Source organism: Hemitrygon akajei, chromosome 26 (genome assembly GCF_048418815.1).
Source record: "Hemitrygon akajei chromosome 26, sHemAka1.3, whole genome shotgun sequence".
Classification (NCBI taxonomy): Eukaryota; Metazoa; Chordata; class Chondrichthyes; order Myliobatiformes; family Dasyatidae; genus Hemitrygon; species Hemitrygon akajei.
In genome coordinates, this window is record NC_133149.1 from 60568331 (window position 1) to 60640419 (window position 72089).

Genomic DNA, 72089 nt, shown 5'->3' on the forward strand with positions numbered 1-72089 from the left:
GCACATCTTAATTTTGAATCTTACAGACAATTATTGCGATAGGTATAAAACTGATGTAGCCACTTTTTCACATATGTTCTGGTCAGGTTCTTCATCAAAATCTTTTTGGAAATCTTTATTTTCTACAATTTCTAAAGCTCTGAAAATTACTTTACAACCTAATGTACAAACATTTGATTTCTGTCTATACATGCAGTCCTCGCATGACCTTTATCCTACTCCACCTCACTATCTGCTTGAACACTCTGGTTCCCCTCCCTCTGCAAATCTTTTTTACCCCCTCCCCCCCCCCCCGAGCAGCACTGGCAAATCTACCCGCAAGGATGTTAGTCCCCCTCCAGTTCAGGGTCAAACCGTCCCGTCGTAACATGTCCCACCTTCCCGGGAACAAAGCCCAATTGTCCAGAAACATGAAGCCCTCCCTCCTGCACCATCTCCTTAGCCACGTATTTAGCTGCGCTCTCCGCACATTTATATTTACAGGGACTTTACTCCTGACGCCGGTCCCGGGACCCGACCCGTTTACAGACCCGGAGCGGAACCGGAGCAGATTCTCAGCCACTGGTTTTCATACCAAGTCGCAAAGAAAGGATAAAGTTTCCCCGTGAATTTATTCCCAGTGAAGGTGTGGAGATGGGACTTGGTCTCCGCGTTGTAAAATGAAACTGTCCCGGACTCGTAACTGAGATAAACTCCCACCCTCCCGGGGATGGGACCAGCAGGGAGACGGGACTCGGGGGACGTGGGACGGGACACGTCATAATCCCGATGTAACACGTCACCATCCCGCCTGATGATCCAGAATCCGGTCTCCGGACTCAGACTGACCCCTCTCTTCCTCTCCACAGACCCTGCGGCGACTCCCAGCCACCAGCGCTGATTCCCCGTCACCTCCACCTCCCAGTAATGTCTCCCCGATGTGAATCCCTCCGATCCCAGCACACAAATCCAGTGTGTGAATCTCTTCCCGGTGTCAGGGAGATCCCTCCGGGTCCCGGTCGGTCTCACACTCTTCCGATCCTCAGACACCTCGAGATACGGATTCGCTGTTTCCACATCCAGGGTGACAGAGACTGGGGGGAGAAGCAGAGAATTAGAGAGTCCCCGGGGATCGGGGGGTGACTCAGGCAGCGCGGCCCCGGGGATCGGGGGGAGACTCGGACAGCGCGGCCCCGGGGATCGGGGTGAGACTCGGGCAGCGCGGCCCCGGGGATCGGGGGGGAGACTCGGGCAGCGCGGCCCCGGGGATCGGGGGGAGGTTTGACCGGACGAAAGCGGGTGGACAACTAATGTCTCCCCAAGGGTTTTCCACTGAACAGGGGAAACATCCTCCCTCACTCCTGCCTGTTGACCCCTGAAAGAATTTTGTGTTTCCATGAGATCTCCTCTCATTCTCCGAAACTGGGTACAGCGAACATAGAGCAGTACAGCACAGGAACAGGCCCGTCATACAATGTTCACATTCATTTGTGAGTGTGAAGTGGGACAGTGTGATGGTTTGAGACAGTAAAGGAGGTGATAATGGGAACCAGTAGGGGAGAGGTGAATGGCAGATTGAACCAGGAGGGGGAGGGGTGGGAAGCCTGTGGGTGAACTGTGTGTGTAGACGTAATGAGAAGCTAGAGGGGGCAAAGATGGCAGGTGAGGATGACTTTGTCCCCTTTCCCACAACCCCATCCCCCGCAGCCCCTCATTAGGACAGGGGATGAATTTGCAGTGACCCTTAAGCAACACAGGTCCTGATGAAGTGTTTCAGTCTGAAGCGTCGACTGTTTACTCTTTTCCATAGAAACTTCCCGGCCTGCTGTTCCCCAAACAATTTGTGTGTGTTACTCTGCTTTAAATATATGCAATTATTTGGCCTCCACAGTTGCCTGTGGCAGATTCACTATCATGTGGATAAAGGAATTCCTCCTCATCTCTGTCCTAAATGGACATCCCTATAGTCGGAGGCTGTGCTTACCGTTCTCGACCCACTCACATCCTCCCAACATCAACTCTCTCCAGACAGGTGTCAGAGAGATCTGGCGAGACCCTTCATCAGGACCTGTGTAGCTTGGATTACCAGCATCCGCAGATTTTCTCATGTGTGATCTTTAAAGCACAAGTTGATAGGTAAATTTCTTGATTAGTCAGAGTCTCAAAAGTTATGGGGAGGAGGTGGGAGAATAGGGGTTTGGGGGATAATAAATCAGCCAGTCTTCTAAACTCCAGTGAGTTCAGGCCCAGAACCATCAAACACTCTTCATATGTTAACTCTTTCATTCCTTGAATCATTCTTGTGAATCTTCTGGACCCCCTCCAATGCCAGTACATGTTTTCCGATAGAAGGGACCCAGAACTGCTCACAATACTCCAAGTGTGGTCTGACCAATATCTTATAAAACCTCAGAATTACATCCTTGCTCTTGTATTCTAATCCTCTCGAAATGAAAGCAAACATTGAATTTGCCAATCTTACCACTGACACAAACTGCAAGTTAACCTTCAGGGAAACCTGCACAAGGACACCCATGTCCCTTTGCACCTCTGATTTTTGAATTTCGCCTTGTTTACAGGATTGTCTCTGTGTTTAATTCCTTCGACCAAAGTCGTACCTGCCTAAGTTTGTACCTGTCAAACTCTACCTGTGCTAAAAGATCCTTATTCCGTATACTGGTGCATTCAAATAAGACCATAAGACAAAGCAGCAGAAGCCGGCCATTCGGCCCATCGAATCTGCTCCGCCATTTTATCATGAGCTGATCCATTCTCCCATTTATTCCCACTCCCCCACCGTCTCACCATGACCTTTGATGCCCTGGCTACTCAGATACCTATCAATCTCTGTCTGAAATACACCCAATTTCCTGGCCTCCACTGCCACAAGAAATTCACAGATTCACCACCCTCTGGCTAAAAAAAATTTCTTTGCATCTCCGTTCTGAATGGTCGCCCTTCAATCCTTAAGTCATGCTCCCTCGTACTAGAGTCCCCCACCATGGGAAACAACTTTGCCACATCCACTCTGTCCATGCCTTTTAACATTAGAAATGTTTCTGTGAGGTGCCCCCTCATTCTTCTAAACTCCAAGGAGTACAGTCCAAGAGTGGTCAAATGTTCCACATATCTTAACCCTCTCATTCCAGGAATCATTCTAGTGAATCTTCTCTGAACCCTCTCCAATGTCAGAACATCCTTTCTTAAATAAGGATCCGAAAACTGCACACAGTATTCCAAGTGAAGTCTTACCAGTTCCTTATCGAGCATCAACATCACATCCCTGCTCCTCTACTCTATTCATCTAGAAATGAATGCCAACATTGCATTCACCTTCTTCACCACCGACTCAACCTGGAGGATAACCTTAAGGGTATCCTGCACGAGCACTCCCAAGTCCCATTGCATCTCAGAACTTTGAGTTTTCTCTCCATTTAAATAATAGTCTGCCCGTTTATTTCTTCTACCAACGTGCATAACCATACACTTTTCAACATTGTACTTCTTTTGCCACTTCTTTGACCATTCTCATAATCTATCCAAGTCTCTCTGCAAACTCTCTGTTTCCTCAGCACTACCGTCCCTTCCACTTATCTTTGTATCATCAGCAAACTTAGCCGCAAAGCTATCTATTCTATAATCCAAATCATTGATATATAACGTAAAAAGAAGTGGCCCCAACACGGACCCCTGTGGAACACCACTGGTAACTGGCAGCCAACCAGAATGGAATCCCTTTATTCCCACTCTCTGTTTCCTGCCAATCAGCCAACGTTCTATCCACATATGTAACTTTCCCGTAATTCCATGGGCTCTTATCTTGTTTAGCAGCCTCATGTGTGGCACCTTGTCAAAGGCCTTCTGAAAATCCAAATACACAACATCCACTGCATCTCCCTTGTCTAGCCTACTTGTAATCTCCTCAAAAAATTTCAATGGGTTTGTCAGGCAGGATTTTCCTTTAAGGAAACCATGCTGAGTTTGTCCTATCTTGTCATATGCCTCCAGGTACTCGGTAACCTCATCCTTGACAATTGACTCCAGCAACTTCCCAACCATTTCTCAAGCTAACAGGTCTATAATTTAATTTTTGCTTCCTTGCCCCTTTCTTTAATACCAGAGTGGCATTTACAATCTTCCACTAATCCAGAACCATGCCAGAATCTATTGACTTTTGAAAGATCATTGCTAATGCCTCCGCGATCTCCACAGCTACTTCCTTCAAAACACAAGGGTGCATTCCATCTGGTCCTGGAGATTTATCTACCCTGAGACTATTCAGCTTCCTGAGTACTTTCTCTGTCATAATTCCAATATAACTCGGAGTCCTGCCATGTGCAGAAGTTCGCTGATGACACGGCCATAGTGGGGTGTGTCAGGAATGGACAGGAGGAGGAGTATAGGAAACTGATACAGGACTTTGTGATATGGTGCAACTCAAACTACCTGCGTCTCAATATCACCAAGACCAAGGAGATGGTGGTGGACTTTAGGAGATCTAGGCCTCATATGGAGCCAGTGATCATTAATGGAGAATGTGTGGAGCAGGTTAAGACCTACAAGTATCTGGGAGTACAGTTAGACGAGAAGCTAGACTGGACTGCCAACACAGATGCCTTGTGCAGGAAGGCACAGAGTCGACTGTACTTCCTTAGAAGGTTGGCGTCATTCAATGTCTGTAGTGAGATGCTGAAGATGTTCTATAGGTCAGCTGTGGAGAGCGCCCTCTTCTTTGTAGTGGCGTGTTGGGGAGGAAGCATTAAGAAGAGGGACGCCTCACGTCTTAATAAGCAGGTAAGGAAGGCGGGCTCTGTCGTGGGCAAAGTACTGGAGAGTTTAACATCGGTAGCTGAGCGAAGGGCCCTGAGTAGGCTACGGTCAATTATGGAAAACTCTGAACATCCTCTACATAGCACCATCCAGAGACAGAGAAGCAGTTTCAGCGACAGGTTACTATCGATGCAATGCTCCTCAGACAGGATGAAGAGGTCAATACTCCCCAATGCCATTAGGCTTTACAATTCAACCGCCAGGACTTAAGAACTTTTTAAAAGCTATTATTAATGCTTTTTGAGATAGTGATTTAGATGCATATCATATTTTTTACTTGCTACAACAAGTGTATGGGACATTGGAAAAAAGTTGAATTTCCCCATGGGGATGAATAAAGTATCTATCTATCTCTATCTATCTATCTATCTAATTGTGACTGCGCACACTTCTCTTCCCTGACACCCTTGAGTGTCCGGTATACTGCTGATATCTTCCTCAGTGAGGACTGATGCAAATACTCGTTCAGTTCCTCAGCCATCTCCTTATCTCCCATTACAATTTCTCCAGCATCATTTTCTATCGGTCTTATATCCACTCTCACCCATTTTTTACTCTTTATATACTTGAAAAAGATTTTAGTATCTTATTTGATATTATTCACAAGCTTCCTTTCATAGTTCATCTTTTCCCTCTTAATGGCCTTCTTAGTTTCCTTTTGTAAGCTTTTAAAAACTTCCCAATCCTCTGTCTTCCCACTAATTTTTGTTTCCTTGAATGCCCTCTCCTTTGCTTTTACTTTGGCTTTCACTTCTCTTGTCAACCACGGTCGCATCCTTTTTCCATTCGAAAATTTCTTCTTTTTTGGAATATATCTGTCTTGCACCTTCCTCACTTCTCGCATAAACTCCAGCCACTGCTGCTCTGCCGTCCTCCCGCTAGTGTCCCTTTCCAGTCAAATTTAGCCAGTTCCTCTCTCATGCCACTGTAATTTCCGTTACTCCACTGCAATACCGACACATTGGATTTTGGCTTCTCTTTCTCAAATTTCACAGTGAACTCAATCATGTTACGATCACTGCCTCCTAACAGCTCCTTCACCTCAATCTCTCTAATCACCTCTGGGTCATTACACAATATCCACTCCAGTACCTCTGATGCCCTAGTAGGCTCAACAACAAGCTGTTCTGAAAAGCCATCTCATAGACATTCTACAAATTCTCTGTCTTGAGATCCTGTGTCGACCTGATTTTCCCAATCCACTCGCATGTTAAAATCCCCCACAATTATCATAACACTGCCCTTCTGGCAAACCTTTTCTATTTCCTGTTGTAATTTGTAGTCCACCTCACTGCAGCTGTTAGGAGGCCTGTAGATAACTGCCATCAGGGTCCTTTTACCCCAGCGATTTCTTAGCTCAACCCATAAAGATTCTTCCGATCCTATGTCACCTCTTTCCAATGATTTAATATCATTTCTTACCAATAAAGCCACGCCACCCCCTCTGCCTACCTGCCTATCCTTCCGATACACCGTGTATCCTTGGACGTTCAGCTCTCAGAGACATTCATCCTTTAGCCACGTCTCAGTGATGGCCACAAAATTACACCTGCCAATCTGTAGCTGTACGACAAGATCATCCACCTTATTCCTTATGCTGTGTGTATTTAAGTATAACACCTTAAGTCCAGTATTTGATACTTTTAGTTTTGATTGCACTGCAACTCATCCTAGTGGCTGCAAATTTGCCCCATCACCTGCCTGTCCTTCCTGACATCTTTACTGCTCTCTATCTTAGATTTATTTCCGTTTTCCTCCTCCTCCACTCTATCATTCCGGTTTCCCATCCCCCTGCCAAATGAGTTTAAACCCTCCCTAACAGCTCTATTAAACATTCCCGCTATGGTTCAGGTGTAACCCGTCCTTTTTGAACAGGTAATACTTCCCCCAGAAGAGATACCAATGATCCAAGAATCTGAAGCCCTGCCCCCTGCACCAGTCTCTCAGCCATGCATTCATCTGCCTGATCCTACTATTCTTGCCCTCGCTAGCACCTGGCACAGGTAGCAATCCTGAGATTACTACCCTGGAGGTCCTGCTTCTCAGCTTCATTCCTAACTCCCGGAAATCTCTCTTCAGGACCTCCTCCCTTTCCTCTCTATGTCATTGGTACCAACATGTACCAAGACAGCTGGCTGCTCGCCCTCTCCCTTCAGAATATTCTGGACCCAATCCGAGACATCCCGTACCCTGGCACCTGGGAGGCAGCACACCATATAACATATAACCATATAACAATCACAGCACGGAAACAGGCCATTCCGGCCCTCCTAGTCCGTGCTGAACTCTTAATCTCACCTAGTCCCACCTACCCGCACTCAGCCCATAACCCTCCACTCCTTTCCTATCCATATACCTATCCAATTTTACCTTAAATGACACAACTGATCTGGCCTCTACTACTTCTACAGGAAGCTCATTCCACACAGCTATCACTCTCTGAGTAAAGAAATACCCCCTCGTGTTTCCCTTAAACTTTTGCCCCCTAACTCTCAAATCATGTCCTCTCGTTTGAATCTCCCCTACTCTCAATGGAAACAGCCTATTCACGTCAACTCTATCTATCCCTCTCAACATTTTAAATACCTCGATCAAATCCCCCCTCAACCTTCTACGCTCCAATGAATAGAGACCTAACTTGTTCAACCTTTCTCTGTAACTTAAGTGCTGAAACCCTGGTAACATCCTAGTAAATCGTCTCTGCACTCTCTCTAATTTATTGATATCTTTCCTATAATTCGGTGACCATGCGGGTATCTCTACCAGGCTCACAGAATCTCCTGTTTGTTCCCCTGACTATGGAATCCCCTATGACTACCGCATTCCTCTTCTCCCCCCTTCCCTCCTGCACAACAGCGCCAGGCTCAGTGCCAGAGACCTGGTCACCGTGGCCGTCCCCTGTCAGGTCATCCCCCTCAACAGCATCCGAAACGATATACTTGTTGCTGAAGGGGGCAGCCACAGGGGTGCTTTCCACTATCCTGGCATTTCCCTTCCCTCTCCTGACAGTCACCCAGTTTTCTGACCCCTGTAGCCTAGGGATGACTACCTCCCTGTAGCTCCTGTCTATCACCTCTTCATTTTCTCTAATAAGCAGTAGGTCATCAAGCTGCAGCTCCAGATCCCTAACACGGTCTCCGAGGAGCTGAATCTCGGTTCACCTGGTGCAGATGTGGCTATCAGGGAGGCTGGAGGTCTCCCAGGATTCCCACATCTGACACCCTGAACAAAGCACTAACCCTGCAGACATGCTACCTAATTCTACAGGAATGAAACAAAGAAAGATAGGTCTACTCACCCACTTACTTCGCCAAATACACGAACTTTTTAAACCGTTAGCTAATGTTCCCTGCTGTTCCCCCATCCGTCCAGGCCGATTTGCAAAGGGGAGAAAAAGAGTCGGTTCCTCGCTCTCGCCTCTTCCCGTTACCGCCTAAGCCCGTTGAGCCAAAGCCCTACACTCTGCTGCCACCCACTCCGCTGCCCGCTGTATAGGGTGGTCATCTTTTTAAACTCTCCGCGCTGTCCTGCGCAGTCTCGCCGTTCTTGTACACAAAGTTTTTTTTAAAAACTGCCTTCCTTCAGAATTTAGCTCCCACACCGCCCTTCTTGTCCCAATCTAAAAAAACATCTTCAGTCCTGTATTCATCAGCCTATTCCACACTGTCCACATGAAATTCAGCAAGGCCTTTGATGTCGATGATAGACCACACTTGGAGCATTGTCTGCATTTCCGGTTCCCGAATATGGGGAGGATGTCATTACACTGGACAGGAGGCTTCAGGAGGATGTTACCAGGACTGGGGGCTTAGGTTAAAATCAAAGAGTGGGTAAGCTTGGGCTATTCAGCTGTAGTGTAAGATGTTCAGGTATGACCCCTTATCGAGGTAAATAATTCATAAGGAGCTTAAATAACGTTTCTTTTTCTAAGAAATGGGAGTACAGAACCAGAGGCCTCAGATTGAAAGTGAGACGGGAAATTTTTATGAGAGGTTTATCTGGTAACATTCTAATAGAGAGGGAGGTTGGTAAATGGAATTTGCCCTCAGACGCTGTAGAAACAGGTAAAAATAAAATATTGTAAAATAAATTTGGGCAGGTACACAGATGGGAAATGGTTAGAGGGATGGGGGGGGGGGCAAACACACACAAATGGGCCAGGCTCAAGAAGACATCTTAGTCTTGCAGATTGATGAAGTGGGCCGTGGGTTCAACATCCATCAAACCCTCCCAGATCATCCTCCTGAGGAATCTCACCCCGGAGTCTGTCTGTGAAGTGTTGATGTGACGTCACGTCAGAAGGCAGCTCAGTGCCACAGAACAGACAGACTGGGTAAGGACGGCAGATTTCAATCCTAAATGGGAATTTGTGCCTATTTCTGTGGCCGTGTGTCACACTCTGATAGTATATCTGTGTGTGTGTGTGTGTGTGTGTGTGTGTGTGTGTGTGTGTGTGTGTGTGTGTGTGTGTGTGTGTGTGTGTGTGTGTGTGTGTGTGTGTGTCTGTGTGTGTGTCTGTGTGTGTGTGTTGAATGTGGTAAATATCCGTGTGATGTGTATACACATTGAAGAATTTGTATGTTACAGTGTGTCATCACATGTCTGGTGTGTGTTGACAATGTGTCACATGTGATTGAGTTGTTTAAATGAATAAATGACTGTCTCTGAAGAGATTGGTTTCCAGGTTACTGAGGGAAATAACAACGTACATTGCTGAGGCTCTGACTACAATCTGCCAGTCCTTCCTGTGTATGTGTGTGAGGGAGCTTTGCCAGGCCGGTTACGCTGTGTGTGCTTCTCCCGAGATGAAATCTTGACCCATGTCAATGTTTGTTGGTGTGTCCGAGCTCATTCTCACAATGCTTCAATGTAGTGGTCTGATCACCATAAGACATAGGAGCAGAATTAGGCCATTTGCCCATGGAGTCTGCTCCGTCATTCAATCATGGCTGATCCTTTTTTTCCCTCCTCAGCCCCGCTCCCAGGCCTCCCCGTAACCTTTGATGCTGTGTCCAATCCAGAACCTATCAAGCTCTGCCTTAAATACACCCAACAGGTTCCACAAATTCACCAGCCGTTGGCTCAAATTTCTTCGCATCTGTTTTAAATAGACCCCCCTCTATCTTGATGCTGTGCCCTCTTGTGCTAAACTCCACCGCCATGGGAAACATCCTTTCCACATCTACTCTGTCTGGGCCTTTCAACATTCGAAAGGTTTCAATGAGATCCCCCCTCATCTTTCTAAAGTCCAGCGAGTACAGACACAGAGCTATCAAACGTTCCTCGTATGATAACCCTTTCATTCCTGGAATCATCCTTATGAAATGAAGCTTCTGCAATGCCAGCACATCTTTTCTTAGATGAGGAGCCCAAAATTGTTCACAATACTCAAGGTGAGGCTTCACCAGCTCCTTATAAAGCCTCAGCATCACATCCCTGCTCTTGAATTGAATGCTAACATTGGATTTGCCGTCCTCACCACTGACTCTACCTGCAAGTTAACCTTTAGGATGTTCTGCAGAATGACTGCTAAGTCCATTTTCATCTCAGCTTTTTGGGTTTTCTCCCCATTTGAAAAAAAATCTGCACATTATTTCTATGACCAAAGTGCATGGCCATGCATTTTCCAAGATCGTATATCATTTGCCACTTTCCTTCCCATTCTCCTCATTCAAGTCCTTGTCCAGCCTAACTGTTTCCTCAACACTACCGGCCCCTCCACCAATCTTCATATCATCTGCAAACTTGGAAACAAAGCCATCTACTCTAGGACAAGAGGGTATGACTTCAGGATTGAAGGATTTCCTTTTAGAACTGAGATGCGGAGAAACTACTTTAATCAGTGTGTGGAAAATCTATGGAATTTGTTGCCACAAGTGGCTGTTAAGGCCAAGTCATATTTAAGGCAGAGATAGATAGGTTCTTGATTGGCCAGGGCATCAAAGGGTATAAGGTGAAAGCAGGGGAGTGGGGATCACCGGAAGAATTGGATCTGCCCATGACTGAATGGTGGAGCAGACTCGTTGGGCCGAATGGCCTACTTCTGCTCCTATATCTTATGGTCTATTCCATCAGCTAGATCTTGATATACAGCATAAAATGAAGGTGTCCTAACACTGACCCCTGTGGAACACGAGTCACTGGCAGCCAACCAGAAAAGGATCCCTTTACTCTCATTCACTGTCTCCTACCAATCAGCCAATGTTCTAACCATGCCTGTAACTTTTCTGTAATACCATGGTCTCTTAACCTGGTTACCACCTTCATGTGTGGCACCTTCTCAAAGGCCTTCTGAGATTCCAAATATACAACATCCACTGCATCCCCTTCATCGATCCTGCTTGTAATCTCCTCAAAGAATCCCAACAGGTTTGTCAGTCAGGATATTCCCTTAACGAAGCCATGCTGACTTGTCCTGTCTTGTCCAGTGTCACCAAGTATTCCATAACCTCATACTTAACAATTGACTCCAATTTCTTCCCAACCACAGAGGTGAGGCTAACTGGTCAATAATTTCCTTTCTGCTGCCTTCCTCCTTACTTAAAGGGTTAAGTGACATTTGCCATTTTCCAGTCCTCTGGCACTATGCCAAGGTCCAATGATTTTTGAAAGATCATTTGAAATGCCTCCACAATGTCTACCACAACCTCTTTCAGAACACGAGGGTGCAGTTCATCTGGTCCGCGTGACTTATGTACCTTTAGGGCTTTCAGCTTTTTGAGCACCTTCTCCCTTGTAACAGTAACTGCACTCACTTCTCTTCCCTCACACTCTTCAACATCTGGCACAGTGCTAGTGTCTTCCACGGTGAAGACTGGTGCAAAATATTTGGTTTATCTGCCATCTCTTTATCCTGTGTTATTATATATCCATCCTCATTTTCTAGCGGTCCTATATCCACTCTCATCTCTGTTTTATTTGTTTACAATACATGAAAAACAATTTGATATTGTTTGCTAACTTGTTTTACAAAGACAGGTGTGTAAAAAGGGCCTGAAGGATCTTTGGAGACCATTGCACATTTAGATGGAGACATAACGTAAAGATTTTTAATCCTCATGTATATGAAGGATGTAAGTAATAAATTCAATTCAATTCAAATCAATTTCTTGTTTATTTTTTCCCATCCAATCATCCTTATAGTTCCTCTCTGTAGATATTTAAAAGCTTCCCAATCCTCTCTTTTCCTACTAATATTTGTTTAGTTGTATGCCCTCTCTTTTGCCTTTACAATAACTTGTCTCCCCTTGTCAGCCACGGTTTTACTATTTTGCCATTTGAGTATTGATTTATTTTTGGAATACATCTATCCTTCACCTTCCTCATTTTCCCACAAACTGACACCATTTCTGCTCTGCTCTCATCCCTGCCAGCATCTCCTTCCAATTTGCTTTGGCCAACTCCTCTCTCAGACCACTGTAATTTATTTTACTCCTCTGAACTACTACAATGTCAGAATTTACTTTCCCCTTATCAAATTTCAAGTTGAACTCAGTCATGTTGTGAGCACTGCTTCCTAAGGTTTCTTTTAACTACTCACCTCTGGTTCAATACATAACACCCAATCCAGTAGAGCTGTTCCCCGAGTAGGCTCAACGACAAACTGCTCTAGAAAGCCATCACATTGCATTCAACAAACTCAGTCTCTTGAGATCCTTTACCAACCTGATTTTCCCAATTAACCTGCATGTTGAAATCTCCCATCATTATCATAACATTGTCCTTTTCATCAGCCTTTTCTATTTCCAGTTGTAATCTGTGGGTCTCAACCCACTGACTGTTGGGAGGCCTGTATATGACTGGTGTCAGTGTCATTTTTACTTTTGCAGTTCCTTACCTCAACCCACAATGATTCAACATCTTCCAATCCTATGTCACATCTAGCTGCTGATTTATCAACAGAGCCACACCACCCCCTCACCTGACCTTCCTATACCACCGATACATTCTGTAACCTTGGACATTCAGCTCCCAACTACAACCATCCTTCAGCCACGATTCCGTGATGGCCACAACATCATACCTGACAATCGGTAATAGTGCAACAAGATCATCCACCTTATTTCTCATACTCCATGCATTGAGATATAACACTTTGTGTACTGTATCTGCTACCCTTTTTAATTCAGCATCCCTAATGCACTGATACTCACCCTGCTGGCTGCAATTTTCTCCTCGCTTCTGTCCGCCCTATCTGACAGTCTGACTGCACGCTATCTTTGCATTTTTACCATCAGTCCTATCCCTTCACTCCAGTTCCTGAGCATCTCCCCCATTCAAATTTGTTCAGACCTTCCCCAACAGCTCTATCAAACCTCTCTGTGAGAATATTGTTCTCCCTCCAGTTGAGGTGCGACCCGTCCCTTTTGAGCAGGTCATTCCTCCACCAGAATAGATCCAAATGATCCAAGAACCTGAATCCCTGTCCCCAGCACCATCTTCTCAGCCATGTTTATCTGTCAAATTATCCTGTTTCTACCCTCACCAGCACGTGGCACAGGCAGCAATCCAGAAATTACAACCCTGGGGGTGCTGCTTCTGAACTTTCTACCAGGCTCTCCAAATTCTATTTTCAGGACCTCTTTGTTTTTACTTCCAATGTCATTGTCACAAATTTACCAAAATATCAGGCTCTTTTCCCTCCCTCTCTAAAATGCTGCGGACACGATTCGAGGCATCCCTGACCCTGGCACCTAAGAGGCAACATACCATTCGGGTGTCCCGTTCACATCAATAGATTCTCCTGTCTGTTCCCCTGACGATTCAGTCCCCGATCACGACCACTCCCCTCTTCTGCCTCTAACAACAGTGAGAGATGCTGATCCAGAAGGGGGAAGACCTGCGTCAATCAGAGTCTGCACTCACAGGGCACATGAAGGACTTGTGTATTTTCCTGACAATCACCACACTGATACCTGCTTTTATTCCCTACAATATTATCATCAGTATTAAATTCCCAGTTCCTCTGGTAGATCCAAACTCATGTCCTGGTGTGTTAATGCATTTGCCTGGGATTGGAACACAGTGGATCATCTGCCAGTCCCGTGTATTGGTTGTATTGTGACCCTGTGCTGGTGTGTCCAGGGGTCTGACATCTCCAGCTGACCATGTGACAGTGATGCTTCCCAGTCGGTGGGGTTGATGTGAAATAAACTTCAGTTCCCCTTCAGCCCAGTATTACAGACACTCTTTGCCTCAAATTGGAACTAAATTGAGCTTCATAAACAAGGAGAAATGAATCTTTGTAAGTTTTACCTCGATTAATAGCATCAAGCGTTTCTCTCAGCACTGTGTTCAACAAATAGAGGTGATCGAATTTTTCAACCGGTAGGGTCTCATCTGTCACTGACAATTCCTGGACATCGTCATTAATCCTGTAAATATTAAACTGCTGGTTATTAATTGCTATTCTGAACTATTTTACAAATCCATTCAGGGTTTCAGTAAAGAGCCTGTCCTACCTTCTGTTCCGACGAGCTTCCTCCTGAAATAAATAAAACACAAATCTGATTAGACTTGGACTTACTGTCCACATCCTGAATATCCTCCAAATCATTACAAGGTGTTGAAAATTCCCACTCCCGCAGTCACTCACACACACGGACAATACAGAACCACGGGGTAACTTACAAGGAAAGTTTCTGAATGTCAGACCATTACTGAGAGGATGAAACTTACAGGGAAGACAGGACAGGCTGTGCATTTTCATCTGGATATGACGTCAGTGTGATAGGATGGAGGAATTTAAGATCAGTGATGTATGTGATTGTGTGCGGGTGGAGGAAGTACCTCTATTTATGGAGAGACTTATGGGGAGATGTAATTCCAGATGGATTTTAACAAATTCCACAAGAAATTTAGTGAGGAGGATGTGGAACTCAGTGCCACAGGAGTGGTTGAAATGGAATGGCAGAGACTGACTGTAATGGGGAGGCTGGATAAACACTTGAGAGACCAGAGATTTCGGGGCACTGTTGCTGGTTGTGGTGAGTAGGTGGCAGGAGGATTGTGAAGCAGGGAAATTGAGATGAGAAAATGGGCCGAATGGCCTGGTTATGTTTTGAACGATTGAACGTTCATTTGAATGTTATCTATAAAAGTAAAGAGACAATAATAGTTTCCCTAATCTGATGGAAACCAGATACAGAAGATAAGTCTGATGTGTGGGTCAAATTCTTTGTTCTCACTGATTGACGAAGAGACCCTCACACCAACCGCACCAGACACACTCACAGACTGTGACTGGAAATGGGAGTTAATGAGAGTATTAGAGGATATTTAATGTAGACTTAAGGACACAGTCAGCAGCTCTGTGTTGTAGTCAGCGTAAATAATTTCAGAGAAAATTGCATTCTGTCCTGGGATGTACAGAAGTTGTGGAAGTCCAATTTTGGGACAATAGACAATAGACAATAGGTGCAGGTGTAGGCCATTCGGCCCTTCTAGCCAACACCGCCATTCACTGTGATCATGGCTGATCATACACAATCAGCACCCCGTTCCTGCCCTCTCCCCATATCCCTTGACCCCGCTATCTATAAGAGCTCTATCTAACTCTCTCTTGAAAGCATCCAGAGACTTGGCCTCCACTGCCTTCTGGGGCAGAGCCTTCCACATATCCACCACTCTCCAGGTGAAAAAGTTTTTCTGTATCACTGTTCTATATGGCCTACCTCTTATTCTTAAACTGTGGCCTCTAGTTGTGGACTCACCCATCAGCGGGAACATGCTTCCTGCCTCCAGCGTGTCCAATCCCTTAATAATCTTATTATTATGGGACAACAACCACCCTGAATAGATGCATCAATTGTCTGGTGAGAAACTGTTTACTGCCATTTGTAAATGCTGTGTGTAGGAGCAACACGTCTGTTTTCTGTCTGCATTGTATTCTGTGTTACGTGTTTATTATGGTAACTCGTTACGTGAGTGGGGACGTGGTAAAAGCGAAGGGAAAAAGTTACGTATCTGTACTTTGTTCTGGGCAGTTTTGAGCTGGGGACGGGCGGATGTCATTCTGTATTTGACTGCTGTGTTGCAGCTTACTTTACAATGAATTACCCTGAAGTTTCATCGCTTCAAGATTGTATTTTGCTAATGAAGGACTGAAAGCGTATCTTGGACATTTTGAAATGTCATTATTGGAGTGATTGGAGGGCGCATCATGCAAGTATAACAACTTGTGTGAGGTCGCCGGCAGCGGCAATTGATTTGTTAGAATTGGCCGCTATGCTGTGTTTATTTCAAATATACCACTGTTCATTTAGTGCCCTTTGACAGAAACAAATTGAAATTTAATCCCTCACCTTGAGAAATATCACACTGTCTTTTTGATCCATCTGTTCCTTTAACTTAGTGATTTCCTCTTGAATAATCCTTATATTTTCTTGAATCTCCCGAAGATTTTTCTCCATTGGATTGAGAATCCTCTTCTCTTCTTCCCTGAGATCCCTGAGTAAGCTCTGCTCTTTCTCAGTGATAATCCGGCGCAGTTCACCAAACTGGGATGTGATGTGGGACTGAATGCTGTGTGACTGTTTCTGTTGAATGAAAGGTGAAGATTAATATACTGCATTGCTGTGCTCTGTTTTCTTTTGTTGTTAAGTTCGGTCTATTAGAGTCCATGCTACTTCTGAGTGCATTCCCGTCAACACCATTCCCTCACGTTTTCCTGAAACCTACTCTCACTTATTGATCCATAAGCTCCCATCTGATTCACACACACCCTCCCCACCTTTACAGGGTTAACGGTAATTAGCCATTCATCCAGCATGTCCTTGAGATGTGTCGGAGTCTCTCGTGGTCACAGGGGGAGCATGCAAACTCCACAAAGACAGCATCAGGGGTCAGGACCGAACCCAGGTCACTGGAGCTGCGAGACTCGGCTATTCTGCATTAAATGGAGCAAAACTCGACAGTAATATCACAAATTCCGCTCAGGAAGTCTCACCCGAACTCCGGAAATCTTCTCTTTCTGTTGCTGCTCCTTTTCCTGGAAGTCTGATTTCTTTTTTGTGAGAGAGTCTACGGAAGATTTTAGCTGATCCTGGAAGTCAGAGAGTGAAGGAAATAGAAACAAAGATGCATCAAAAGAAACAGGTGATCAAACCATATTATCACACAAAATGCCGGAGGAACTCAGTGAGTCAGGCAGCATTTATTCAGGGGAAATAAACAGTCGGTGTTCCGGGATGAGACCCTTCATTAGGACTGTGAAGGAATGGGACAGAAGCCAGAATAAAAAGGTTAGGGATGAGAACCAGCTGACAGGTGACGGGTGAGACAACGTGAGAGGGAACGTGGGGGAGGGTGATGAAGTGAGAAGCTGAGAGGGGACAGGTGGAAGAGGTAAAGGGCTGGAGAATTAGGAATCTAATTCGCGAGGACAATCGACCATGAAAGAAACAGGAGGAACTGGGCTGTTTGCGGCCCTGAATGGTGACGAGGGAGGAGGTTAGGAGTCAGGAGTAGCACTTGTCCCGCTTGCAGGTGTCAGTGCCAGGAGGGAGATCAGTGGGTAGGAGTGAGTGGGTAATGGAGTCATAGTACGTAGAGAACGATCCTTACAGAGCGTGGAGAGTTGTGGGGAAGGGTGGGTCTGGGCTGTTGGAGGGAGAGATGTGTTTGGTGGTAGAATTCCTTTGGAGATGGCGGAAGTTGCGGGGAATGATGTGTTCGATGTGAAGGCTCCTGTGGTCCCAGGCAGAAGAATGGAGGATAGAGTGAAGATCAAATTCGGGTTAGTTTTTACCTTGTAGATTTTAACAGCTTCTTTAATCGGCATGAAGCGGTGCTCTCTGTGTTCCTGCGCGTCTCTACACACCAGACAGATCAGTGTCTTGTCCGTTTCACAAAACAGCTTCAGTTCTTCCTCATGTTCCTCACAGTGAAGTTTACTTTCTTTCCCTTTCAGATTCAGGTTTAGATTTCGAACTTTTTGTGTCAGATTTGCTAAGGCCCGATTGACCCTGAGGGTGCGGTCAGCAAACTCCTCTCTACATTCCGGGCAGGAGTTTCTCTGCTTCCTTTCCCAACACCGTGTGATACAAGAGCGACAGAAGTTGTGTCCACACTCCAGTATAACCGGATCGGTGAAGAAATCCAGGCAGACGGGACAAATTACCTCCTCGCTCAAACTCTCGGCCGGTCCTTTCGAAGCCATGTTAACTCCAGCACTTCCTGATTCAGAATGCTTTCACTTTCGGGGAGCTGCTGATCCCCTGCAGTACCGCGATTGTCCACTACGCGCGCTGCAGACTCGGGGAATGAACATTATGTTGCTGTCTGAGGGAGGAATTGTATCTATATCAGGGAGGGATTAGAAACAGATTAAGCATGTCGGAACAGTCTCAGGGAATGAACATTCTGCTGCTGGATGTGTTCAATGGGAAGTAATAGTGGTAATTTCCATCGCAGGGTGAGATCAGCAACACATTAAACAGATCAGAACAGAAATGAAAACTCGGCCGTGGACTGCCGAAGCCCGGCTCCGAAAGGAGCGGCGTTGGGCCAGGGGTTTGCAACCTCGTCCCGAAAAGCGGCAGTGCACAGAAATGTCAAATGAACCTCCAAAGGCGTCATACCTGAGATCGGAAGGTCCTTCCCCTGGAAGACGATTGAAAGGAGAAGCCACAGGGCCGGTAACCTTCGCCCTGGACAGGGGACTCTGACGAGCTGCTGTTGGCGGCCTGTGTCCCGGTAGGCTTGTTATGATCCCAGCCCCCTCCTTTGTGAGAATCGCAAGAGAAGAGAGAGATACGTGCGGTGTCCCTCGTTTCACGGCGAGGCAAAAGCTGGCGACTGTGGTCATTGTCTCGTGGAGACACCTTTGTGAATTGGGAACTGTACTACGTGTATACCCTCAGGGCAACGTGGGTGGAGAGACGGAGAGAGATTGCATCATCCCAACCTGATTGACATCTGAGACCCCGTGAGTTCAGATAAAAGAGGGCTGGTAAAGACGGCCCCCCAGACGCACCAGAAGACACGCTAGAAATCCTGTGACAGCGTTTAATAGCGACAGCCGGTGGGGGGGGTTCGTGTGCGTCTTTTCCTTGTCTGGGATTGGCGACCTCACCACGAAAGAACGGCTTTAGCTACAGGAGAGGCCACAAGTGAACGGTCACCCCCCCAACGAGACTCCGACGGATCGAACTCATAAAGGTTGGAAAAAACCCGCCGGGTAACTGTTTCATTCTATACCTATCTCTCTCTCTCTCTCCAACAAAAGTACACCAACGCGACACCCAAAGGACGGCAGCTGGTGGAACTGCAGTGACCTCGAGAGACTTTTATATTTACATCGGACAATATATACATTACCCCTAGACAACGATAGAGCTTATTTCTAATTGATTATTACTATACCTGCGCTTCAGATTGAGTATTGACGACGTATGTTATCTGAATGTTTGTATTAACCTTATTTTTATGCCCTTTTATAAATAAAAACTTCTACAAAATAGTGCCATCAGACTTCAACGGACCTCTCTATCTTTGCTGGTAAGTGATGCAGTTACGGGATACGTAACAGGCAAAAGAAGAAGCAGAAAGAAATGAAGCCGGAGAGAAGAGCCTGGTTCAGTCTGAGGCAGGACTGAAAGGGACAAGTTCTGAACAGAGAGGCACAAGAGACTGCAGATGCTGGAATCTCGAGTAAGAAACTCCAGGGACTGAGCGGTTCAGGCAGCATCTGTGGAGAGAAGTGTAAAATCGACTTTCAGGTCGAGATCCTTCAGCTGGACTGTCTCAACTCGAAATCTCGATTGCCATTTCCCCTCAGACTAAGGGTAGATAAATCTCCAGGTAGATAAATGCACCCTCGTGTTCTGAAGGAAGTAGCTGTGGAGATTGCGGAGGCATTAGCAATTTCCCTCTCCCCCAGGTAAGGTTTGGCACGATGATCAAAGTAGTTCATCGCCCTCTTGATGAACAGACACAAGGTGTTGGATTCGGCCCGGTACATCCCGGGTGTATCCTCCCAACCACTGAGCACATCGACATAAAACGCTGTCAGAGTAGAGCAGCGTCCATCATCAGAGATGCTCACAACCCAGGCCAGGCTCTTTTCTCGCTGCTGCAATCGGGTAGAAGGTTCAAGAGCCTCAGGACTCGCAGCACTAGATTCAGGAACAGTTACTACCCCTCAACCATCAGGCTCGGGAACAACATCACGTCCATTGAGATGCTCCCACAACTTATCATCGTATCAAAACGAGTGAAATCCGAGATCGCATTGGGCCTGTCTCAGAATTAGAGAAGTAAAAGGGACAGGCTCAATCTCACAGGATATTGACAGGGTTGGGCAGGAACAGCAGGACTTGTTCAAGTATATAAAAATACAGGTGAGAGCAGATACAGGACCGATAGAAGATGATGCTGGAGAAATTGTAATGGGAGATAAGGAGATGGCTGAGGAACTGAACGAGTATTTGCATCACTCCTCACTGAGGAAGATAACAGCAGTATACCGGACACTCAAGGGTGTCAGGGAAGAGAAGTGTGCGCAGTCACAATTACGACAGAGAAAGTACTCAGGAAGCTGAATAGTCTAAGGGTAGATAAATCTCCAGGACCAGATGGAATGCACCCTTGTGTTTTGAAGGAAGTAGCTGTGGAGATCGCGGAGGCATTAGCAATGATCTTTCAAAAGTCACTAGATTCTAGCATGGTTCCGGAGGACTAGAAGATTGCAAATGCCACTCTGGTATTTAAGAAGGGGGCAAGGAAGCAAAAAGAAAATCATAGACTTGTTAGGTTGACATCGGTGTTTGGGAAGTTGTTGGAGTCAATTGTCAAGGATGAGGTTACCGAGTACCTGGAGACATATGACAAGATAGGCAGAACTCAGCATGGTTTTCTTAAAGGAAAATCCTGCCTGACAAACCTAGTGCAATCTTTTGAGAAATTTACAAGTAGGCTAGACAAGGGAGATGCAGAGGATGTTGTGTATTTGGATTTTCAGAAGGCCTTTGACAAGGTACCACACATGAGGCTGCTTAACAAGATAAGAGCCCAGCCCATGGAATTACGGGAAAGTTACATATGTGGATAGAACAGTGGCTGATTGGCAGGAAACAGAGAGTGGGAATAAAGGGATCCCATTCTGGTTGGCTGTGGTGTTCCACAGGGGTCTGTGTTGGGGCCGCTTCTTTTTACGTTGTATATCAACGATTTGGATTATGGAATAGATGGCTTTGTGGCTAAGTTTGCTGATGATACAAAGATAAGTGGAGGGGCCGGTAGTGCTGAGGAAACAGAGAGTCTGCAGAGAGACTTGGATAGATTGGGAGAATGGTCAAAGAAGTTGCAAATGAAATACAATGTCGGAAAGTATATAGTCATGCACTTTGGTTGAAGAAATAAACGGACAGACTATTATTTAAATGGAGAGAGAATTCAAAGTTCTGAGATGCAACGGGATTTGGGAGTGCTCATGCAGGATACGCTTAAGGTTAACCTCCAGGTTGAGTTGGTAGTGAAGAAGGCGAATGCAATGTTGGCATTCATTTCTAGAGGAATAGAGTATAGGAGCAGGGATGTGATGTTGAGACTCTATAAGGCACTGGTAAGACCTCACTTGGAGTACTGTGTTGTTTTGGGCTCCTTACTTAAGAAAGGATGTTCTGACATTGGAGAGGGTTCAGAGAAGATTCACTAGAATGATTCTGGGAATGAGAGTGTTAACATGAGGAACATTTGACTGCTCTTGGACTGTATTCCTTGGAGTTTAGAAGAATGAGGGGGAACCTCACGGAATCATTTCGAATGTTGAAAGGCATGGACAGAGTGGATGTGGCAAAGTTGTTTCCCATGGTGGGGGAGTCTAGTACGAGAGGACATGAGGATTGAAGGGCGCCCATTCAGAGCAGAGATGCAAGGAATTTTTCTTTGTAGCCAGAGGTTGGAATTCTTTGTGGAATTTGTTGCCACAGGTCGCAGTAGAGGCCAAGTCATTGGGTGTATTTAACGCAGAGATTGATGGGCATCTGAGTAGCCAGGGCATCAAAGGTTATGGTGGGAGGGCTGGGGAATGGGACCAAAGGGGAGATTGGATCAGTTCATGATAAAATGGCGGAGCAGACTCGATGGGCCGAATGGCCGACTTCAGCTCCTTTGTCTTATGTCTTGTCTTATGGACTGAGATGAGGAGAAATTTCCTCACCAGTGCAGCGAATCTTTGGAATTTCCTCCACAGGGTTTCTATGGCTCGTTTGATGGCTCTGGGTCTGTACTCGGTTGTATTCAAAAGGGTGAGGGGAATCTGATAGAAAACTTTGGAATATTAAAAGGTAAACAGAGTAGATGTGGAAAGGATGTTTCCCATGGTGTGAGAGTCTCGGACAAGAGGCACAGCCTCAGGATCAGGGGGCGCCCTTTCAAAACAGAGAATCGGAGAAATGTCTTCAGACAAAGCGAGCTGAATTTGTGGAATTTGTTGCCAGATGCAGCTGTGGAGGCCGGGTCGTTGTGTGTATTTAGATAGATAGATAGATAGATAGGTTCTTGATTGGACATGACATCAAAGGTTACGGGGAGAAGGCCAGGAACTGCGAGTGAGGAGGGAAAAAAAGGATCAGCCATGATTGAACGGCGGAGCAGACTCGATGGGCCAGATGGCCTAATTCTGCCCGTATGTCTTATAGTGTTATGTTCCGAGTGAAGGGCAGAACAGGCGCAAGGGGCCGAATAGCCTGTTTCATATTTTCTAAACCACGAGTTTACCTTTGTGCCTTGTTCTGCCCTGGTCTTCAGCCTGTCAGAATGCACAGGGGAGCGGGGAGAGCTCCGGAGATCCGTCGGCAGCCGCTGCGGTTATTTTATGTTCCTGTTATTTGTTGCTATTTATTTATGTTTGCATTTGCACAGTTTATTGTCTTCCGCACTCTGGCTGATCATTCACTGATCCAGTTACAGTTACTATTCTGTCGATCTTCTCTGTGTCCGCAGCAAAATGTTTCTCGGGGTTGTATGTGGTGAGTTATCCGTACTCTGTTAATAAAATTTACTTTGAAGTTTGAGTTTCGGGGAAATTCCTTCGATTCCGAGAACAAACTGTGACTGACATCTCCAGCTTCCGGTAGCAGCCCGTCAGTCACACCTACAGCCAATCAGTGGCCCTGCTGGAAGATTCTTGCTCCTATTGGCTGAGGAGTGTCAGTGGGCGGGATGCTGAATGTTCAGAGCGGTCCGAGTTTTGGACCTGAGAGCGAGTGGACCCGGGGAGAGGCCGGAGGTTAGAAGCTACATTTCGGGTAAAGGCTGCAACACCGGCCGGGTGAATCCTTCCCATGGCAGAGATTCCGTGAGATGTTTCAGCTGCACGGAGGGTGCCCGGTCTTTTCCTGCCGAGAATCAGGGGCCTGTTGTCGGGAGTTTCCTCTCAGACCTGTTTCCTGCTGCTGGGAGCCCGGATCTGACCCGCAACAGCAGCCGATGGATCTCCGGTGCTCTCACCGCTCCCCTGGGTAATCGGACGGGCTGAAGGCCAAGGGAGAACAAGGCGCAAAGGTAAATTCGTGCTTTCGAAAATAAGAAACTGCAGCAAGCGTGGCCATTCGGCCCCTTGCCCCTGTTCTGCCTTTCACTCCGATCATGGCTGATCTTTGACCTCAGCGACACTTTGTTGCAACGTTCCCATCTTCGCTGAGCCCTTCAATATTCCTTGTGAATTTAGAAACCTTGTGGGGAAAAAATCCAAAGATTTGCCGCACTCCTCATTTAAGTCCTGTCAGATGACATCGGATTCTGAGTCTGTGACCCCTTATTCAACACCCAGTGAAGAAAAACATCATTCCTGCCCCACCCTGTCAATACCCTGTGAGACTGTGTCTGTCTCAGTCAGACCACCTCTTATTTCTCTAATTTTGAGACAGGCCCAGTCAAAGTGTAATCTCTCTGAGGACACTACCTCCCCCCCCAAAGCAATCTCTGAAACCTTCTCTTCATTCCCTTCATCCCACAGGCTGACTCCGGGAGGGAGACCAGACCTGTGCACAGTGTTCCATGTACGCTCTCACCAGGACCCCATATACCTTCAGAGGAGATCTTTATTCTTCTATTCAAACCTTCCTTCCCATTCAATGCTCTTCATTTAATATCAAACTCAAACAGTGAGCAGACACAACACAGCCTCAACCATGGATTTAAAGGGCAGGTGTTGCAACAGTTTGAGCTTCATACCGGGGGCCACGGAGCAAGCAGGGTGTCACAAAGGGAGGAATGTGGGAGTGTTGTATGTCTGAGCCCAGCTGTGTGTGTTTGTGTATCAGAATCAGGTTTAATATCACCGGCACATGTGGTGAAATTTATTGTTTTGTGACAGCAGTACATTGCAATACATAATAATAAACGTATAAATCACAATAAGTATTTATAAAAGTAAATTCAAAGCGTATTGCAAAACCGGAGGGAAAATACAGAGGAAATGTTCTTGAGTTCATTGTCCATTCAGAAATCTGATGGAAGAGGGAAGAAGCTGTTCCTGAACCGGTGAGGGTCTCTCAGGGTCCTGTACATCCTCCTTGATGGTAGCAATGAGACGAAGGCATGTCCTGGGTGATGGGAGTCCTTAATGATGGATGCCACCTTTCTGTGGCATCATCTTTTGAATGTGTCCTGGATGCTGTGGAGTCCAGTGCCCATGAAGGAGCTGGCTGAGTTTACAACTTTCTGCAGCATTTTCCGATCCTGTGCAGTGGCCTCTCCACACCAGGCAGTGATGCAACCAGTTAGAATGCTCTCCACAGTACATCTGTGGAAATCTGCAAGTGTCTTTAGTGACGGACCGATTCCCCTCAATCTCCGAATGAAATATAGCCGATGTTGTGCCTTCATTGTACCTGCATCAATATGTTGGGCCCAGGATAGTTCCTCAGAGATGTTGACAGGCAGGAAATGGAAACTGCTCACCCTTTTCACTTCTGATCCCACGATGAGGATTGGTGTGTGTTCCCTCGACTTCCCCTTCCTGAATCCACAATCAATTCCTTTGTCCTCATGATGCTGAGTGCAAGGTTGTTGCTGCGACACCACTCAACTTGCTGATCTATCTCACTCCTGTACTCCTCCTCGTCACCGTCTGAAATTCCAGCAACAATAGTTGTGTCATTGGCAAGTTTATAGATGAGCCTAGCCACACAGACGTGGTGTAGAGAGAGTAGAGCAGTGGGCTGAGCACGCATCATTGAGGTGTGCCGGTGTTGATTGTCAGCAAGGAGGAGATGTTATTTCTGACCCACACGGACTGTGGTCTCCTGGTGAGGATCCAGTTGCAGAAGGAGGTACAGAGGCCCAGGTTTTGGAGCTTGTTGATTACAATTGAGGGTCTGATTGTGTTGAACGCTGAGCTGTAATCATCAGCCTGACTTGTGTATTGTTATTGTCCAGGTGATCTAAGGCTGAGTGGAGAATCAGTGAGATTGTATCTGCTGTAGATATATTGTGGCGATCGGCAAATTGCAGTGGGTCCAGGTCCATGCACAGACAGGAGTAGATTCTAGTCATGACTCTGTGTGTGTGTGTGTGTGTGTGTGTGTGTGTGTGTGTGTGTGTGTGTGTGTGTGTGTGTGTGTGTGTGTGTGTGTGTGTGTGTGTGTGTGTGTGTGTGTGTGTGTGTGTGTGTGTGTGTGTGTGTGTGTGTCTCCCTTTAACTGTACAATTTAAAATCTACAAAGTAAATTTATTATCAAAGTTTAAGCATGTCATCATGCACAATCCTGGTTTCATATTTTTGGGGAAAATTCAGGAAATCCAAGAGCCATAATAGAATCACTGACAGACTGACCCCAACAGGACGGACTAAAAACTTAATGCAAAAGACAATAAACTGTGAATATAAAGGAAATAATAATAATAAATAAATGAGAAATAAAGATGAAGAACATGAGATGAAGAGTCCTTGAACGTGAGTCCAGAGGTGGTGGGAATGGTTCAGTGAAGGGGTTACTGAATTTCGGTGAAGTTATGCCCTCTGGTTCGAGAGCCAAATGGTTCAGGGGTAGTCACTGTTTCTGACCTGGTGGTGTGGGCCTGAGGATCCCGCACGCTCTTCCAGATGGCAGCAGTGAGAAGAGAGCATGTCCTTGTTGGTGTGTGTCCTTCCTAATGGATGCTGCTTTCCTGTGACAGCACTCCACAGAGATGTGCTCGGTGGATGGGAGGGTTTTACCCGTGATGTACTGGGACATATCCACTACTTTGTGTAGGATTTTCCTTTCAAGGGTTTGCTGTTTCCATACCAGGCCACGATGCAGCTACTCTCCACCGCACATCTGTAGATGTTTGTCAAAGTTTTCGATGTCATACTGCAGCTTTGCAAACTTCAAAGGAAGGAGAGGCACTGCCGTGCTTTCTTTGTGATTGCACTGAGATTAGATTATGAGGACACTCAGTCCGTTTATTGTCACCTTGGAAATTTTCACCTTTTATTGTTTTACAACATTGAGACAGAGTGGATTTAGATTTGTTTTATTCACACTGATCAACAGAAATAAAAACTCTCTTGTGTCAATGTGAAAATAGATCACCAAAAAGTGAAAAAATTAATTACAAATATAAAATAGAAAATAATATAATTCAATACAATCCGTATCATTGGACATGAAGCTCCCAGCTATAATCTTCCTTCAGCCACCATTCAGTGATGCCCACAATGCCAATCTGTAACTGTGACACAAGTTCATCTCCCTTACTCCATGTATTGCTCACATTCAAATATAAAACCTTCAGTTCCGTATTCATCACCTTTCTCATTTTCTCACCCTTTTGCATTGCAACTCATCCCGCCCACTGAAATGTTGCCCTATCGTCAGCCTCTCGATGGTGGCAGTCTCACTACACACTGCCGCTGTTTGAAAACTAACAACATTCTCCTCAGCCCATCACTCCAGTTCAGATCTGCTGCCAAATTAGTTTAAAACCACTCGGACAGCTCTGGCAATCCTACCTGCATGGATATCAGCAGACACTGACCCTCCCCACCCCACCGAGTTCAGGTGTAAACAGTCCCTGTTGTACAGGTCCTATGTTCACTAATGATCCCGGACCCTGCCCCTCCGCACCAGTTTCACAGCCACACTGTCATCTGTCAATCATCCTGTTCTTACCTTCACTGGCACGTGGCTCAGGCAGAATCGAGGCATCACTACGCTTAAGGTCTCTTTTCAGTGTTCTACGTCACTCCCTAATACGTTTGTATATCTATTGAGGACCGCACCTTTCCTACCTATGCTATTGGTCCAATATGCACCAATATTTCTGGTGGCCACAGTTGCCGGCTCCTTCTGCTCCCCTCCCCTGTCTGATCAATTGGAGACCCCTCAGAGGTCATTGAAATAGCTGCAGACGTCCAACAGCGACCTCGATAACCACCTGCCGAGGCTCCCTCTGCATCGGCTGTTGTTTCCACGCCTCGAGGGGCCGGGACGGAATGGCTCCCCGAATTAACACCTGTTAGCCGGGGACAGACACGGCAGATAACAAAATCAAAGGGAATAAGATCTGAGCCAGCAGATAGGTCAATCGGAGAAATTTCAGACAGTTTCCCCAGATAATGGTGAGAGGAATCTCAATCCTACGCCCTGGACCCCGATGAGTTATGGAGTATGATTAGTGATGCTTCTGACGCGCTAGAAAAACCAATGGCGTTACATAATTGGCTCACACAGACTTGCCAAACTCTCCAGACCCTGCTCGGGGATGTGCCACTCCTCAGGGTGATATATGGAACCTCTCAGACAGGGACAGGGAGTGGGTTCCCCTTTCCAGACCCTACCCAGGGACTTGTCTACACTCCTCAGGGTTATATATGGAACCTCTCGGGCAGGGACAGGGAGTGGGTTCCCCTTTCCAGACCCTACCCAGGGACTTGTGCCACTACTCCGGGTTATATATGGAACCACTCGGGCAGGGACATGGAGTGGGTTCCCCTTTCCAGACCCTACCCAGGGACTTGTGCCACTACTCCGGGTTATATATGGAAGCTCTCGGGCAGGGTCAGGGAGTGGGTTCCCCTTTCCAGACCCTGCCCGGGGACTTGTGCCACTCCTCAGGGTTATATATGGAACCTCTCGGACAGGGACAGGGAGTGGGTTCCCCTTTCCAGACCCTGCCCGGGGACTTGTGCCACTCCTCAGGGTTATATATGGAAGCTCTCGGACAGGGACAGGGAGTGGGTTCCCCTTTCCAGACCCTGCCCGGGGACTTGTGCCACTCATCAGGGTTATATATGGAACCTCTCGGACAGGGACAGCGAGTGGGTTCCCCTTTCCAGACCCTGCCCAGGGACTTGTGTCGCTCCTCAGGGTTATATATGGAACCTCTCGGGCAGAGAGAGGGAGTGGGTTCCCCTTTCCTGAACCTGACCGGGTACTTGCCTGCACTCCTCAGGGTTATATATGGAACCTCTCGGGCAGGGACAGGTAGTGGGTTCCCCTTTCCAGACCATACCCATGGACTTGTGCCACTCCTCCGGGTTATATATGGAACCTCTCGGGCAGGAACAGGGAGTGGGTTCCCCTTTCCAGACCCTGCCCGGGGACGTGCCACTCCTCAGGGTTATATATGGAAGCTCTCGGACAGGGACAGTGAGTGGGTTCCACTTTCCAGACCCTGCCCGGGGACTTGTGCCACTCCTCAGGGTTATATATGGAACCTCTCGGACAGGGACAGGGAATGGGTTCCCCTTTCCAGACCCTGCCCGGGGACTTGTGCCACTCCTCGGGGTGATATATGGAACCTCTCGGACAGGCACAGGGAGTGGGATCCCCTTTCCAGACCCTGCCCGGGGACTTGTGCCACTCCTCAGGGATATATATGGAACCTCTCGGACAGGGACAGGGAGTGGGTTCCCCTTTCCAGACCCTGCCCGGGGACGTGCCACTCCTCAGGGATATATATGGAACCTCTCGGACAGGGACAGGGAGTGGGTTCCCCTTTCCAGACCCTGCCCGCTGACTTGTGCCACTCCTCAGGGTTATATATGGAACCTATCGGACAGGGACAGGGGGTGGGTTCCCCTTTCCAGACCCTGCCCGGGCACTTGTGCCACTCCTCAGGGTTATATATGTAACCTCTCAGACAGGGACAGGGAGTGGGTTCCCCTTTCCAGACCCTGCCCGGGGACTTGTCTGCACTCCTCAGGGTTATATATGGAACCACTCGGACAGGGACAGGGGGTGGGTTCCCCTTTCCAGACCCTGCCCGGGGACTTGTGCCACTCCTCAGGGTTATATATGGAACCTCTCGGACAGGGACAGGGAGTGGGTTCCCCTTTCCAGACCCTGCCCGGGGACTTGCCTGCACTCCTCAGGATTATATATGGAACCTCTCGGACAGTGACAGGGAGTGGGTTCACCTTTCCAGACCCTGCCCGGTGACTTGTGCCACTCCTCAGGGTTATATATGGAACCTCTCGGACAGGGACAGGGAGTGGGTTCCCCTTTCCAGACCCTGCCCGGTGACTTGTGCCACTCCTCAGGGTTATATATGGAACCTATCGGACAGGGACAGGGGGTGGGTTCCCCTTTCCAGACCCTGCCCGGGCACTTGTGCCACTCCTCAGGGTTATATATGTAACCTCTCAGACAGGGACAGGGAGTGGGTTCCCCTTTCCAGACCCTGCCCGGGGACGTGCCACTCCTCAGGGTTATATATGGAAGCTCTCGGACGGGGACAGTGAGTGGGTTCCACTTTCCAGACCCTGCCCGGGGACTTGTGCCACTCCTCAGGGTTATATATGGAACCTCTCGGACAGGGACAGGGAGTGGGTTCCCCTTTCCAGACCCTGCCCGGGGACGTGCCACTCCTCAGGGATATATATGGAACCTCTCGGACAGGGACAGGGAGTGGGTTCCCCTTTCCAGACCCTGCCCGGTGACTTGTGCCACTCCTCAGGGTTATATATGGAACCTATCGGACAGGGACAGGGGGTGGGTTCCCCTTTCCAGACCCTGCCCGGGCACTTGTGCCACTCCTCAGGGTTATATATGTAACCTCTCAGACAGGGACAGGGAGTGGGTTCCCCTTTCCAGACCCTGCCCGGGGACTTGTCTGCACTCCTCAGGGTTATATATGGAACCACTCGGACAGGGACAGGGGGTGGGTTCCCCTTTCCAGACCCTGCCCGGGGACTTGTGCCACTCCTCAGGGTTATATATGGAACCTCTCGGACAGGGACAGGGAGTGGGTTCCCCTTTCCAGACCCTGCCCGGGGACTTGCCTGCACTCCTCAGGATTATATATGGAACCTCTCGGACAGTGACAGGGAGTGGGTTCACCTTTCCAGACCCTGCCCGGTGACTTGTGCCACTCCTCAGGGTTATATATGGAACCTCTCGGACAGGGACAGGGAGTGGGTTCCCCTTTCCAGACCCTGCCCGGGGACTTGTGCCACTCCTCAGGGTTATATATGGAACCTCTCGGACAGGGACAGGGAGTGGGTTCCCCCTTCCAGACCCTGCCCGGGGACTTGTGCCACTCCTCAGGGTTATATATGGAACCTCTCGGACAGGGACAGGGAGTGGGTTCCCCTTTCCAGACCCTGCCCGGGGGCGTGCCACTCCTCAGGGTTATATATGGAACCTCTCAGACAGGGACAGGGAGTGGGTTCCCCTTTCCAGACCCTGCCCGGGGACTTGTACCACTCCTCAGGGTTATATATGGAACCTCTCGGACAGGGACAGAGAGTGGGTTCCCCTTTCCAGACCCTGCCCGGGGACTTGTGCCACTCCTCAGGGTTATATGTGGAACCTCTTGGACAGGGACAGGGGGTGGGTTCTCCTTTCCCAGGCAGACGCCCGAAGGTGACCGGGAGCCACCAGAGGGGCTGATGTAATACAAGCCATGGCACGGTGGGTCGCTGAGGTAAGGGAACCCATTTGAATGACAGCCCGACTGCACGCGGATTTTGGTGAATTTACCCGATAACTACAGAAAAAAGGAGAATCCCTTGCGTACTTTATAGCTCGTTTTAAGGATACGTGAGAGTCCAATGCCGACAAACCCCTGGACAGATCAGTATGTCCAGCTGGCAGTGCAGACTTTTCTAAACTGTCTCAGACACAAGCCTGCCCACTCCTTTATGTTAACTAATCTCAATTTGCTGTGTCAGACCTGGCCCCAGGTGACATAAATTCTGATGAATAGGGAGCGCTATTGACTCTTTAAAGGGACTGGGGAAAAGCGAGAGTGTGCACAGAGAACCGGTAGTGAGGAGATGGAGTTCGAGTCCCGACGAAGAACCCAGAACGGGTGGCAGGATCGTGCGGACGGTGCAGATGAAGAGGACACTTGGCTAAGGACAGAAGCGGGGTTTGTCGAAAGAGGGGAAATTGGGCCAGAGATTGTCACACTGCAATCATAGACAAGAATAATAAGGGGCAGGAAGAGAGCCCGGATCACAGTAATACTCGACAGAGTAGCATAAATACTCTCCACAATCCCTTTGGTCCCGGATAGGGCAGGCCAGAGGGGACGGATCACAGTGATACTCGACAGAGTACCACATTTACTCTCCACAATCCCTTTGGTCCCGGATAGGGCAGGCCAGAGGGGACGGATCACAGTGATACTCGACAGAGTACAACATTTACTCTCCACAATCCCTTTGGTCCCATATAGGGGACCGTGATACAGGCGGCTGTGATCAAGCTCACCACACAGGCAGGCTCTTTTCTCACTGCTGTAATCAGGTAGAAGGTACAAGAGCCTCAGGACTCGCCCCACCAGGGTCAGGAACAGTTACTACCCCTCAACCATCAGGCTGTGGAACAACACAGGATAACTGCACTCACTTGCTGTCCATAGAGATGCTCCCACAACAAATCGTCGTACTGGAACTGTCTCAAAATGAGTGAAATAAGAGGTGGTTTGACTGAGGCAGATCTCATTCCTGTCTCAGAGTTAGAGAAATACAATCTCACAGGATATTTACAGCGGAAGGGCTGGAATTAAGTTTCCCATAAGGAGTGGAACCAGCGCTCACAGACTCAAAATCCGAGGACAACTCAGCAGGACTGAGATGAGGAGAAATTTCCTCACCCAAAGTGCAGTGAATCATTGCAATTATCTCCACAAGGTTTCTAAATTGAGTAGACATATCCTGGGGCTCAGCGGTGATGGAAAGTTGTAGGAAGGTGGTGCTGAGGTCAAAAGTCAAGCATGTTCTGAGTGAAGGGCAGAAGAGGCGCAAGGGGCCGAATGGCCACGCCTTCTCTATTTCTGATTTTCTGAAACACGAGTTTACCTTTGCGCCTCACTGTTTCTTGTCCTGTCAGATTGAACAGGGAGCACTGAGAGCACCGGACATCTATCGGCAGCCGCTGCGGTTATTTCATGTTCTCGTTGCTTATTTGCATTGGTGAAGTTTGTTGTCTTCTGCACTCTGGTTGATCTTTCAGTGATCTAGATATAGTTACCATTCTGTAGCTTTGCGCTGTATGTTTGTAGGATTTGTATGTGGCGACTTATATGTACTCTGATAATAAAATTTACTTTGAACGTTGAGCCTCGGGTAACTTGCTTTGTTTCTGAGAACGAAAGGTGACTGACATCTCCATCTTCCGGTAGCAGCCCGCCCTCGGACACACTCATCGCCAATCAGAGAACAGCGTTGGAAGAATCTTGCCTCCATTGGCTGAAGAGTGTTAGTGGGCGGGACGTTGAGCGGACCGAAGTTTGGAACCGGGTACGAGTGGACCCGGTGAGAGACCCGAGATTGGGAGCAGCTCCCCGTGTAAAGGCTGCAACAGCGGCCGGAGTTTTGAATCCTACCGATGGCGGAGGTGTAGATTCGGGCGGAGATTCCGTGAGATGTTTCAGCCACACAGAGGGTGCCCGGTCTTTCCCCGCCTTGGATCGGGGCCTATTGTCCGGAGTTTCCTCCCAGTCCTGTCTCCTGCTGCGGGGATACGGGAGCTGGCCCGCAGCGGCTGCCGATGGAACTCCGGTGCTGTGAGCGCTCCCCTGAGCAAAAGGACAGGCTGAAGGTCAAGGGAGAACCAGGCGCAAAGGTAAACTCGGACTTTAGAAAATAAGAAACTGGTGCAGGCCAATCGGCCGCTTGCGCCTGTTCTGCCTTTCACTCAGAACATGTCTGATCTTTGACCTCAGCGCCACTTCCGCGCATCGCAGAGCCCCAAAATTTGTCCATCGAATTTAGAAACCTTGTGGAGAAAATTCCAAAGATTCGCTGCCCTCTGGGTGAGGAAATTTCTCCTCATCTCTGTCCTGCTGAGTTGAACTCGGATTTTGTGAACCCCTTCCCTCACCACAGCCAAAGTTAACATCATTCCTGCCTCAACCCTGTCAATTCCCTGTGAGACTGTGTCTGTCTCAGTAAGACGTCCTTTTATTTCTCTAATTTTGAGACAGGCCCGGTCAGTATAATCTCTCCGAGGACACTACCTCACCTCCTAAATCAATCTGTGAAATCTCTTCATTCCCTTCATCCCACAGGCTGACTCCGGGAGGGAGACCAGACCTGTACACAGTGTTCCATGTACACTCTCACCAGGACCCCATTTACCTTCAGACGAGATCTTTATTCTTCTATTCAAACCTTCCTTCCCATTCAATGCTCTTCATTTAATATCGAGCTCAAACAGTGAACAGATACAACACAGCCTCAGCCATGAATTTAAAGGGCAGGTGTTGCAACAGTTTGATCTTCATACCGGGGGCCACGGAGCAAGCAGGGTGTCACAAAGGGAGGAATGTGGGAGTGTTGTATGTCTGAGCCCAGCTGTGTGTGTTTGTGTATCAGAATCAGCTTTAATATCACCCGCATATGTGATGAAATGTGATCCTTTGTGTCTGCAGTACATTGCAATACATAGTAATAAAAACTATAAATTAGAACAAGTATTTATAAAATTAAATTTGAAATGTAGTGGCAAATGTGAGGGAAAATACTGAGGAAATATTCTTGAGTTCATTGTCCATTTAGAAATCTGACAGTGGACGGAAGAAGCTGTTCCTTAAACATTGAGTGTCTCTTCAGGGTCCTGTAGCAATGAGACGAAGGCATGTCCTGGGTGATGGGGGTCCATAATGATGGATGCCACCTTTTGTGGCATCATCTTTTGAATGTGTCCTGGATGCTGTGGAGTCCAGTGCCCATGAAGGAGCTGGCTGAGTTTACAACTTTCTGGAGCATTTTCCGATCCTGTGCAGTGGCCTCTCCACACCAGGCAGTGATGCAACCAGTTAGGATGCTCTCCACAGTACATCTGTAGAAATTTGCAAGTGTCTTTAGTGACAGACCGATTCCCCTCAATCTGTGAATGAAATATAGCCGATGTTGTGCCTTCATTGTAACTGCATCAATATGTTGGGCCTAGGATAGTTCCTCAGAGATGTTGACAGGCAGGAAATGGAAACTGCTCACCCTTTTCACTTCTGATCTCACGATGAGGACTGGTGTGTGTTCCCTCGACTTCCCCTTCCTGAATCCACAATCAATTCCTTTGTCTTCATGATGCTGAGTTCAAGGTTGTTGCTGTGACACCACTCAACCTGCTGAGCTATCTCACCTCTGTACCCCTCCTCATCACCGTCTGAAATTCCAGCAACAATTGTTGTGTCATCGGCAAGTTTATAGATGAGCCTAGCCACACAGACGTGGGTGTAGAGAGAGTAGAGCAGTGGGCTGAGCACGCATCGTTGAGGTGTGCCAGTGTTGATTGTCAGCAAGGAGGAGATGTTATTTCTGATCCACACAGACTGGGGTCTCCTGGTGAGGATCCAGTTGCAGAAGGAGGTACAGAGACCCAGGTTTTGGAGCTTGTTGATTACAATTGAGGGTCTGATTGTGTTGAATGCTGAGCTGTAATCAGCAGCCTGACTTGTGTATTGCTATTGTCCTGGTGATCTAAGGCTGAGTGGAGAGTCAGTGAGATTGCATCTACTGGAGACATATTGTGGCAATCGGCAAATTGCAGTGGGTCCAGGTCCATGCACAGACAGGAATTGATTCTAGTCATGACTGTGTGTGTGTGTGTGTGTGTGTGTGTGTGTGTGTGTGTGTGTGTGTGTGTGTGTGTGTGTGTGTGTGTGTGTGTGTGTGTGTGTGTGTGTGTGTGTGTGTGTGTGTGTGTGTGTGTGTGTGTGTGTGTGTGTGATGCTGCAGCTTTGCAAACTTCAAAGGAAGGAGAGGCACTGCCGTGCTTTCTTCATAATTGCACTGAGATTAGATTATGAGGACACTCAGTCCGTTTATTGTCACCTTGGAAGTTTTCATCTTTTATTGTTTTACAACATTGAGACAGAGTGGATTTAGATTTGTTTTATTCACACTGATCAACAGAACAAAAACTTTCTTGTGTCAGTGTGAAAATAGATCACCAAAAAGTGAAAAAAGGAATTACATATATAAAATAGAAAATATTTGAGTGCATCAGTATTCACCCCCTATATGTCTGTATTCTAAACCTTGCAATCCCATTTCACCAGATAGAAGATTTGATTTCATTTTTACATACAGAACCTCCCCACCCCTCTGCCTACCTGCCTGTCCATTCAGTACAATCTGTATCCTTGCACATGAAGCTCCCAGCTATAATCTTCCTTCGGCCACCATTCAGTGATGCCCACAATGCCAATCTGTAACTGTGACACAAGTTCATCTCCCTTACTCCATGTATTGCTCACATTCAAATATAAAACCTTCAGTTCCGTATTCATCACCTTTTTCATTTTCTCACCCTTTTGCATTGCAACTCATCCCGCCCACTGAAATGTTGCCCTATCGTCAGCCTCTCAATGGTGGCAGTCTCACTACACACTGCCGCTGTTTGAAAACTAACAACATTCTCCTCAGCCCATCACTCCAGTTCAGATCTGCTGCCAAATTAGTTTAAATCCTCGCGAACAGCTGTAACAATCCTACCCGCATGGATATCAGCAGACACTGACCCCCCCCCTCCGAGTTCAGATTTAAACAGTCCCTGTTGTACAGGTCCTATGTTCACTAATGATCCCGGACCCTGCCCCTCCACACCAGTTTCACAGCCACACTGTCATCTGTCAAATCATCCTGTTCTTACCTTCACTGGCACGTGGCTCAGGCAGAATCGAGGCATCACTACGCTTAAGGTCTCTTCTCAGTGTTCTACATCACTCCGTAATACGTTTGATAGATAGATAGATAGATACTTTATTCATCCCCATGGGGAAATTCAACATTTTTTCCAATGTCCCATACACTTGCTGTAGCAAAACTAATTACATACAATACTTAACTCAGTAAAAAAAATATGATATGCATCTAAATCAACACAGGCATCTGTGTTTGTATATCTATTGAGGACTGCACCTTTCCTACCTATGCTATTGGTCCAATATGCACCAATATTTCTGGTGGCCACAGTTGCCGGCTCCTTCTGCTCCCCTCCCCAGTGTGATCAATTGGAGACCCCTCAGAGGTCATTGAAGTAGCTGCAGACGTCCAACAGCGGCCTCGATAACCACCTGCCGATGCTCCCTCTGCATCGGCTGTTGTTTCCACGCCCGGAGGGGCCGGGCCGGAATGGCTCCCCGAATTAACACCTGTTAGCTGGGGACAGACACGGCAGATGACAAAATCAAAGGGAATAAGATCTGAGCCAGCAGATAGATCTTTTGGGGAAATTTCAGACAGTTTCCCTGAATAACTGTGGGAGATATTCCAATTTCAAAGCCCTGCACCCCAGTGAGATGTGGAGTACGATTAATGTTGCTTCTGACCTGCTCAAAAAAACAATGGCGTTCCATAATTGACTCACACAGACTTGCCAAACTCTCCGGACCCTGCCCGGGGACTTGCCTGCACTCCTCAGGGTTATATATGGAACCTCTCAGACAGGGACAGGGAGTGGGTTCCCCTATCCAGACCCTGCCCGGGGACTTGTGCCACTCCTCAAGGTTATATATGGAACCTCTCGGGCAGGGACAGGGAGTGGGTTCCCCTTTCCAGACCCTGCCCGGGGACTTGTGCCACTCCTCAGGGTTATATATGGAACCTCTCGGGCAGGGACAGGGGGTGGGTTCCCCTTTCCAGACCCTGCCCGGGGACTTGTGCCACTCCTCAGGGTTATATATGGAACCTCTCGGACAGGGACAGGGAGTGGGTTCCCCTTTCCAGACCCTGCCCTGGGACTTGTGCCACTCCTCAGGGTTATATATGGAACCTCTCAGACAGGGACAGGGAGTGTGTTCCCCTTTCCAGACCCTGCCCGGGGTCTTGCCTGCACTCCTCAGGGTTATATATGGAACCTCTCGGACAGGGACAGGGAGTGGGTTCCCCTTTCCAGACCCTGCCTGGAGACTTGTGCCACTCCTCAGGGTTATATATGGAAACTCTCGGACAGGGACAGGGAGTGGGTTCCCCTTTCCAGACCCTGACCGGGGACTTGTGTCACTCCTCAGGGTTATATATGGAACCTCTCGGACAGGGACAGGGAGTGGGTTTCCCTTTCCAGACCCTTCCTGGGGACTTGTGCCACTCCTCAGGGTTATATATGGAACCTCTCGGACAGGGACAGGGAGTGGGTTCCCCTTTCCAGACCCTTCCCGGGGACTTGTGCCACTCCTCAGGGTTATATGTGGAACCTCTCGGGCAGGGACAGGGAGTGGGTTCCCCTTTCCATACCCTGCCCGGGGACTTGTGCCACTCCTCAGGGTTATATATGGAACCTCTCGGGCAGGGACAGTGAGTGGGTTCCCCTTTCCAGACCCTGCCCGGGGACTTGTGTCACTTCTCAGGGTTATATATGGAACCTCTCGGATAGGGAAAGGGAGTGGGTTCCCCTTTCCCAGGCAGATACCCGAAGGTGACCGGGAACCACCAGAGGGGCTGATGTAATACAAGCCATGGCACGGTGGGTCGCTGAGGTAAGGGAAACCATTTGAATGACAGCTTGACTCCATGCGGATTTTGGTGAGTTTACCGGATAACTACAGTAAAAAGGAGAATCCCTTGCGTACTTTATAGCTCGTTTTAAGGATATGTGAGAGTCCAATGCCGGCAGACCCCTGGACAGATCAGTATGTCCAGCTGGCAGTGCAGACTTTTCTAAACTGTCTCAGACCCAAGCCTGCCCATTCCTTTATGTTAACTAATCTCAATTTGCTGTGTCAGACCTGGCCTCGGGTGACATAAATTTTGATGAATATGGAGCGCAATTGACTCTTTAAAGGGACTGGGGGAAAGCGAGAGTGTGCACAGAGAACCGGTAGTGAGGAGTTGGAGTTCGGGTCCCGATGAAGAACCCAGAACGGGTGGCAGGATCGTGCAGACGGTGCAGATGAAGAGGACACTTGGCTAAGGACAGAAACGGGGTTTGCAGAAAGAGGGGACATTGGGGCAGGAATTGTCACACTGCAATCACAGACAAGAATAATAAGGGGCAGGGAGACCAGAGGGGACGGATGACAGTGATACTCGACAGAGTACCACATTTACTCTCCACAATCCCTTTGGTCCCGGATAGGGCAGGCCAGAGGGGACGGATCACAGTGACACTCGACAGAGTACCACATTTACTCTCCACAATCTCTTTTGTCCCGGATAGGGCAGGCCAGAGGGGACGGATCACAGTGATACTCGACAGAGTACCACATTTACTCTCCACAATCCCTTTGGTCCCGGCTAGGGCAGGCCCATATGGAACGGATCACAGTGATACTCAACAGAATACTGCATTTACCCTCCACAATCTCTTTGGACCCACATAGGGCAGGCCAGAGGGGATGGATCACAGTGATACTCGACAGAGTGCCACATTTACTCTCCACAATCCCTTTGGTCCCGGATAGGTCAGGCCAGAGGGGACGGTGATACAGGCGGCTGTGATCAGGCTCACCACACAGGCAGTCTCTTTTCTCACTGCTGCAATCAGGTAGAAGGTACAAGAGCCTCAGGACTCGCCCCACCAGGGTCAGGAACAGTTACTACCCCTCAACCATCAGGCTGTGGAACAACACAGGATAACTGCCCTCGCCTGCTGTCCATAGAGATGCTCCCACAACAAATCATCGTACTGGGCTGTCTCAAAATGAGTGAAATAAGAGGTGGTTTGACTGAGACAGTTCACATCCCTCTCTCAGAATTAGAGAAATACAATCTCACAGGATATTTACAGTGGAAGGGCTGGAATGATGTTTCCCATAAGGTGTGGAACCAGTGCTCACAGTCTCAAAATCCGAGGACAACTCAGCAGGACTGAGATGAGGAGAAATTTCCTCACCCAAAGTGCAGTGAATCATTGCAATTATCTCCACAAGGTTTCTAAATTGAATGGACATATCCTGGGGCTCAGCGGTGATGGAAAGTTGCAGGAAAGTGGTGCTGAGGTCAAAAGTCAAGCATGTTCTGAGTGAAGGGCAGAAGAGGTGCAAGGGGCCGAATGGCCACACCTTCTCTATTTCTGATTTTCTGAAACACGAGTTTACCTTTGCACCTCACTGTTTCTTGGCCTGTCAGATTGAACAGGGAGCGCTGAGTGCACCGGACATCTATTGGCAGCCGCTGCTGTCATTTCATGTTCTCGTTGTTTATTTGCATTGGCGAAGTTTGTTGTCTTCTGCACTCTGGTTGATCATTCAGTGATCCAGGGATAGTTACCATTCTGTAGCTTTGCTCTGTATGTTTGTAGGAGTTGTATGTGGTGACTTATATGTACTCTGTTAGTTTTTGGAATAGTCGCTTGGGGAATCTGAGGTGGAGGAGTATTTGGGGCTTATTTAAAATTAAAATCCACCCAATGTTTATTTGACAAGCGTTAATTCTGATATTGAAACTAACTGTTCTTTTTGTGGTTTATATCCAGAGGATTTATTTCATCTGTTTTGGGATTGTGAATATGTTAAAAAATTTTGGGTTGATGTTTGTCAATTTATAGATCAATATATTAATGTGGATTTTACTTTTTGTTTTCAAAATGTCTTATTTGGGTTTACTAATAACACCAAATCTCATAGGGATCATTCCTTTATCATAAAGCTTTTGTTAATTTACAGCAAATTTTATATCCATAAATGCAATCACAGCAATAAGAAACCATCATTTAGATTTTTACGTCAGACTTCAAACTACGTTTATACTCTGAAAACTTCCCGTAACCAGAAAGCTGTAAAGACTGTACAAATCTGTGAACGTTTTGCGTTATCTCTGTTAATGTTCCTGTTTTGTGACTCCTCTTAGATACAGTTCCTTCTGTCCAACAGTATTTAGAGTGGATTTCCTTGTTTATTTGTATATTGAAAGTTAATAGTTATATATTTGTTGCTGCTTTTGTGTGATTCCCTGGCTTTGTTAGCATATGTTTAGTGTTTCTGTTTTTGTTTGTGTTCAATAAAAATTTAAAATATTAAAAAATAATAATAAAATTTACTTTGAACTTTGAGCCTCGGGGAACTTGCTTTGATTCTGAGAACAAACTGTGACTGACATCTCCCGGCAGCAGTCCGCCCTCGGATACACTCACAGCCAATCAGAGAACACCACTGGGAGACTCTTGCCTCCATTGGCTGAGGAGTGTCAGTGGGCGGGACGCTGAGCGGCCGAACAATGGAATCGGGAGCGAGTGGACCCGGTGAGAGACCCGAGATTGGGAGCAGCTCCCCGGGTAAAGGCTGCAACAGCGGCCGGAGTTTTGAATCCTTCCGATGGCGGAGGTGAAGATTCGGGCGGAGATTCCGTGAGATATTTCAGCCACACAGAGGGTGCCCGGTCTTTCCCCGCCGTGGATCGGGGCCTATTGTCCGGAGTTTCCTCCCAGTCCTGTCTCCTGCTGCTGGGATACGGGAGCTGGCCCGCAGCGGCTGCCGATGGAACTCCGGTGCTGTGAGCGCTCCCCTGTGCAAAAGGACAGGCTGAAGGTCAAGGGAGAACCTGGCGCAAAGGTAAACTCGGACTTTAGAAAATAAGAAACTGGAGCAGGCCATTCGGCCTTTTGCGCCTGCTCTGCCTTTCACTCAGAACATGCCTGATATTTGACCTCAGCGCCACTTTCGCGCAATGTTCCCAGCATCGCAGAGCCCCAAAATATGTCCTTCAAATTTAGAAACCTTGTGGAGAAAATTCCAAAGACTCACTGCCCTCTGGGTGAGGAAATATCTCCTCATCTCAGTCCTGCTGCGGTGAACTCGGATTCTGTGACCCCGGTTCCTCACCACAGCCAAAGGAAACATAATTCCTGCCTCTACCCTGTCAATACCCTGTGAGACTGTGTCTGTCTCAGTCAGCCGACCTTTTATTTCTCTTAATTTTGAGACAGGCCTGGTCAGTATAATCTCTCCGAGGACACTACCTCACCTACTAAATCAATCTGGGAAATCTCTTCATTCCCTTCATCCCACAGGCTGACTCCGGAAGGGAGACCAGATCTGTGTACAGTGTTCCATGTACGCTGTCACCAGGACCCCATATACCTTCAGAGGAGATCTTTATTCTTCTATTCAAACCTTCCTTCCCATTCAATGCTCTTCATTTAATATCGAACTCAAACAGTGATCAGACACAACACAACCTCAGCCATGAATTTAAAGGGCAGGTGTTGCAACAGTGTGAGCTTCATACCGGGGGCCATGGAGCAAGCAGGGTGTCACAAAGGGAGGAATGTGGGAGTGTTGTATGTCTGAGCCCAGCTGTGTGTGTTTGTGTATCGGAATCAGGTTTAATATCACCGGCAAATGTGGTGAAATGTGTTCCTTTGTGGCTGCGGTACATTGCAATATTTAGTAATAAAAACTACAGATTACAATTAGAATGTGTAAAATTATATTTAAAATGTAGTGCAAAACGAGACGGAAAATACTGAGGGGGTGTTCATGGGTTCTTTGTCCATTCAGAAATCTGACAGTGGGGAAGAAGCTGTTCCTGAACCGGTGAGAGTGTCTCCAGGCTCCTGTACATCCTCCTTGATGGTAGCAACGAGAAGAGGACATGTCCTGGGTCATGGGGGTACTTAATGATGATGCCACCTTTTTGTGCATCATCTTCTGAATGTGTCCTGGATGCTGTGGAGTCCAGTGCCCATGAAGGAGCTGGCTGAGTTTACAACTTTCTGCAGCATTTTCCGATCCTGTGCAGTGGCCTCTGCACACCAGGCAGTGATGAAACCAATTAGAATGCTCTCCACAGTACATCTGTAGAAATTTGCAAGTATCTTTAGTGACGGACCGATTCCCCTCAATCTCCGAATGAAATGTAGCCGATGTTGTGCCTTCATTGTAACTGCATCAATATGTTGGGCCCAGGATAGTTCCTCAGAGATGCCGACAGGCAGGAAATGGAAACTGCTCACCCTTTTCACTTCTGATCCCACGATGAGGACTGGTGTGTGTTCCCTCGACTTCCCCTTCCTGAATCCACAATCAATTCCTTTGTCTTCATGATGCTGAGTGCAAGGTTCTTGCTGTGACACCACTCAACTTGCTGATCTATCTCACTCCTGTACTCCTCCTCATCACCGTCTGAAATTCCAGCAACAATTGTTGTGTCATCGGCAAGTTTATAGATGAGCCTAGACACACAGACGTGGGTGTAGAGAGAGTAGAGCAGTGGGCTGAGCACGCATCGTTGAGGTGTGCCAGTGTTGATTGTCAGCAAGGAGGAGATGTTATTTCTGATCCACACAGACTGAGGTTTCCTGGTGTGGATCCAGTTACAGAAGGAGGTACAGAGGCCCATGTTTTGGAGCTTGTTGATTACAATTGAGGGTCTGATTGTGTTGAACGCTGAGCTGTAATCAGCAGCCTGACTTGTGTATTGCTATTGTCCAGGTGATCTAAGGCCGAGTGGAGAGCCAGTGAGATTGCATCTGCTGTAGACATATTGTGGCAATCGGCAAATTGCAGTGGGTCCAGGTTCATGCACAGGCAGTTGATTCTATACATGACCAAACATTCAAAGCACTTCATCAATGCTGTGTGTCTGTGTGTGTGCACGCTTGAAACAGTGATCCCAGTTTGATTCAGGAATCTTTCCTGTAGCTGGGGTACCTCAGAAGAGGGGCCATAGTCATGGGACGATCATTCTGATCAGAGCCAAATAATTTAGCCTGTAAATGCTGAACCTTTAGAAGTCACAAATCACACATGTGCTTGAGAGAGTATTTACAGATTTAATTGTAGAATTCAAAATTTACCAAGTAAGATTATTCTCGAAGTACACGCATGTCACCATGTTCAATCCTGAGATTGTTTTTTTCGGACAAACTCAGTAAATCCAAGAATGATTTTTGAATCAATGAAAACCCGAACCCAACATCGTAGATAAAGTACAATGTGCAAAAGACAACAGACTGTGCAAATATTAAATAGAAAATAATAAGTAAGAAACAATTATCATGAACATGAGATGAAGAATCTGCGAAAGTTTCCATTGGTTATAGGAACAGCTCAGTGATGGGGCAATTGAATTTGAGTAAGATTATCCCCTCTGTTTGAAGAACTTGATGTTTGAAGGGTGATAACAGTTCCTGAACCTGGTGGTGTGGGTCCTGAGACCCCTGCTCTTTCTTCCTGATGGCATCAGTGAGAAGAGATCATGTGCCACTTGGTGGGTTCCTTGATGATAGATGTAGCTTTCCTATGACAGCGCACCAGAGAAATGTGCGCAGTGGTGGGGTGGGATTTACCCGTGATGTACTGGGCCGTATCCACTACTTTCTGTAGGATTTTCCTTTCAAGGGCTTTGGTGTTTCCATACCAGGCCATGATGTTACCACTGAACATATTCTCCACACACATCTATAGAGGTTTGGCAAGGTTTTAGATGTCATGCTGAATCTTTGCAGGCTTCTAAGGAAATGGAGATGTTGCTGTGCTTTCTTCGTAATTGCACTTCGATGCTGGGCTCAAGACAGATCCTGGAAAGTGATGACATTGAGGAATTTAAGGTTGCTGACCCTCTCCGCCTTTGATCTCTGAAGAGCACTGGCTCACGGATCTCCTGTTTCCTCCTCCTGAAGTCAATAATCAGCTCCTGGCTCTTGCTGATGTTAAATGAGAGGTTGCTTTAAGACCATACGATATAGGAGCAGAATTAGGCCATTTGGCCCATCGAGTCTGCTCCGCCATTTCATTTTAGCTGATCCAATTTCCCTCTTGGCCCCAATCTCCTGCCTTCTCCTGGAAGCCCAGCATGCCCTGACCAATCAAGAAACTATCAACCTCTGCCTTAAATGTACATGAAGATTTGGCCTCCACAGCTGCCAATGATTCATGATCCATAGAGTCCATAGATTCATTACTCTCTGGCTAAAGGAATTCCTCCTCATCTCCATTCTAAAGACACCCCTCTATTCTGAGGCTGTGTCCTTTGGTCTTAGACTCTCCCAAGATAGGAAACATCCTCTCCATATCCACTCTATTAATCCTTTCACTATTTGATATATTTCAATTAGGTCTCCTCTCATTCTTTTGAATTCCAATCAACACAGGCCCAGAGCCATCAAATACTCTTCATATGACAACACGTTTAATTTGGGAATCATTTACGTGAATCTCCTTTGGACACTCTCCAGTTTCAGCACATCTTTTCTAAGATAAGGTGTCCAAAACTGCTGACAGTACTCCCAGTGAGGCCTCACCAGTGCTTTCAAAATTTTCAGCATTACATCCCTGTGTTTATATTCCATTCATCTTGAAATGAATGCTGACATTACATTTGCCTTCTTCACCACAGACTCGATCTGCAAATTGACCTTTAGGGACAATTTAGAAAATAGTCAGCCCTGTCATTTCTGCTACCAAAGTGCATGTTGATACCCTTTGCTGACACTGTATTCCATCTGACACTTCTTTGCCCATTCTCCTCATCTGTTGAAGACATTCCATAGCCTCTCTATTTCCTTAAAATGACCTGACCCTCAACCATCTTCATATCGTCTGAAAACTTTGCAGCAAGGTCATTAGTTTCATCATGCACATCACTGACACTTAACATAAAGAGTATCAGTCCCAATACAGACCACTGTGGAACCCACTCGTCAAGAGGCTCCCTTTATACCCACTCTTTGTTTCCTCTCAATCAGCCACGGCTCTGTCCATGCTGGAATCTTTCCTGCAATACCATGGGCTCGTGGGTTGTTAAAGCAGCTTCATGTCAGGCATCATGTCAAAAGCCGTATGAAAATCCAGGTGAACAACATTAATCGATTCTACTTTGTCTATCCTGCTTGTTATTTCTTAAAATAATTTTAACAGGTTTGTCAGGCAAGATTTTCCCTTCAGGAAACCATGCTGACTATGGCCTATTTTATCTTGTGACATGGTACTCTCAGACCTTATCATTAATAATCGACTCCAGCATTTTCCCAATCACTGAGGAGAGACTGACTGGCCTATAGTTTCCTTTCTTCTGCCACTCTCCCTTCTTGAAGAGTCGAGTGACATTTGCAATTTTCCATTCTTGCCAAACTATTCCAGAACCTTGTGATTCTTGAATGTTCATTACTAATGGGTACACAATCATTTTAGCCACCTCTTTCAGAACCCTGGGGTGTACACCATCTGGGTCACGTGATTTATCTAACTTGGCCTCTCAGTTTCCCAAGAACCTTCACTCTGGTTCTGGTAACTTAGCAAACTTCTGACTCCTGACACCTGGAAGTTCCACCATTATGCTGGTGTCTTCCTCAGTGAAGACAGACACAACATACTTATTCAGTTTGTCTGCCATTTCCTTGTCTCCCGTCACTGCCTCTCCAGCATCGTTTTCCAGCCACCCGAGACTTTATATTAGATAAAAAGTGGGGTGCGTGTGCATTAAATGGACTTTGCACCAACACACCAGACAAATCTGAAAATGTAACTCATCTGATGGATTATATTTGAGAGGCAGCAGATAGAATGAGAGAAGTGGGAGAGCAGTTCCACAATGATAACCCCTCAGGAAGCCGGTGGCCATTTGGGACTCTGGGAGGATGGTGGGATACTGGTTTACATTGTGCATTTCCACAATGATAACCCCTCAGGAAGCCGGTGGCCATTTGGGACTCTGGGAGGATGGTGGGATACTGGTTTACATTGTACAGTTCCACAATGATAACCCCTCAGGAAGCCGGTGACCATTTGGGACTCTGGGAGGATGGTGGGATACTGGTTTACATTGTACAGTTCCACAATGATAACCCCTCAGGAAGCCGGTGGCCATTTGGGACTCTGGGAGGATGGTGGGATACTGGTTTACATTGTACAGTTTCACAATGATAACCCCTCAGGAAGTCGGTGGCCATTTGGGACTGTGGGAGGATGGTGGGACACTGTTTTACATTGTACAGTTCCACAGTGATAACCCCCCAGGAAGCCGGTGGCCATTTGGGACTCTGGGAGGATGGTGGGACACTGGTTTACATTGTACATTTCCACAATGATAACCCCTCAGGAAGCCGGTGGCCATTTGGGACTCTGGGAGAATGGTGGGATACTGGTTTACTTTGTGCAGTTCCACAATGATAACCCGTCAGGAAGCCGGTGGCCATTTGGGACTCTGGGAGGGTGGTGGAATACTGGTTTACATTGTACATGTCCACAATGGTAACCCCTCAGGAAGCCGGTGGCCATTTGAGACTCTGGGAGGGTGGTGGGATATTGGTTTACATGATGGAATAACCATTGGAGCAATAATAATACCAACAATCTGATTATGATTCTCGTGCTCAGTCGGGAGCCAGAAAAGGAGGCGACATCAGGGTTCCGGGTCCTCATGATGAATGGACGGGGTAAAAGGGGAAAGAAAGCCCTGAGACCTGAAGCATTATCGCCATAAAGACATCATTTACTTCCTAAGTCCTGATGATATTGGATGTCTGTTGTCATGGGACAACAAAGAGGAGGGAATGGGGAAATATGTACTGAACTTTGCATTTTATTGTGAGTATTTGATGAGACAAAATGGAGCTGTACAAACCCCAGAGTGCTGAGCTAGTAAATGCAATATATGTAGGTGACTAAAGTAGCCGGAGGAAACGACAAGAAATGTGCTCACTAAAGGAACTCGTGACTGCAAACACTGAACGCTGTGCAGAAATGAGGAAGTAGCGGAGACGACTCAACCGGAGATGGCAGCAACAACAAATGTATCGGGAACACGGAGCTCGCTGGGAAGAGTAACCTCGTCTCGTTCTTATATACAGAAGGAATATTTTGTGAACGCTGTGTTTGAAGTCCTCTCCCATCCCTGGTGAGAGTGGAGGTGAACTTACCCCCTGCAGGTAATAAAGAATAAAGCTGCTTGATGAAGAAACACTCAGTGTTGGGATTGTGTTCTGTGACTCTCAGCAGAGAGATACTTGACAGGGGGTTAAGGGTGAAAGGTGGGGAGTTTATGGGGCACATGAGGGGATACCTCTTCACTCAGAGGGTCACAGGAGTGTGAAATGAGCTTCACCCACCCACAAAACGTCTGCCCCCGAATGAGGTGGAGCCCAAATGGCGGGTCCCTCAAATGAGCTGCTGCCAACCGGAGACCGGGGTCTTCGGGCTGGTTTGTTGCCACCAGAGAACATGATGTGTGCCCCTGGTGATGGACACACTGACGGTAGGTGTCGGCGCTTGGGGGGAGGGCAGTGTTGTACTTGTGCGGGTGGGTAGAGATATCTCAGAGCCAGTAGATGCCAGACAAGGGCTCGTCCTTTATTCTGGGAGGTCCTGGTACCAGTTGTAACGGAGTTTACCCGACGGTCCAGTCTGGGAGGTCAGGGACTGGGCCGTCTCCAGTGCCAGTACAGTCACTCTCGGCTGAGCCTGGAGTGGGAGCAGGGACGGTTCCTTTTGAGATACGGACATGAAGGTCCAAACCCGGGGAGAAGCCATTGTCAAATTTCACCAAGAAACAATCAGGACAAACAACTTCAGGCAGAACTGGTCAGGATGACAAACAGACATCGGTACACAGAAATGACAACTTTTAAAATCAGAAATAAACCAATGTAAAAACAAATTTAAAACCAGCTCCTTTGCCTGAGGATGGATGGAATGGAAATGTTCCCGAGGCAAAGGAGGTGGTTTCACACCGTCTGCACGACTCAGTCGAGCCATTGAAGGAGTGGCAGTGGCGATTGGACACGGAGGGACAGGCCTGATGAGGGTCGGTTTGATTGCCGAGGGAATCTGCTGTCTTGTCTTGTGGACTGGCCACTCACGGCTTCCTCACCGGCTCAGACACTGAAAGCCCGTATTTCCCTGCCCCGCCCCCCCCCCCGGGTCCAGGCAGTCTTGTCCCCCTGGGAGATGAAAGAGAAAGTAAATTCACCCGCTTACAACTGGACAATGAAGTGTGTTAATTATTTGGAGAATGCAGATCAAACAATTAGTGAGGTTGTGGATGTCACCAAAACCGGTGTGTGGAGAAAGTGAGGGTTGTCTAAGGTTACAGTGGGATCGAGACCAGTTGGGAAAGTGGGCCGAGGAATTGCAGGTGGATCTTAGCTGTCACTCAGAAACAGTTCTTCAGGGGGTCAAAGACGACTGAGACACGAAAGAGAGCTTTTCTTGGGCTCTGGATTCAAACAGACAAGACTGGTGCACTCGTTCATCTCGTTTGAAGGTACCACGGCAGAATATAAGTTGTTGCTCCGCCACCCTGAGGGTGCAGTCATCAATTAGGAGCAATTTCGCACCGTCCTCCACAAGTGTGACTTACCAGTCAGCAAGAATTTTAATTCTTCATTCCCAGTCCTGTTCCGCCGTGTCGATCCATGGACTCCTCTTGTGCCAAGATGCGCTCCCCTCCCCCACCCCAGGGCGGAGGAGCAACACATTATACTCCGTCACATTATATACCCTCCAATCTGATGGCATGAACATCGATTTCCACTCAGGAGAACAAATTACCGTCACCCTCCTCTATGCCCCACTCTGACCTTGTACTTCTTCTCACCTGCCTATACTCCTCCCGGGACCCTCCTCCTGCCCTCTGTCTGGTCCACTCTCGTCTCCTATCAGATTCTTTATTCTCCAGCCCACCCTTTCTTGACCTTTCCCACCCACCCGGCATCAGCTTCCAGCTCGCCTCCTCCCCTCCCCCACCACATTTTTATTCTGGCATCTTCCCCCGTGCTTCTTTACCCTGCAGAAGGCTTTCGGCCAAAAAACGCCGACTGTTTATAATTTTCTATAGATGCTGCCTGAGGTGCTGAGTTCCTGCAGCGTTTTGTGTGAGTCGCTTTGGATTTCCAGCATTTGCAGACTTTCTCCTGTCAGTTCCAGAAATCGCCGACCGTGACCAGGCGATCACATGCGCATGCGTAAGGGTCCCTGGGAGATTCGCGCGTGCGCACGGTGGACAAAAGGCTGCAGGTAGGAGCGGGGATCTGGGCGGATTATTATCGCCCTTTCGTCCGCACCCCGGCACAGTCCAAGTCCTTTCCCTCTCTCTCTACGAGGGCTCCGGGGAACTTTCTGCTGAGGAGCGAAGGAGCTGCAGCCGTGGCGGATAGATGGGTCTCTTCTTCGTGCGGGTTTCTGGGTAAACAGGCAGCCATAGATGATAGGGCCAGCGTTTTCCCCGTTAATCCGTAGGCCGTATTTGGAATCGCAAGGGAAGGGAAGGGGAGTAGATGGATCACTCGGGCACCACCGAGCACTGAGGAGTTGACCTTCTAGTCACTGAAAATGTCAATTTTTACTGTATGAAAAGAATGAAACAAAATCCTTAGTTTTAGTCCTTGTGGAAATCACCTTTGTTCCGTCTTGATCTGGACCTTTCCGCCTGTGAGAACATGTTTAGAACCATTCGCTTTGAGTACATAATGATACCAATTACCTTTGGCCTGGGTACCAAGTGACCTGTAGCGTTCTCATCACAAATATGCCACACTCCAATGTGAACGAGGACTGCCCTCCCCATCATGTTCATTGGCATTGCCTCTGATGGGCTCTCCACCGTCAATCACCTGTGCGGAGGGGCAGAGTAATTCGAAACGTTCCAGGGTTTGCCGGGTAACATCACATGCTCTTTGTAGTGCTGTCATACATGACCAGAACTTGAACTAATACCAATATTTTCCCTAATTTATTTTTCTCACAACGTATGGACAGACCATTTGTCTGAAGGTTAAATGCTTAAACAGCCTGAAAACAGCACGGCATCAACAAAATACCAGCTGTGCAGCAGCAAATGCTCTCTGTGTGGGAGGATTTCAGTTACTGCGCAGCTCAGAATAATATGGGACAGAGAATAATACTAATGGAAGGAATCAGACTGGGCCAAGTCACAGATTGAATGTCCCATTCTCACACAGACAGGAAAACTGTCGGGGAATTCGATGGACAGACCAGTTGCCGGCACCATGAACAGTTAGAAGGTGAGTTTTCCCCCCAACTTGGGTTGATCCTCACTGTAACAGTGTGATGTCAGAGCTCAGAAAGGAGACTAAAATTATCTCATAATATATTGGCTGTAAAAATTAATCAGATACAGGAGCAGAATGAGGTCGTTTGGCCCATCGAGTCTGCTCCACAATTTCATTACAGCTGATCCATTTCCCTCTCAGCCCCACTCTCCTGCCTTCTCCCCATATCCCTTCCTACCCTGACTAATCAAGAATCCATCACCCTCTTCCCTAAAATATACCAATTTCTTGGCCTCCAGAGCAACTCATAGCAACAAATTCCACAGATTCACCACACTCCGGTTAAAGAAATTCCTCCTCATCTCCATTCTGAAAGAACAAAGCTCGATTTTGAGGCTGTGTCCTCTGGTCTTAGACTCCCCCACTCTAGTAAACATACTCTCCACATCCACTCTATCGAGACTACTCAATGTTCGATAGATTTCAATGAGGGCCCCTTCATTATTCTGAACTCCTGTGAGTAGAGGCCCCGAGCCATCAAATGTTCTTCATCTGACAAACCTTATAATTACAGAAATATTTTTGTAAACTTCCTTTGAACGCTCTGCAATGTAAGCACATCTGTTCTACTTAAGGGGCCTGAATCTGCTCTCAACAGTCCAAGTGAGGCCACACTTTATAAATACTCAACAACACATCCTTGCTTTTATATTCTCGTACTCTTCAACATTATTTCCTCTCTATTGAGAAAACAGTCTGCACTCATTGTTTCTAACAAAGTGGATGACCATACACTTCTCTGAATGATGACTTTCACTCATTGATGTCTTCTGTAAATCTTTTTTTCAGGTTAGAAATGGCAAAAATTGTGTACGGGAATTTTAAACAGAACAACCTGTCAGTTTGCTGTCTCTGCCCAGATATTAAAGGAGTTACTAGATATTTAACAATATATCTCTGTTGATCCTCGGAGATGAAGAATTATTTCATCACAGCTGAATAAGTGCTTTGTGTCTGAAATGAAGTTTTCTGTTGTAACTCACTGAAATCCACTGGAATCGGGGTGCTGAGAACACACCGGCATTTGTTCACTGGAGATCAGTTCTTCAACTCATTGATTGTGCAACGGGTTTACTACATCTGACATTTGACTTATGAATTGACAAAGAACTGTGGGAAGGGATTCACTCTTCATTCACTCATCTGACCTCCATGCACAACAGCGAGTTCACACTGATAAGATGTCGTTCACCTGCGCTGATTGTGCGAAGGGATTCACTCGGTCATCCAGCCTACTGACACACCAGCGAGTTCACACTGATGAGAAGCTGTTCACCTGCTCAGACTGTGGGAAGGGATTCACTCAGTCATCGCAACTGCAGAGACACCAGTCACTTCACACTGGGGAGAAGCCGTTCACCTGCTCACACTGTGGGAAGGGATTCACTTGGTCATCTGAACTGAAGATACATCAGCGAACTCACACTGGGGAGAGGCCATTTACCTGTTCAGACTGTGGGAAAGGGTTTATTCGGTCATCTCAACTGAAGGTACATCAGCGAATTCACACTGGGGAGAGGCCGTTTACCTGCTCAGTCTGTGGGAAAGGATTCACTCAGTCATCTGTACTGAAGGAGCATCAGCAAATTCATTCTGGGGAGAGACCGTTCACCTGCTCAGACTGTGGGAAAGGATTCACTCAGTCATTTGTACTGAAGATACATCAACGAATTCACACTGGGGAGAGACCATTCACCTGCTCAGACTGTGGGAAGAAATTCACTGACTCATCCAGGCTACAGGCCCATCGGCGAGTTCATACTGGAGAGAGGCCGTTCACCTGTTCAGACTGTGGGAAGGCATTTACTCGGTCATCTCAAGGGATGGTACATCAGCGAATTCACACTGGGGAGAGGCCATTTTCCTGCTCTGAATGTGGGAAGAGATTCATTCATTTATCTGGCCTACAGGTGTATCAGCGAGTCCACACTGGAGAGAGGTCATTCACCTGCTCAGACTGTGGGAAGTCCTTTATTCGATCAGTTGAACTGAAGACACATCAGCGAATTCACACTGGAGAGAGGCCGTTCACTTGCTCAGACTGTGGGAAAGGGTTTATTCGGTCATATCAACTGAAGGTGCATCAGCGAGTTCACACTGGGGAGAGACCGTTCACCTGCTCAGACTGTGGAAGGGGATTTACTCAGTCAGCTCAACTGATGATACATCAGCGTATTCACACTGGGAAGAGGCCGTACACCCGCTCTGAATGTGGAAAGAGATTCAGTCAGTCATCCGACTTACAGACACACCGACGAGTCCACACTGGGGAGAGGCCATTCTCCTGCTCCCAATGTGGGAAGAGATTCTGTCAGTCATCCCACCTTGTGACGCACTACCGAGTTCACACTGGGGAAACTGTTTAAACAGGCGACAGGCTACAGGCTGGATATTTCACCATCACAGTTACTGAATCAAGTTCAAAAGTGACTGTTGGTGCCGAACTCGGCAATTACTGCTGCTGTTTATCAAACCCAGTTCCGCACTCTGGTCACTGGGTGTGGGAGTATTCCTCGGCTAATGTTCAAGTTTAATGGGACTGGAGTTTAATGGTTTGGATCTGTGACACAGAAATCAGTTCTCATTTAAATTCTGACCACATTGACAGAATCTCCTTTCTCTCCCCTGACTATCATCTCCTATAACTACTGCAAAGCCTGAATTTACACTTCCCTATTGAGCATCAGAGCTGACAGTGCTACCGGCCTTCCTGTTGCTGCCGTGCCCCAATGGGTCAACCACCACCCACCCAGCAGTATCCAACAAGGTGTTCTGCTGAGGAGAATGCCCACAGGACAGCCCTGCACTGTCTCCCTAATCACCCTTACCTCTGCTGGTGGTCACGCTTCTCCTATCCGAAGCTTGTACTCTGGTGTGGCCATATCTTCAGATGTTTCTTTTCAAATATTGTTGTTGTTGTTGTTGTTGTTGTTGTTGTTGTTGTTATTATTATTATTATTATTATTATTATTATTATTATTATTATTATTATTATTATTATTATTATTCAAAAATAACACAGGTACATTGAAGTAACAACTCGCACAATCCCTCAAAACAAATTATCTTAAATATTGAACATTTTTGTGAATTAAAAAACCCTACTAAGCAAGAAAAGTGAGAGAAAAAAGAAACCCATTGGGGGTACAACCCCGGAGCCATGCGTCATACAGAAAGCTTCTAAAAATAAACATCAAACCGCCAACAAGAAAGATATATTTCAAAGGTTCGACTTCTAATTTTTTCCAAGCTGAGGCACAGCATCACTTGAGTGAACCATTATGACAAAATAAGAGCTGATATGTCCTTCCATTTCAACAAGATGACCCTCCTAGCTATCAATGTAACAAACGCAATAACATGTTGGTCAGACATAGAAATACCATGGATATTTGGAGGAATTATTCCAAAAAGCACAGTCAATTTATTAGGTTGTAAGTTGATTCTGAGTGTTTTTGAAATTGTCGAAAAGACTGACTTCCAAAACTATTTTAATATAGAACATGACCAGAACATATGTGTCAGTGTAGCTATCTCAGTTTTACATCTATCACAATACTTGTCAACATTGGGAAATATTATAGAAAGTCTCTCCTTCGACAAATGGTAACGATGTACAATTTTAATTTGAATCAGTGAATGACTAGCACAGATCGAAGAAGCTTCAGAATCCGTGTCCAATCCTCCCATATCAACGTCAAACTGAGTTCCTTCTCCCAATCTTGTTTAATCTTAAGTAAAGGACGCTTATCCCATTGTAATAATAAATTATAAATTCTTCTAATAGAACCTTTCATCGAAGGGTTCTTATTCATAATAGTCTCTAATAAGTCAGCCTCCAATATGTAAGGAAAATTACTTAAATATTTTTGAAACAATATCTAACTTGAAGGTATGTAAAAAGTATGAATATGAGAGAGAATATTTATCGACTAATTGTTCAAAAGACATCATTCTGCCTTCTTTAAATAAATCTAAAAAAGTAGTAATACCTTTATTTTTCCAAAGTAAAAAAAAAAATTGGATCGCTCCAGGAAGGTTTAAAAAAGTGATTACGATAAATTATACTACAAAGTTTAAATTTTTTAAGATTTAAAAAATTGTGGAACTGGAGCCAAATTTGCAAAGAGTGCTTAACCACAAGATATAGGTTTAAATTAGCAACTTTAGCTAATTGTATAGGTAGAGCAACTCCTAATAACAGAGTTAAATAAAACTGTTTCACAGCTCTCAGTTCCAGGTTTACCCAAATTGGCCGATCATTCCTATCACCGTAATATAAGCAAAAGGACACATATCGCAAATTAACAGCCCAATAGTAAATTCTTAGATTAGGGAAAGCGAAACATCCGTCGTTTTGTAAATGACATATACTAATTCCTGGTCTTCTATTATCACAAATAAAAGATTGAATAATAGAACCAATCCCATCAAAATCCCCTGATAGCTGAAAAAAGGGAGACCTACAGTTATTAGTGACAACAGTGGCAATAGGAACTTTATATATCATTTTAATCCAATTATTAAAATTAATACCAATACCAAATGTTTCTAAGACATTAAGTAAATATTTCCATTCAACTCGATCAAATTCTTTTTCAGTATCCAAAGATACAATGCATTGTAGAGTTTTAGAAGCGGGCGAATATATAATGTTAGATAGTCTCGGAACATTTGAAAAAGAATAACGACCCTTTATAAAGCCTGTTTGATCTTTCAAAATGATTTTACCCACAGACTCTCCAACCGATTGCCATTATCTTTGACAGAATCTTAGCATCTACATTCAATAATGAAATAGGTCTGTATGAGGCGCAGTCAGTAGGATCTTTATCCTTTTTGAGGATTAAAGAAATAGAAGCCTCATAAAAAGTAGAGGGAAAATCAGTTTTCACAAAAGAATCTTTAAGCATCTCCAAGATATATAGAGAAAGCAATTTTCCAATTTTTTATAATATTCTACAGGATAACCATAAAGTCCCGGAGCCTTACCAGATTGCATTGAAAAAATAGCTTTATGAATTTCGGATTCAGTAATTTGGGCATCCTAATGACCTAATGGTCTTCATAATGACCCTTACCTCTGCTGGTGGTCACGCATCTCCTATCCGAGGCTTGTACTCTGGGTGTGGCCACCTCTTCAGATGTCTCATTGATAGTATCTTCAGGCTCCCGAATGTTCTTGAGTACATCCAACTCCCTGAACCAGTCAGTCCGGCGCTGTGATTGGGTGCACTTCCTCCAAATAGTCATCGGAAAACTGTCAGATATCCAGAATTCCCACATCTGACTGGAGGAGCATCCCATCCTGACTGTTCTGCACCAAAATACACCACTTTGGGTCAGGAACGAATTAACATATGCAAGAAAACATCAAACGTGAATGGGTCAATGACAGTAGAAGTAGAGTGTTCAATTATCTGTGTTCTTGCCATGAGGTCAAAGGGATAGATGCTGCCATTTTGTGAAACTGCTGTGTAACCCCCATTTTGTGAACTTATTGATGAACTGATTGCTATGGGATAACCTAATCAGATCAACCAAACAAGAGGTTTCCGGTTTCCCATTCTAATCCTGAAATCACTCTCAGATAAACTGTGTATGATGTCCAATGTCAGGTTTGCCGAATTAATCTCGTTATCTCTGAACCTGAAGTCACTCTGAGATAAGGTGTGTATTATGTACAGTGGCAGGTTTGCAGAAGGAATCTCGTTATTTCTGCCGAGTGTCTGAACCAGAGCTGAAGACAATAAAAGAAGTCACCTTCGGCATGAAGTTGTGTAGCCCTTGGACTACATCCAATGGAAATCTGTTAGTCATCAGCCTGATGGACTTCAGCCAACAAAAATTACATGCATCCTCTGAACTGATGTGTTCAACAAGTTAAGAGTTCCAAATGCAAAGGTGTGATAACTCCTGAGACTAACCATCACAAGGAAGAACCCCCATGGAAGGGACTGGAGAAGAAATGATCGATCATTTGGACAAAATGGGATCCCCTGTTTCAGTGTTGTGAATTTGAGAAGTGTTCTGGGTGTGTATTAGTACAGAGGGAACAGTGGAATTCATCTTTTAAATTGTTAGCCTGGGTTCAACATAGTTACTTTGTTGTTTGTGCAGGAGCAATAAAGTGCGAGCTTTGATTAATTACGAGTTGCCTGGTGAGTTTCCAAACTGATATCAGTTGATGAACGGTGAACATATTTTGGCGCCCTGGGGTGCACTCGAAAAGAAAGAAAAGTGGTCTGGGACCCTGGTGACGAGTTGTAATGTGATGTTTGTTGGATGATCTAATTGAAGTGAAGAGAGAAAAAACTGAAAGTGGCAGAGGAATGGTGTAAGTGTAGGGAAGAGAGAGGATAAAAATGAAATTCTGAGGGAGCAGGGTCAGGTGAATTTGTTCCACATGAGTCAGTTTCAGGCTCAGTGTGAAGCGTTAACAAGAGAACATGAGAAAACTGAAGAGGAGTATAAACAGGCGGATACAGAATTAGAGAAAGGAAAAGTCATGGTCGGGATTTACGGCTGTTGTGAATGTCATGAAGAAATCGGCAACTGAGAGGAAAGACTGTGCTGATCGCAAGTGTTTAAAACAGATGGAAAACCTGCAAAGTGAACTCTTAGCTCGGAGAGGAGTGATATGTGCGAGGAGAGAAGAGCGTATGAAGAGACGCTTGTATCACACACCGGGTTGCTCTCTTCAGTCACCCGATGAGGTAATCGTAGCCTTTGGCCAGGGGCAGATATGGTCAGGTAATGCCCAACCTTCATAGAGTGTTTCAACCCTTAACCACTACACTGTCCAGCTGGTGGATCAGAAGTGAGGGCCAAGTCACTGCCCATCTGTTCCTGACCTCCAGCTCAACCCCTCTCTCTAGCTCCATACCCAGTCAGGGGCTCTTTCTGCTTCCTCCCCCATCCTGCCAGCTGCTTGCTTCTTGCTCTTTTCATCAAGGCCCAGCACAGACAGCAACCTCCATGCTGGCCGTGCCGGGAACCCACTACAGTCGATCTCCATGAGGAACAGCCACGTCTGCCATCCTCTGTCCCTGCACTCCGGGACTAACAGTGTAAAAACCAGGATTACTGGGGAAGTGGCCCGCCTCCCAGCAGATTTTTCCGAGAGTGGGTGGAACCTTCAACACTCAGTGCCCCAATGGCGCCTGTAGTAATGGAGGGACTGCAGGACACACCAGAGCCGGGGGTGTGGGGCGTGTGTGACACGGTATTCTGTCCCTTTTGACTTGGCCCAATTGAGTGCTGGAGCTGTGAATGAGATATGATTCTCGGAAACTTTCCCAGTGCATTCAGCAAACAGGATAACTCACGGTTTATATGAAACAGAGGGAGTTAAGTTAACCCTTCTCTGTCTAACTTCAGCTTTCCCTTCAGCCCTGCCGGAGGAACAGGCACCCGCCCAGGGGACACGAGGTGATTTACAGAAGGCACCATTAGAAGCTGCTGGACTAATAGAGGTGACAGTGGAAGTTTTGCATGACTGCAGACAGTGGAAAGGAAGGAACCTTCTATATTTGTGACGATGTTGTGCCCGGTTTTCTCGAGTGTTTTGGGTCCTACTTTGGATCCGCAGAAATTTGACTCCGTGACAGAGTAGGAACTGGCCGAGGAACTTGGTATCGCACAGTACCGAGGAGAGCAGAAGGGTGTGTGAAATGATTGATCCATTCAAATCCCACACATGCTGAAGCATGGGCTCGCAGAAGGATGATGTGAATGAGGGAAAAGGGATTGAGGGAGAAAGGTACAGAGGAGGGTAAGGGGAAACGGGGTTCTAAAACGACCCTATCACAGAACAAGGTTTGCAGTGGCAGAATGAAGGGAGACGGGGTGCTGATCAGGATGAGCTGCCACCGAGCTCAACAGCGCCACCTAATGGCTGGGTAGTCAACGACGCGGTTGGAATATCAATGTTCCCCCGTTATGAATACTGGATCCCCAAAGAAATGATACAATTCCGGTCATGAAGATTATTTTGCCATTGATTGCCCACAACCCAGATGGGTTGGGACATGTCAAGATGTAACAATGGCCCATTGCCTCTGGAAGGTCAACAGTGTTGCCTGCAATGTAATGCTCAGCTTGTTACCTATGGGGAGTCCAAGTTGAATGTGTGTTCACCACATGGTTGGATGGTGCAGCTGGACTCCTTGTTAACCACCTTAAACCTGGCCTCATTCAGCACAACACTTTGGGAAATAGAAGATACGGTTATTGTAAATGAATTTAATTGACACTCATAAGTGTGGAAGTTGAGTACCGTTGAAATATATTCGAAACGTTCGGATTTTTAAGGTATTTAATCTTGTTATGTGATAAATGGACCCTGCATAATCCCAGAGTGCTTTGCTGTCTGCTGAGTGAGGGAGTGGAAGGAGGCATGTGATGTTCTGATCATTGTTCATTGTGGAACTGGAAAGGTCTCTACATTGCGTGTCCTTGAATAAAAGTGTTGCAATCTGTAAGTAGAGGAGCTGACACCCAGAATAGCCTGAACACTTGTATAAAAGCGAACGTTGTAAGCGGTAAAAGATCCATGTATTCTGAGGAGTTGAGATGCCTTTCTCCCTGTAAGTAATAGGCGCACTGTTGAACGTTGTTTTTTTCTGGTACTTAGGTCTAAGACCTGGCGAAAAGTACCCAACAAAATGTGGAGGTTCCAATTTGTTTGTCTGGGGATAATGATCGCCGAATTGTCAGTTCCTGTTCACCTTTAGTGATTATTTTTTGTTCCGGGTCAGACCTCGGACTACTGGTGTTCCCGAGGCTTCAAGGCTCGAGTCAGTACTTTATACTTTACTATACTTTATTGTCACCAAACTATTGATACTAGAGTGTACAATAATCACAGTGATAATTGTTTCTGCGCTTCGCGCTCCCTGAAGTTCAAATCGAAGTAAATATAATAAAAATTTAAATTATAAATCATAATTAGAAAATAGAAAATGTATAATTATATATATAATTATATAATTACATATAGTATAACGTCAGTATAATTTAAAGGATAGTGTCAGTGACACATGGAAGTGTAGATCATTGTCTGGATCGCACTAAATGATTGTCCATCAGAGAGAGGCAGTAGTTATTGATTGCCTGTAAAACAACAAAAGTAAATAAAAGTTTCAGTACCAGCTGAGTGACATTACAGAAGGTTTGAACCACACAGGACGCTGTGACGCAGAAGCAGTGAAGTCACTGATCAGGGATTCAGTGGGGTGTGAAGAAAAAGGTCAGTGGGAGATACGACAGGATGCATCTTTCACTGATCCTGACAGAGAAACTACACACACAAAATCCTGGAGGAACTCGGCATGCCAAGCAATATCGATGGAACAGTGCACAGCCGCTGTTTCGTGCCCAGTCCGTTCAGCAGCACCGAGGGGCTGACTGGTTTATAGGCATTCAGTAGTATGGATGTACCAGTTTCAGTTCCACTGTGAAAAGCTGGCTAAAGGACACATTAAACAGGAGGAAGCACCCAAGTAGCTAAGCCCGACGGGGAACGACTGGAGAAAGAGTGCAGTGAATAAAAAATTACGCTGAATGTAATTCAGAAATCGGCACATAAAAAATGAACACAACACTGGAGAGCAGACAAAGTGCTTAAAGCAAATTTAAACGCTTTAGAAAGGTCAGAATTTAAGTGTGAAAAGTGGCCAGATGAGAGTGTCCGTAAGAGAGGGAGAGAGAGAGAGAGAGAGAGAGAGAGAGAGAGAGAGAGAGAGAGAGTGTGTGTGTGTGTGCGTGTGTGTGTGTGTGTGTGTGTGTGTGTGTGTGTGTGTGTGTGTGTGTGTGTGTGTGTGTGTGTGTGTGTGTGTGTGTCTGTCTGTCTGTCTGTCTGTTTGCTCATCAAAAACTTTAAAATCCCTGGCTCTGATCGTCTCACCTTGACCATGATGTCCAGTATCAATTCACTTCTGTCTTGAAACACATCGCTTTCTTCCCGACAACAGACCCAACACTTTATTTGGAGTCAGTTTTGGTTAGATTGGAATAATTGGAGAGCAATCCTAAAAGTTGCTTAACTAACAAGATGTTTTCCTTTTATAGAGCAGAAAAGATGTTCAAGACTTTTGACGTATTTGTTCTGAGTTTGTGTTTTCTTGGAAAATAGGTTTGATGCAATCAGTGTTTTGTCATGTAAATTGCAAACGAAAAAAAGGTAAGGAATTTTCTGGTTGGCACCAATCTAATACAGTACGTAGATGACGCCCTGTTGACCACCCAAGTAAGGAAACTTGTGATCAGGGCTCCCTCTATCTTCTACATAAGCTAGTTATGAAAGTTCAAAAAGTATCAAAGCAGAAATTAGTTTCTACAACCAGAAGTTACTTATCTAGGATATACCCTATCCCAGGACAGGAGGCCATTGATTAAGATATCTGTTAAAGCCCAAAGCCAGCGACTCACAGAGAACTGAAACACTTTCTAAGAATGATATCTGATATTGTAGACGATGGATTTTAGATTGTGCAGGTATTGTTAGGTCCACCCTTGTGGTGTCAGAGGCAAGCGACCTGCGCAGTTGGTCCTGATGACATCTCCCACTTTGGGTATAAGAATGTATTAGACATCATTTATGTGCTCTCACGATGGGCTGAAGCATTTGTTTGTAGAAACAAAAATGATGCAGCTGCAGCAACGAAAAGTTTGTTAAAGGAAGTAACCCGCGATCTGGAATCCCCTGGAAACTATCCAGTGACAACGGTACTCATTTCACTGGTAAAGTCATTGAAGATGGATGCAAAGCCTAACAAGCGGGTCAAAATTTCCATTGTCGCTCCCATCCACAGTCGGCGGTACGAGTCGAAAATATGAACGGAATCATTAAGAACATACTTAGGAAGATTTGTGAGGAAATGAGACTAAAGTGGAAATAGGAGCTGCATTTGGTTCTGATGACTACAGAAGCCACTGCCAATGGAACCACTGGGCTGTCCCCACATGAAATCACAACGGGACTGCCGTCTGATGCTCCATCAGGAATTAAACAAGTACATGTACACCACTTGGATGAGAGCATGTTCAATTATTGTATCGCCTGAAAAAATCACTAAATATCATCAACAGGTAAGAGAGGCCCAGCAAACTGTAGAGACCGTCAAATGCTACCACAGTGAACCGGTGACTACGTGGTGGTGCGGACATTTAAAAGGGAGATGTGTTTGGAGCCTCGGTTTGAAGTACCATTTCCGGTATTGCTGGTCACTAATCATGGTGAGAGAAAGGCCGTCGTGGATTCACGCCTCTCACTGCAAGAAGCTGCTTGACGACGGGAAAAAGATAAAACCACTGAGAGACCGAATGGTGTCGGTTGGATTAGCTCTTGTCCTTTCCCGGACGGATGTGGTCGCCACAAACATTCAAGCTGCTGAGTCTGTATGGGTGTCCTGGCACATGTAGAAATGGATGTGTCCCGTTTAACTGTGATCTTCAATGAAATACAGATGAACTGTAACTTTATCTGGTCCAGGTCCTCAGTCCAGGATATGTTTGGTATCTAGCACAGGGCTGATCGGACTTGGAAACATAGATCCCTTTCATTCCCTTATCAGTACAGTCAGAATGTCACTTTGTCTGGATGAAGATACAAATTTGAAAACGAGTGTTGCAGTGATTAATATGTCCCAACACAACAATGTTAACCAAGGTTAAAAAGACTTAGTGTTGTCTTCATAGAAACGTAGAAATATAGAAAACCTACAGCACATTGTAGGCCCTTCGGCCCATAATGCTATGCCGAACATGTACTTTATAAATTAATCCCGGTTACCCCTAGCTCCATGCACCTATCCATCAGTCTCTTAAAAGACCCTATTGTATCCGTCTCCACCAGCATCGCTGGCAGCTTATTCCACTTACTCACCAGTCACTACCTAAAAAAAACTTACCCCTGACATCTCCTCCGTACCTAATTCCAAGCACCTTATAACTATGGCCTCTCCTGTTAGCCATTTCAACCCTGGGGAAAAGCCTCTGACTATCCACACGATCAATGTCTCTCATCACATTATGCACATCTATCAGGTTACCTCTCATCCTCCGTCGCTCTAAGGAGAAAAGGCCAAGTTCACTCAACCTATTCTCTAAACCATGCTCCACAACCAAGACAACATCCTTGTGGATCTCCTCTGCACCCTTTCTATAGTTTCCACATCATTCCTGTAGTGAGGTGAGCAAAGCGCTCCAAGTGGAGTCTGCCCAGGGTCCTATACAGCTGTACCGTTACCTCTCGGCTCCTGCACTCAATGCATTCTTAACCTCACAGGGAAGGTGACACTTGCCAAGGAAATCAGCAAGGCAGCTCCGGAGCTCATTAACATGGCAGCTGCATTGGAAAAGTTAGCAAATGAAATTACTTAGACTCTCGAACAAACCCTACAAGCAATATCTAAATTGTTGGCGAAATCGGTGACGGTTCGTAAAGTGGCATTTCAAATCCGAATGGCTTGGACTTTGTTTTCATGGGGAAAGGGGCCACGTGTGTCCTGATTGGCCAAGACCGTTGCACGTACACATGATGAATCAGGAGAATATACTTCACGTAACCGCTCACATCCGTGAGGGCACCGAGAAGCTGAAGGAAGAAGGAGACCATTTCCATCATTACAACCGCCAGGAAGCTGTCGGCCGTCTGGGATGGTGGACTGCTGCCCTGTATTATGGAAAGACCACCGGTATTATAATATTGGCAGCCACCATCTTGTAATTTGGTGTAGGACTAAGGAAAGGGTATTGAAAATGGGAACCCTTTGATGCGGACTCGGAAAAGAAGATTTTGCTGACTGAAAGGTCGGAATGTGGAATGTGGGAGTATATTCGAACCTTTGTCATGTAATAGAATGGAACCTGTAAGATCCCACAGTTGTTTGCTATATGCTGAGTGTGTACTTGACAGGCACCATGTAATTGATCATTGTTCACTGTGTAACTGAGAGGAGGTTGATATGCACTGGAGCAGCCACCGGCAGAACAGATGACAGCCAAAGCACAGACTGACAATTTGTATTGAACAGCAAACTTCGTAAGCTGCAAAGCAGAAGCGATCTCTCGCCATGGAGAGTGGAGATGCTTCTCATTACAGCTCGCAGTAAGCATGACTCTGAACACATCCACTCTGTGTTTCTGGTTCTTTGTTGACAGACCTGAAGAAATGCACACGACATACAGATGACAATGAACAACAGAGCCAGATCCGGGTCTCAGTTGCTTTGGGGGTGCACACTGATTTGAGAGTTGAATGAGAGTTTGCCGGTCAGCAGAGATTTATGGGTGTAAACAGATTTGCAGATACTGTATATGAACAGTTGGTTGTGTTGGCGGATTCGGGGGTGAACGCTGACTTTGAGGAGCTGTTGGATTTGGAGATGTGTCGAATCACAAGGTTGTTTCTTTTAAAGATAAACGCGATATGAACTTTGATCTCTGTACTTGCTTTTTTTATAATGTAAGCCACCCTTTTGTGAACTGTTTGAAATGATTCTTGCGCTGGGATAATCTAATGTGCATGTTGGAAAATCAGTGGGTTCGGGTGCGCAGCGGATTCGGGGGTGCAGACGGATTTTAGAATATGTACTGATTTAGGAATGCTTTGGAGAATATAGTGGATGAACAGGGATTTGGGAATGTGGACAGGAATGGGTGTTTGCCAGCTAATATTGGGATGCATGCGGATTGACGGCACACATTAACTCAGTTGCACAAGGATTTGGGGCGCACACGTATTTGTTTTGCGGTGCAAATTTGAGTGTGTGCAGAGATTTGGGAATGTCGGCGGATTTCAGGATGCATACGGAATTTTGTGGTTTGGTGTTTTTGGAGCACACATTTGGGGTGTGTATGCATTTCAGAGTTCTGAAGATTTGGAGGTGTGACGACTATCAAACTTGTTATATTTATAGATAATTTAACATAAATGCATTTTTGAGTGTTGAAGTTTGTTCTTGCTATTTTCCAAGGTGGAGACAGCCGTTTTGTGAACTATTTGAAATGATTTTGCTCTGAGATGATCCAATGTGCAAGTGTGTCAGCTGATTTGGAGCTCTGACGAATCTCAATGTTTTTGAATTTGTACGCAGATTAATCATGAATGCAATCTGAATTTTGACCTCTGCTCTTGAATTTTATGGTTCAGGCAGCCACTGTGTGAAGTGTTTGAAATGAGAGTTTGAGAGCATGTGCAGTTTGCGGGGACTAATGGGAAGGAACTGAACCGAGGGGATAAATTGAACTCGAGATCTGTGGATAAGTGTACAGTCAGGCAGGGACAGGCAGAGACAATGGGTCGATCCACACAGAGACACAGAAACACGCTACACGGAACTGCACTTTCTTATCCGCCTCTCCAGCGCTCCGCCGTGTTCTTTAACACATACGTGGTGATATGATTGAAACACACTCAATCCCCTACTAGACTTTATGGCCATGTATTAGGGTTAAGGATGGGTCCCGGACGAGCACCGAAATGTTCTGACTGTGACTATGTCAGTGAAGATGTTGGCGTGTTTTGTGGATGTGAAAGTGTTTATTCACCATCACAAGCAGATCTTTTCTTGGCGACCCCCTCGTTAGAGTCCCCCAAACACAAACTAATCCAAGTGTTTATACTCTCGAGGGGAATGGTAACAGTAGGTGATTCAATACAATTTTACAAGCTACAAGAGCATAATTTACTTCAATATGTCGTGTGTCTCAGTTGGCTCCATTGATGTACATATTTACAGTGGGAGCACATTGAATTGATAAGAAACCACTGAAGGTTCAGTCACCTTTGTTGGGACAAACTAATTCACACAAACAGTCCAAACATTGCACTAGTTAATTATTTAATCACAATCTGTCACCACGGGGATTGCACCTGCCTGACATAATTGTTTTGTAAATAATTTTAAAACAGTTATTTTTAAATTGTTGAAATGTGTCCCTGTGGAGTCGCTAAATGGTATTAAAAACCGCAGGCATGTGCTGCCTTAACATTTCATTCCGAGAGATCGTCTGTAGCACAGTGGGTACAGGTCACTGGACAGAGAAAATGCCTGCAATGTTCGATAGGTACAGTAATGTGGAGAAAATATTGTACGTGTTCATTGCCGCCATTGGAGTTCCTGGTGAGTGAGCAGAGCAATTCATGTTCGGTATTTCTGTGTGCTAACCATGTGAATCTGTTTATGATCATTTGACAGGCTTCTAACTTGATGATCATTGTAGAAATATCCGTCAGAGATATTGATCCTGTCAGTTCAACACTCTGACTTTTCATATTTAATGACAAGCGGAGCTAAACTCCTGTCTCTCATCCAACTCATGGGATTGACTCGAACGTTGTTCTTGCCTTCAATGACACCTTGTCCGGAGTTGTCCCAGTGTGGGGACAGGCAGCTCTCCCGCAAGCTGGGACTGGGATCGGTTTACGTTGTAAAGGTCACTGTTTCTGAGTTATTGACCAGAGAGAAACCCTGGTCCTGTGTTTCATGTCTCCCTGTGGAGTTTGTCACAGTCGGATCTCAATGCCTGTCGGTCAATAACTGGGTCTGTAAACACAAAGTACACAGCTGGGGTCAAAGCAACACGTACAGCAAGCTGGATGAACTCAGCAGGTCGGACAGCATCCGTGGAAACGAGCAGTCAACGTTTCGGGCCGAGACGCGTTTCCACGGATGCTGTCCGACCTGCTGAGCTCCTCCAGCTTGTTGTACGCGTTAATAATTGGGTCTGATCACCTGAACCAGTGTCCGCGGATCTGCTGACGAGAGTTATCGAATTGAACTGCGCTGCAGAATTAATCCATTAACGGAGCCGCTCAGCGTCAGGTTACTGAGTTGTTCCTGCTTTCCCTCTGAGACGCGTCGTAAATTGCACCGCTTCGTCCTGTAGAGAAGTCTCGGCCCAAAACCGAAGTTTGTTCAATTCCATGGATGCTGCCTGAGCTGCTGAATCCCTCCAGTACTTTTTGTGTGTTGCTTCCCTCCCCATCATTTCTCGGCCACATCAGATGCTGAGTTTCCAGGGGCCTGGTCAGTCACGGTTAAATCAGTGAAACCGGCTCCATCAGCGATTGGAATCTGGATCAGCACCGATCTTTGTTGTTCATGCAGATCGCTTTTATCGCCGACGATTGTCCACACATTGTCTTATCCCCACACTGAAGAAGGCAGGTTAGAGACAGTGACCCATTAAATTAGCAGCTGTTCATAGACTGTAGAGCTCCAGACCTTTTGCTGAAACCCGATCCCTTGAGGAATTGTTTCAGTAATGCCCTCTGTCTGTTATCTCTCTCTCTCCCTCACTCTCTCTACCCGATCCCCCTCCCCCACCCCATCGCCCTCCCCCTCACCTCCCCTCTCCCCGTCTCCCTCCCCCTCTTCCTCCTCTTTCCCCCCCCCCCCCTCACCCAACACACAGTGAATTTAGTTGCGATTGTGATCCTGTCCCGGGGAAAGTGCGGCCTCTCTACCTGCACCACTCGCTACCTGGTTGCCATGGCAGCGGCGGATCTACTGACCATTGTCACCAGCGTCATTTTGATTCGAATTGGAACGTATTACTTCCCGTGGAGTTTTCTGGGCATCACCCCTGTGTACAGTGTTACCGAGATACTGAGCTACACAGCCACACACTGTTCTGTCTGGTTCACCGTCACTTTCACCTTTGATCGGTTTGTCGCCATTTGCTGCCAGAAGCTGAAAACAAAATATTGCACGGATAAAACTGCGACTGTGGTTCTAACAATAACCGGCGTACTGTCCTGTCTGAGAACCGTTCCCCGATACTTCACATGGGAACCCTGGGTGATCATCAACAATGTACCGTGGCTCTGTAAACTGAAGGACAATTATTTCACTGATCCCTGGTGGGTTGGATACGACTGGCTCGATACGGTTTTAACTCCGTTCCTCCCTTTCGCTGTGATCCTGCTGCTCAACGCTCTGACAGTCAGTCACATTTTAGTGGCCAGTCGGGTCCGTAAGGGGCTGAAGGGTCAGAGCAAGGGGAAGAACCGCAGTGACCCGGAGATGCAGAGCAGGAGAAGGTCTGTGGTTTTACTCTTCACCATCTCCGGCAGCTTCATCCTCCTGTGGATGACACTGGTTGTAAACTTCATATATTATCAAGTCTCAGGAAAAGGATTCGATTTCAATGATTCTGAATTGATCTTTCACTACGTCGCGAATTTGCTGAATGATTTCAGCTGCTGCACAAACACATTTATTTACGCTGTGACTCAGTCAAAATTCAGGGAACAGATAATTAGGGCGGTGAAATATTCTGTCCCCTCGGTGCCTCATTTCATTAATAAAGCCGCGTCCTGATCACAAGCCGGAGGCGGTCGCAGTGTCTCCAATCGGGACGTCAGCTCCTCACATTCACCGCCTGATCTCTCAGTTGTTATTCCGGGGCCGACTGTCCCGTCGACCGGAGGGTCTGGGACATTAGGGTAGCGTGTTTCTGGGGAGGGGCAAACCACTGTCCTGGACTGGCCAGCTGTCAGTCAACGAACTACTCTGGAATGCCAGCCACCCATTAGTCTGTGAATATGTCCATCTATCCCTATTCCCGCCCACCAACCTCACAGACCGACTTTCCCACAAGACAGCGGGAATTCTAGTCTGATGCTGGTTGGATAATCCAATGTCAAACGCACCAGTTTCCGCCTTCTCCTTCTCCTTCTCCTTCCGCCTTCTCCAATGATTGGCTAACGTGAATATAAATAGGGCGGGCTTTGGATACATGGTGGTTGACACTCTAACATAATGCGCATTCCCGCCACTAATTGGACTGGAATTTGGTGTAGGGAATTGGGAAATAAAACTCTCGCTGCTTCTTTGTTCTAATGAAAACTAAATTACCCCCCAAAATCCTCCAAATTGTACCAAGTGAAACCCAATAGAGAGAATCAAATTAAACTCATTCCCACAACTGAAATGAAAGATATCCGCCCCCAGCGATTGCAATGAAATCTGCATTTCATTTCTATCTACCTGGTTACCTTCACCCTGAAATATTCTGCAAATGTGTCTCCCTTATTGCCCAGTGTCCCACTAGATTTACCATAAGCCCCTAATTCTTAACCCTTCAAACCCAGAAGCAGGTTCTGATTTGCAAAGTGGAAGGTCTTTATCTAGAGTTGAATCTTTAACAGCTTTTCTAATTAAACTGTCAACCCGCTCATTCACACCCAATTCTGAATGCACGCCCAATCCAAGTGAACCACAATATTCGACAACACACCCCTACATCTGATCTGCGCACGTCCGGAAATCGGTGTGTAACCCGTATATGGGCCTACATACCATTAACCCTGTGTACATCTGTGCATCCCATATTGGCCGACGCATTCTCAAAAGCATGTACACCCCAAATCCATGTTCACCCCCAAATCTGAGCACTCCTCCAAATCCGCAAGCAACCCGCAAATCAGTGTGTACACCCAAATCCACAGACTTCCCCACCCCTCGTGCTCCCCCAAATTCTTATGCAACACCAAATCTGTCCGCCCCAAACAGTCTGACACCTCGACGTGCACATTAGTTTATTCCTGAGAAAGAATCTTTTCAGTGCATTGGTAAGGAACGAACCTATAAATGAAACGACCTCGAGAAACGTCACAACTCCAAACCCGCAGACACCACAACTCTGAGAGACCCCGAAATCCGAAAAAATCCCTATGTTGACCTACTCACTCCTAATTCAACGGGCACCCTCAAATCAGTGGGCATCCCCCTATTTGCCAAGGCTGCCCTAAATCTACACAATCCACAAATCAGTGCACATTCCCGCATGCATAATGGGTTACCGAACAGTTGAAATCCGTTCAAATAGTTCAGAGAATCGCTGTCTTTACGCAACCGAAACTCAGTTTGCAACTCCAGACCGGCTGACGTACCCGAATCTGGCTGTAACACTAAATCCGTGTGCAACCCCAAATCTGCGCGCATCCCTAAACAGGAGCGCACTCCATAATCATTTTGCAGACCAACCCGCTGAAAAATCCACATGCACATTAGCTAATCCCAAACAATCATTTTCAAACAGTACACAAAACGGCTGACTCGGTATTAAACACTCGCTCGCAACCCGGAATTCTTGTGTAAATCTAAATCGGCCGGCATACGCTGATTCGAGTGCAATCCCATATTCAACAACACACATCCCCGAATAAGAGCGCACCACAAAATCTATGTGCGCCAATTGAAAGGGCAAAGTACAGAGGTTATAAAAGTATCGGAAATTAAAACACGTCACAACGCCAAATCCGCAGTCTCCAAAAAATCTGTGATTTCAGCTGCTGCACAAACACAGTTATTTACGCGGTGACTCAGTAAAAATTCAGGGAGCAGATAATTAGGGCGGTGAAATATTCTGTCTCCTCAGTGCTTCATTTTATTAATAAAGCTGCGTCCTGAGCACAAGTCGGCCAAAGACAGAGACACACACCGGTATCAGGCAAAATAAACGCCCATCCAGCCTTTTCTCCTGCACCGGATGGTCACATTCGTCAGCTCCCGTTATCTCCAACAATACCCCACTGTTGGCAGTGAAACTTTTGCCGGGACGTTATATTTTCCCACACCAGAAATTGTCATGTCCTCATGACTTTGAAATGATGTATCATCCCCTCATTAATAACACAGTGCTCAAAGGAATTTCGTGACGTCAGAACCTCCAATCCATTTGTAGATGGTAGTGACTTATTTCAACAGGGGAATAGGCGCAACTCTCTGTTTCCCTGGCGCGACATTGGCCAGCAAAGTCATGAGGACACGACAATTTCTGGTGTGGGAAAGTATAACTTTCTGGCAAAAGTTTCACTGCCAACTGTGTTTGGGGTATTGTTGGAGATAATGAAGAGAGTAGACGCTGCAGACAATCGGAGACAAAGTTCTGTCGTCTACCAGGCATCGGGGAATATGATTTTTGGAAGAATAGACTGTTTAATTATAACGGGCTCCTTTTAATTTTATTTTTTATTTCCTCGACTAATTGCATAGTTAAGCTGCAATTTATAAATATTATTATTTCCTGCGACGAGCTGAAACAGGGGCAGCAAATCCGGGGTTTGGGAGTGCGAACATCCGAATATCACGGATTTGGCGGGACCGGGGTGTGCAAACCCTGGTCTTACGAGACTGGAGAAAGGCGGGTTACTCGGCGCTGAGTTGGGAGACTGCCAGTGAGGGATAATGAGCCCTGAGACGCCCGGGAAGTTTCAGAATCAATCTTGTGATTTGTCACTAACCCAGATCCACCGACTCCCACAAAACAGTGTGCAAACCCATATTTGTGATCATCCCCATATTCGATGGCACAACAGTAAATCTGCATACATCCACAAATCTGTGTGCACCCGCAATCGCGCTGACACCCCTACATACACATTTCGTTATCCCAGAAAAAAATCATTTCAAATAATTCACAAAATTGCTGCCTCCACCTTAAGGAAATAGCAAGAGCAAAGTTCAGTTGAAGGTGCACTCATAGATTTATATTTTTCATGGAGGGGACAGCGGTTTTTATAAGTGTTTAAAATGATTTGCTCTGGGAGAGTCACCTGTGTGGGCTTATGCACAGATTCGGGGTGCGCACGTATGTGCGGGTGCATACCGATTTGGGATATGTGCCTATATCGGGTTTTTTTCGGTGATACTGGGGTGCACACGGATTTGGGGTGCCCACGGATTTGGGTTGCACACGGATTTGGGGTGCACACGGATTTGGGGTGCACACGGATTTGGGTTGCATACGGATTTGGGGTGCACACGGATTTGGGTTGCACACGGATGTGAACAGATTTAGGGGTTTGTCATTTACAGTGTGAATGCACATGGAATTTGGAATGTCGGTTGTTTTGCCGGTGCACACTGATTCGGCGGTGTCGGTGTGTCGACTCTCAAGGCTGTTTCATTTAAACTTTAATAATAAATGCATATTGATGTTTGACCTCTGTTCTTGGTTTTGTGTTGGTATCAGCTGTTTTTGATCTACTTGAAATTAATCTTGCTCTGGGAATATCTAATGTAGACGTAGGGGCGTCGACAGTTTCGGTAATGAGCACGGTTTTGGGGTTACACAGAGATTTGAGGACGTGCGCTGATTTTGGAGTGGTTTGTGGAATATGAGGGTGCACGGGGATTTGGGGATGTGCGTAGAAATTGCAGTTCTTTCAGCTAACATTGGGGTGCACAGGGATTCGTGGTGTCGGCGGATTCCCGGGCATATACTGACTCGTATATGGTGTCAGTATTTGTGGGTGTGCGCAGATCTAGGGGAGAGTTGTCCAGTATGGGTTTGCATGTGGATTTCGGAGTGCGCACGTATCTGGGTGTGCGTGTGGATTTGGGAATGCTGCCGGAGTTAGGTGTGCACACGGATTTTGGGGAATCGGTGGTTTTGGAGCATGATCATGGGCTTGGGGGTGCGCACGTATTTCCGAGTTCTCAGGATTTGGAGGTGTGACGACTCTCAGTTGTTGCATTTTTAGATACTGTAATAATAACGCACTTTGAACGTTGAATTATTTTCTCAGGTGGAGGCAGCCGCTTTGTGGACTAATTAAAAGGCTTATTGCTCTGGGATAATCCAATGTGCATGTCTGCTGATTTGTAGCTCTGACGGATCTCAAGGTCGTTTCCTTTGTACATACAATTTGAACTTTGACCTCTGTTCTTGCATTTTTATGGTTCAGGCGCCATTTTGTGAAGAGATTGAAATTATTCTCACTTGGATAATCTAATCAGTAAGTGAAGGTATCAGCGGTTTGCTGTGCGTACAGATTTAGGGGTGCGTGAAGACACAGTGAGCAGTCGGTAGAATAGAAGGATCTGGGAAAACAGATTCATAATTACCTGAAAGTGGTTTCACAAGTAGATTGGGTAGTGTAGAGAGCTTTTGGTACTTTGGACCATAAATCAAGGTGCTGAGTACAGG

The 72089-nt window shown here is 46.4% G+C and overlaps 1 protein-coding gene across 1 annotated transcript; it reads right to left on the minus strand.

Moving 5' to 3' along the window:
• Window positions 1–310: 310 nt before the first annotated feature.
• LOC140716727 (zinc-binding protein A33-like) lies at window positions 311–17866 on the minus strand. Its single transcript, XM_073029538.1, has 5 exons — window positions 17558–17866; window positions 16757–16852; window positions 16159–16346; window positions 14065–14183; window positions 311–1073 (listed from the first exon to the last, which is right to left on the minus strand). The coding sequence occupies exons 1-5, from the start codon at window positions 17588–17590 to the stop codon at window positions 523–525; spliced, it is 987 nt and encodes a 328-aa protein (XP_072885639.1). The 5' UTR covers window positions 17591–17866; the 3' UTR covers window positions 311–522.
• Window positions 17867–72089: the final 54223 nt, after the last annotated feature.

Coding starts and splice junctions, on each gene's coding strand:
- LOC140716727 (XM_073029538.1), bottom strand. CDS start 17,590: ATGCCGATTAAAGAAGCTGTTAAAATCTACAAG. Junction 16,853..17,557: donor AAGCTGTTAAAATCTACAAG/GTAAAAACTAAC, acceptor TCTGACTTCCAG/GATCAGCTAAAATCTTCCGT. Junction 1,074..14,064: donor GCTTGATGCTATTAATCGAG/GTAAAACTTACA, acceptor TTCTCCCCCCAG/TCTCTGTCACCCTGGATGTG.